General features: G+C 49.9%; 1 protein-coding gene across 2 annotated transcripts; it reads right to left on the reverse strand.

The window, feature by feature from the left end:
- Positions 1-1,494: 1,494 nt before the first annotated feature.
- Positions 1,495-46,461, reverse strand: SEC22A (SEC22 homolog A, vesicle trafficking protein). 2 transcript variants are annotated; one of them, XM_089665763.1, is made up of 6 exons: positions 46,324-46,461; positions 27,047-27,252; positions 24,797-24,960; positions 19,605-19,784; positions 9,855-9,973; positions 1,495-1,747 (listed from the first exon to the last, which is right to left on the reverse strand). In XM_089665763.1, the coding sequence occupies exons 2-6, from the start codon at positions 27,226-27,228 to the stop codon at positions 1,637-1,639; spliced, it is 756 nt and encodes a 251-aa protein (XP_089521889.1). In that variant the 5' UTR covers positions 27,229-27,252; positions 46,324-46,461; the 3' UTR covers positions 1,495-1,636. The 2 variants fall into 2 exon arrangements, with proteins under 2 accessions (XP_089521889.1, XP_089521888.1); XM_089665762.1 differs by having other exon boundaries at positions 46,306-46,461.
- Positions 46,462-67,967: the final 21,506 nt, after the last annotated feature.

The raw sequence follows: 67,967 nt of genomic DNA on the forward strand, positions 1-67,967 counted from the left end.
TATGGGTGCAGTGTTGCATGACCGCGCAATTGTCAAAGTGTGATAGTGCTGAAAGCTGAAAATTGGCCTGGACTGGAAGGGGGGGAAAGTGTCCGGACTGGAAGGGGGGGAAAGTGTCCGGACTGGAAGGGGGGGGGAAAGTGTCCGGACTGGAAGGGGGGGGGAAAGTGTCCGGACTGGAAGGGGGGGGGAAAGTGTCCGGACTGGAAGGGGGGGGGAAAGTGTCCGGACTGGAAGGGGGGGGAGGTGTCCGGACTGGAAGGGGGGGGAGGTGTCCGGACTGGAAGGGGGGTGAAAGTGTCCGGACTGGAAGGGGGGGAGGTGTCCGGACTGGAAGGGGGGTGAAAGTGTCCGGACTGGAAGGGGGGGGGAGTGTCCGGACTGGAAGGGGGGGGAAAGTGTCCGGACTGGAAGGGGGGGGAAAGTGTCCGGACTGGAAGGGGGGGAAAGTGTCCGGACTGGAAGGGGGGGAAAGTGTCCGGACTGGAAGGGGGGGAAAGTGTCCGGACTGGAAGGGGGGGAAAGTGTCCGGACTGGAAGGGGGGGAAAGTGTCCGGACTGGAAGGGGGGAAAGTGTCCGGACTGGAAGGGGGGGAAAGTGTCCGGACTGGAAGGGGGGGGAAAGTGTCCGGACTGGAAGGGGGGGGGGGGGGGGAGTGTCCGGACTGGAAGGGGGGGAAAGTGTCCGGACTGGAAGGGGGGGAAGTGTCCGGACTGGAAGGGGGGGAAGTGTCCGGACTGGAAGGGGGGGAAGTGTCCGGACTGGAAGGGGGGTGAAAGTGTCCGGACTGGAAGGGGGGGGAAGTGTCCGGACTGGAAGGGGGTGAAAGTGTCCGGACTGGAAGGGGGGGAAAGTGTCTGGACTGGAAGGGGGGGGGGGGGGGGGAGTGTCCGGACTGGAAGGGGGGGGGGGGGGAGTGTCCGGACTGGAAGGGGGGGGGGGGGGGAGTGTCCGGACTGGAAGGGGGGGGGGGGAGTGTCCGGACTGGAAGGGGGGGGGGGGGGAGTGTCCGGACTGGAAGGGGGGGGGGGGGAGTGTCCGGACTGGAAGGGGGGGGGGAGTGTCCGGACTGGAAGGGGGGGGGGGGAGTGTCCGGACTGGAAGGGGGGGGGGGGGAGTGTCCGGACTGGAAGGGGGGGGGGGGGGAGTGTCCGGACTGGAAGGGGTTAAAGTGCTATAGTGTAAAAAGATTCCTATAAACCCGACAATAATAAATAAATTGTCACAATTTCATATTTACTGTAAACCAAAAAGTTGTCAGGAAGACAGTTGGAGCTCAAGCCGGCTCCATTGTGCTACGGAGCAGCGGCCCTCTAGAAGGAGATTTGTTGGCTGGTCAATGGGGGTGCCGGGTGGGTTGGGGGGACGGGGGGGGGTCCATACTGGTGAGTGCTTTGTGTTTTTTTTTTAATACAGGGGGATTCTCTGATGTAAGTGGTACACTAAGATGGCGTCCCAGCGATGGAGGTTCTGACCGAACGCTGAGCGCCGTGTGACCTTCATTATTCTCGTGATTTTATTGAAAGCTGCAGATATGAAAAGATTGATAACGACTTTTCCGATGGAACATTTTACATTTCTATGAGATTTGAGTGTTTGGAGTCACATCTGGGTGAAGGAATAAATGAGCCGTCTTCATACATCCACCATTGCTGGACGGAGCTGCAGGCGGCAGACACTGACCTGGTAGAGGCAGGCGGCGGTTCCCAGGAAGAAGGCCAGAACACAGGTGACATCATCATCGCTCTGCAATATACAAAAGAAATCAATGGTATTGATCGCCCGTCCCATTATTCAGCGAGGTCACCCGTCCTGTTATCGATCAGGGGGGGACGCCCGTCTCATTATGTATCAGGGGGGATGCCCATCTCCTTATCAATCGGGGCGGGGGGCAGGGGTCGCCTGTCCCGTTATCAATTGGGGGGAGGCAGTCACTCGTCTCGTTATCGATGGGGGGGGGTCGTCTGTCATTATCGATTGGGGGGGTGTTGCCCGTCTCGTTATTGAACAGGGGGGATTGCCCATCTCCTCATCGATTGGGGGGGGGTGTCACCCATCCAGGCATTGATCAGGAGGGTCAGCCAACCAGGCATCAATCAGGTGGGTCGCCCATCCAGGCATCAATTGGGGGTGGGAGGGTTGTCGCCTGTCCCGTCATCGATCGGGGTGGGGTGGGGCTGGTCGCCCGCCCATCATCAATTGGGCGGGGGGGGGGGAGGTCGACCATCCCATTATCGTGCAGGGGGTCATCTGCCCTGTTATTGATTAGGCATACCTGTCCTGTTATTGATCAGTGATCAGTTGTCCTGTCATTGATTAGTGATCAGCAGTTGTCCTGTCATTGATTAGCGGTCAGTTGTCCTGTCATTGATTAGCGGTCAGTTGTCCTGTCATTGATTAGCGGTCAGTTGTCCTGTCATTGATTAGCGGTCAGTTGTCCTGTCATTGATCAGCGGTCAGTTGTCCTGTCATTGATCAGCGGTCAGTTGTCCTGTCATTGATCAGCGGTCAGTTGTCCTGTCATTGATCAGCGGTCAGTTGTCCTGTCATTGATGAGCGATCAGTTGTCCTGTCATTGATCAGCGGTCAGTTGTCCTGTCATTGATGAGCGATCAGTTGTCCTGTCATTGATCAGCGGTCAGTTGTCCTGTCATTGATCAGCGGTCAGTTGTCCTGTCATTGATCAGCGGTCAGCTGTCCTGTCATTGATCAGCGGTCAGTTGTCCTGTCATTGATCAGCGGTCAGCTGTCCTGTCATTGATCAGCGGTCAGCTGTCCTGTCATTGATCAGCGGTCAGTTGTCCTGTCATTGATCAGCGGTCAGTTGTCCTGTCATTGATCAGCGGTCAGTTGTCCTGTCATTGATCAGCGGTCAGTTGTCCTGTCATTGATCAGCGGTCAGCTGTCCTGTCATTGATCAGCGGTCAGTTGTCCTGTCATTGATCAGCGGTCAGTTGTCCTGTCATTGATCAGCGGTCAGTTGTCCTGTCATTGATTAGCGGTCAGTTGTCCTGTCATTGATCAGCGGTCAGTTGTCCTGTCATTGATCAGCGGTCAGTTGTCCTGTCATTGATCAGCGGTCAGTTGTCCTGTCATTGATCAGCGGTCAGTTGTCCTGTCATTGATCAGCGGTCAGTTGTCCTGTCATTGATCAGCGGTCAGCTGTCCTGTCATTGATCAGCGGTCAGCTGTCCTGTCATTGATCAGCGGTCAGCTGTCCTGTCATTGATCAGCGGTCAGTTGTCCTGTCATTGATCAGCGGTCAGTTGTCCTGTCATTGATCAGCGGTCAGCTGTCCTGTCATTGATCAGCGGTCAGCTGTCCTGTCATTGATCAGCGGTCAGTTGTCCTGTCATTGATCAGCGGTCAGTTGTCCTGTCATTGATCAGCGGTCAATTGTCCTGTCATTGATCAGCGGTCAGTTGTCCTGTCATTGATCAGCGGTCAGTTGTCCTGTCATTGATCAGCGGTCAGTTGTCCTGTCATTGATCAGCGGTCAGCCGTCCTGTCATTCATCAGCGGTCAGCTGTCCTGTCCTTGATCAGCGGTCAGTTGTCCTGTCATTGATTAGCGGTCAGTTGTCCTGTCATTGATCAGCGGTCAGTTGTCCTGTCATTGATTAGTGATCAGTTGTCCTATCATTGATCAGCGGTCAGTTGTCCTGCCATTGATCAGCGATCAGTTGTCCTGTCATTGATCAGCGATCAGTTGTCCTGTCATTGATTAGCGGTCAGTTGTCCTGTCATTGATTAGCGGTCAGTTGTCCTGTCATTGATCAGCGGTCAGTTGTCCTGTCATTGATTAGCGGTCAGTTGTCCTGTCATTGATCAGCGGTCAGTTGTCCTGTCATTGATCAGCGGTCAGTTGTCCTGTCATTGATCAGCGGTCAGTTGTCCTGTCATTGATCAGCGGTCAGTTGTCCTGTCATTGATCAGCGGTCAGTTGTCCTGTCATTGATCAGCGGTCAGTTGTCCTGTCATTGATCAGCGGTCAGCTGTCCTGTCATTGATCAGCGGTCAGCTGTCCTGTCATTGATCAGCGGTCAGCTGTCCTGTCATTGATCAGCGGTCAGTTGTCCTGTCATTGATCAGCGGTCAGTTGTCCTGTCATTGATCAGCGGTCAGCTGTCCTGTCATTGATCAGCGGTCAGCTGTCCTGTCATTGATCAGCGGTCAGTTGTCCTGTCATTGATCAGCGGTCAGTTGTCCTGTCATTGATCAGCGGTCAGTTGTCCTGTCATTGATCAGCGGTCAGTTGTCCTGTCATTGATCAGCGGTCAGTTGTCCTGTCATTGATCAGCGGTCAGTTGTCCTGTCATTGATCAGCGGTCAGCCGTCCTGTCATTCATCAGCGGTCAGCTGTCCTGTCCTTGATCAGCGGTCAGTTGTCCTGTCATTGATTAGCGGTCAGTTGTCCTGTCATTGATCAGCGGTCAGTTGTCCTGTCATTGATTAGTGATCAGTTGTCCTGTCATTGATCAGCGGTCAGTTGTCCTGCCATTGATCAGCGATCAGTTGTCCTGTCATTGATCAGCGATCAGTTGTCCTGTCATTGATTAGCGGTCAGTTGTCCTGTCATTGATTAGCGGTCAGTTGTCCTGTCATTGATCAGCGGTCAGTTGTCCTGTCATTGATTAGCGGTCAGTTGTCCTGTCATTGATCAGCGGTCAGTTGTCCTGTCATTGATCAGCGGTCAGTTGTCCTGTCATTGATCAGCGGTCAGTTGTCCTGTCATTGATCAGCGGTCAGTTGTCCTGTCATTGATCAGCGGTCAGTTGTCCTGTCATTGATCAGCGGTCAGTTGTCCTGTCATTGATCAGCGGTCAGTTGTCCTGTCATTGATCAGCGGTCAGTTGTCCTGTCATTGATCAGCGGTCAGTTGTCCTGTCATTGATCAGCGGTCAGTTGTCCTGTCATTGATCAGCGGTCAGTTGTCCTGTCATTGATCAGCGGTCAGTTGTCCTGTCATTGATCAGCGGTCAGTTGTCCTATGCGCATTTTTAACGCGTTTCTTTTTGGCACATTTATTTTGTTATATTGGCCCTAACAACACCTGTCTGACCTCCATCCCTAACTTTCATGTTCTGTCACATTTCGATTTTGCAGAGCATAAAACAAGTATAGGAATGGGACTGGGTGAGAGGACGGAGTCTGTCCAGGAGGGGGAGCTCTGGCACCGTAATAATATAATTCATCATCTTCAGATTTCCATAGGGAGGGGTGAGGTGGCGTGCGCTCCGGTGTATAATCACACAGACATCAGCGTGGGACTGACAATGTCCTGCTGGCTAATGACTGTGTAGCGCTGCTCATTACCACACGCAACTGCCTGCGTTTGTCACCACATTTAATTGGTTCATTAGAGGCGCGTTCAACTGGCAGGTGTGCGCAGCGCTCAGTGTGAGAACTTTGCGCGCTGATTTCCAGAAACCTTTGTGTAACATTAACCCCTTCTCAGCCAGGATATAGAGGCGTCTGGGCGTGTATTCTGTATGATATATGATCTGTTTCTGCGTTTTCATGGAAGGATACAGGAGCCAATGTAGGAATGCAGATCCTGCGGGATGACGTGAGGACACAATTCATCTGGCTGTAGGCTGACCGTGCAAACTCCATGCAAAGAAGCCACATGCAGCCTGCTTACAGCCAGTGCACGGCAAGCTGGGACCTGTAGTTCTTCAGTCTATACCAGACAGGTGTACTAATCCTGCAGATTCTCAGCACAGCGGTCTTGGCATTCTTACAGCCTCAGCCTCCCCTCACCATCACACCTTTAGAACTTTGTTGGACATTCCAAAACCATGGAAATGAATATGGAGCTGCCCCCCTTCCCCCTCCCAAGGCTATTAATATGGAGTTGCCCCCCTTCCCCCTCCCATTGCTCCTAATATGGAGTTGCCCCACTTCCCCCTCCCATGGCTCCTAATATGGAGCTTCCCCCCTTCCCCCTCCCATGGCTATTATTATGGAGTTGCCCCCCTTCCCCCTCCCATGGTTATTAATATGGAGCTGCCCCCCTTCCCCCTCCCATGGTTATTAATATGGAGCTGCCCCCCTTCCCCCTCCCATGGCTATTATTATGGAGTTGCCCCCATTCCCCCTCCCATGGCTATTAATATGGAGTTGCCCCCCTTCCCCCTCCCAAGGCTATTAATATGGAGTTGCCCCCCTTCCCCCTCCCATGGCTCCTAATATGGAGTTGCCCCCCTTCCCCCTCCCATGGCTCCTAATATGGAGTTGCCCCCCTTCCCCCTCCCATGGCTCCTAATATGGAGCTTCCCCCCTTCCCCCTCCCATGGCTCCTAATATGGAGTTGCCCCCCTTCCCCCTCCCATGGCTCCTAATATGGAGTTGCCCCCCTTCCCCCTCCCATGGCTCCTAATATGGAGCTTCCCCCCTTCCCCCTCCCATGGCTATTATTATGGAGTTGCCCCCCTTCCCCCTCCCATGGTTATTAATATGGAGCTGCCCCCCTTCCCCCTCCCATGGTTATTAATATGGAGCTGCCCCCCTTCCCCCTCCCATGGCTATTATTATGGAGTTGCCCCCCTTCCCCCTCCCATGGCTATTATTATGGAGTTGCCCCCCTTCCCCCTCCCATGGCTCCTAATATGGAGTTGCCCCCCTTCCCCCTCCCATGGTTATTAATATGGAGTTGCCCCCCTTCCCCCTCCCATGGCTATTAATATGGAGTTGCCCCCTTTCCCCCTCCCATGGTTATTAATATGGAGCTGCCCCCCTTCCCCCTCCTATGGCTATTAACCACTTCCCATCCAGCCCATGTATATAAACGGCTTCCCCGCCCCCCTGCTCGTGCGCGCTCCCTCCTCCAGACACAGTGGAACACTGATCGTTGTATGGGACCTCTGTGTGAGGTCCCGATCATGTGATTACTGATTGGCCAATCAGTGATCATATGAAGAGTAGAAAGCAATATGTCACTTCTGACATCATTGCTTACTATGTGTGAAATCTGTGAATGATCACAGAGATCGCATGGTACAGGGCCATTCACAACAGCCTTGTACCATGTGACAAGCTGTGACCAATCACAGCTCACTCAGTATTTCTCAATGGCTGCAAGAATGCAGCTAGAGAGAAGGAGAAATGATTGCTTTTACAGCCTTTATGGGTGTAAAAGCAATCAGTGTAAAAAAAAAAAAAAATCTTCATCACCCCCACAAGTAGTACAGTGTCACCGTGGTGACACTGTACTGCTAGGGTGACAGTATGTAAAAAAAACCCCACAAATAGTATAAAAAAAAATAAAAATGTAAAAAAAATGTTTTGAAAAATTATAATTTTTGGTTATAAACTAATCTGGGGTTTTTTTTTTACTAAAAAGATAACCGAATACATTTTGGCCAAGATTTATGAAGAAATATTATTTATTTGCAATATTTTATAAGAAAACACTTTTTTTTTTTTAAACATTTTTGGACTTTTTCATTTATATAGCAAAAAAATAAAAATGCCAGTGGTGAATAAATACCACCAAAATAAAGTTTTATCTGTCTAAAAAAAAATGCTAAAAAATTCATACGGGTACAGTGTCGCATGACCGCGCAATTGTCATTCAAAGTGTGATAGCGCTGAAAGCTGAAAATTGGCCTGGGGGCAGGAAGGGAGTGAAAGTGTCCGGACTGGAAGGGGGGAAAGTGTCCGGGCTGGAAGTGGTTAATATGGAGTTGCCCCTCTTCCATGGCTCTTAATATGGAGTTGCCCCCCTTCCCCCACCCATGGCTATTAATATGGAGTTGCCCCCCTTCCCCCACCCATGGCTATTAATATGGAGTTGCCCCCCTAGGGATATCACTATAGATTTTCCCTCCTTTGTGGGTACAGCGCCCTCCACTCTTCTGAGGTTTTCTACTAGATTTTGGAGGGTGTCTGTGGGAATGTGTGCCTGTTTGTGAAGTCAGGTACTGATGTTGGATGAGAAGACCCGGCTAACATGTTGGGCCTCACATTGGGCACCAAAATAAGACCCGGCTCATAATCGGCGTTCCAATTCATCCCAAAGGTGTTCAGTAAGGTTGAAGTCAGGCCTCTGTGCAGGACGCTCGAGTTCCTCCACCCCAAACTGGTCATCCATGTCTTTATGGAGCTGGCTTTGTACAGACATGGTGGAACACAAAAGGGTCTTCATCAAACGGTTACCATAAGGATGGAAGAGCCCAATTGTCTACAATGTGTTTGTATGATGGCATCTTAACAGTACTCTTCAACGGAGACACCAACTCATTGGAGGTGCGTTCATAAATCTGTGGCCATATAGTAGGAGTAATGGTCAGGTGTACACAACCTTTTGGAGCACATATGTCTGTTGCTCCCTTACATCCCCCATAGTGTCTGCTGTTCCCTAACGTCCTTCATAGTGTCTGTCACTCTCATATACCCCCTACAAGTGTTCCTCCACCCTTACACCCTCCATAGTGTCTGTCCGTCCCTCCCTTACACCCTCCATAGTGTCCGTCCTTCCCTTACACCCTCCATATTGTCCGTCCCTCCCTTACACCCTCCATAGTGTCCGTCCCTCCCTTACACCCTCCATAGTGTCCGTCCCTCCCTTACACCCTCCATAGTGTCTGTCCTTCCCTTACACCCTCCATAGTGTCCGTCCCTCCCTTACACCCTCCATAGTGTCCGTCCCTCCCTTACACCCTCCATAGTGTCCGTCCCTCCCTTACACCCTCCATAGTGTCCGTCCCTCCCTTACACCCTCCATAGTGTCCGTCCCTCCCTTACACCCTCCATAGTGTCCGTCCCTCCCTTACACCCTCCATAGTGTCCGTCCCTCCCTTACACCCTCCATAGTGTCTGTCCCTCCCTTACACCCTCCATAGTGTCCGTCCCTCCCTTACACCCTCCATAGTGTCCGTCCCTCCCTTACACCCTCCATAGTGTCTGTCCCTCCCTTACACCCTCCATAGTGTCCGTCCCTCCCTTACACCCTCCATAGTGTCCGTCCCTCCCTTACACCCTCCATAGTGTCTGTCCCTCCTTTACGCCTTTGCACCCTCCATAGTGCTTCTGCATGCGCAATGGTCTGTCCAGATTCTCTTGTTTTATGTTTTATAATAAGCTGTAAAGAGTTTCCCACAACTAACAATACACCATGACTGCCGTTCTCCAGCATTTATTTTCCTTCCTTGCTATGGTTAGGATTTATCCTGTAACTGCCACTTACTATGCGCCCTTATTGAAGCAGCACACTATGGAAATGATTGCCGGCTTCCAACAGAGAGGCAGCATGCTCTGCGATACCAAATAATAAACGTTCGGAGAGCTGCAAATGAACAGAATTTGACAGCAAAAAGGACAAGGAAAGTGAAGGAGGGATTATGGGAAACGGAGCTAAAAGTGGAAATTTCTTTTGAGGAGAGCGGCTTAGAGTGGGGAACATGGAGACACCAGAGACCCGAACAAGCTCCATCTCCTCCTTTGATTGTCTATTCTAGGTTTTGGCTTTACTTAGAACACATGTAACCTCGCCTGAACTAAAATTATTTTGACCTAAAATAATCGAGTTTGAAAAGCCAATTCTGTCACTTTTTAGGAGCGGTCTCCTCGGGACATGTGTGGTGTCACCAGGAAGGTGCTACTATGAGATAGTTCCTTCTCACAGGCTGGACATGAAATGAGAGGGAGGATATATATATATATAATGGAGAGTTGAATGCAACTGAAACTAATAGGAGTTTTTTGTTGTTTTCTGGTTACAGAACAGCTGCTGCCTTGGATGCCTTCGCTCTGTGTATGTAGATCTCAGAATAAAACCCTCCAGAACTATTCTAGTGGACTTCATCCAAAGCACAGGACGTCCGAATGAATACGAGGCATATATACTGTACCTGCAGCAGACTCTCCACTGCATGGAAGCCACGGATGAGATTGAGGCCGGCACAGAGCAGGCTGAGCAGGCAGGAGATGACCCCCGTCAGGGTGACCGGCTCCAGGCGCTGGTGAGGAGCTGGTGGTAGAGAACAGAGACAGGTCAGGTGAAGTGCATAAAAACCGCTGCATGTCCTATTAATAATATCCAAAACTGAGAAGGATTGTCCCATTGGTCAATCTCACTTGCTTTGGTGAGGCTCTGCATGTAACAGAAGCCCCCCCCCAGGTAGGGGGTGTTGAGGGACGTTCAAATATGCAGTAAGGGGGCAAACCCAATGTGGTCACCGAGTCCAGACTGTTTTCTTTATTACATAATTAATGGAGAGAAGACATTTTGAAGCCCATGTAAGCTGGGCTACTCCACATCAGATTGAAGTCCGATCTGTAATAACCAAAATAAACAAGAGGGGGCGCCAGCTAAGTGTAGTGTTAAAAAACCGCTTACCTGACGCCGTACAGCAGATATACTGCAACACGGAGGCACAGGTGCACAAAATCACACTCACAGATTATATATATATATATATATATATATTTATTAATTTTTTTAATTTATTTATATATATATATATATATAAATACATAAATTAAAAAAATTATTAAATATATATATATATCTCTCTAAATAAAAAAGAAAAAAAAAAAAAAATATATATATATATATATATATATATATATATATATATATATATATATATATATATATATATATATATACATACACACACATACATACATATATACACACACTCACATGTGATTTTGCATCTCCGTCTAGTGGGCCCTACCTGCGCCGCCAATTGCAAGGAGGGGGCACAACAGCTAAGTGTAGTATTAAAAAACCGCTTACCCGCCGCCATATAGCAGATATACTGCTACACGGCGGCACAGGTGCGCAAAATCACACTCACAGATATATATATATATATAAAAATAAATATATATAAAAAAATGAAGATATATATATATATATATATATATATACATACAACTTAAAAATATATATAAATAAAAAAAAATTATATATACACACACACACGTGATTTTGCATCTCCAGGTAGTGGGCCCTACCTGTGCCACCAATCGCGGCCGCGGATGTCAATCGCCGGGTCCCGGCCAGAGATTACCGACAATCACTGACGGGGAGGAGGACTGTTTTGTTTACAATCATTCTCCCTGTCAGCTCGGGCACACTGCACAGCACAGCCATCCTGATCAGTGTGCTTACAGTGAAGCACAACGACCCCCCCCCCCCCACCTAGTAAAACCCTCCCAGCACACACTTAACCCTTTGAAAGCCCCTCACATTAACCCCTCCCTGCCCAGTGTCCTTAGTACAGTGTCAGTGCTGTGTTTTAGCACTGATTGCTGTATTGGTGTCACTGGGGATGTCGCTGACACCAAGTTAGTTCCGCCCCCCAGTGTCAGAATGCCCGCTGCAGTCCCGGTAAAAATCGCTGATTGCCGCCATTACTAGTAGGAAAAAAAAAAAAAACAGTATCTATACCGCCATTTGTAAACGCTATAACTTTCACGTAAACCAATTCATTTACACGTATCGGGATTTTTTTTTTTTCTAACAAAGACACGGAGCAGAATACATTTTGGCCTAAATTTATGACAAAATTAGATTTTTTAAATTTTTTTAACGGACATGTTTTATTGCAAAAAGTCCAAAAAATGGTATTATTCTCAAAATTGTTGGTCTTTTTTTGCTCATAGCGCAATAAAAACCGCACAGGCGATCAAATACCACCGAAGAAAGTTCAATTTGTGAGAAAACAAAAAGGAAGTAAATTTCATCTGGGTGCAGCGTTGCATGACCGCGCAATTGTCAGTTAAAGTAACACAAAAAAATGGCCTGGTCAGGAAGGGGGTGGGGGGGTAAATCCTCTGGAGGGGGAGGGATTAAAAAACAGTTTATAAAAAGAAAAACAAAATGGCAGCTCACTGTGGAGTAAAACATGAGAGCTGAAATGTAAGACAATCCGCCATGGAACCCACTGCTGATAGGACGAAGCACTCCGGGGCTTGGGGCCGCTACTATAGCAACTGACTTGTACAGGAAGTGCCAGCAACCACCCTGGAACGCACAGGGCCGGCGGAGAAGTCTCAACAGAGTGGGTCTACAGTGGGAAGGGGGGTGGCAACGCGTTTTGGGGCATCCTGTTCCTTCCTCAAGCAGTGATTGGATGTGGAGGAACGTGAGATTCATGCCACCGGGGATCCATGGGACTACGAGATCCAGCCGGCCAGCTACCGGGGATCCATGGGACTACAAGATCCAGCCGGCCAGCTGCCAGGGATCCATGTGACTACAAGATCCAGCCCGGCCAGCTGCCGGGGATCCATGGGACTACGAGATCCAGCCCGGCCAGCTGCCAGGGATCCATGGGACTACAAGATCCAGCCCGGCCAGCTGCCGGGGATCCATGTGACTACGAGATCCAGCCCGGCCAGCTGCCAGGGATCCATGGGACTACAAGATCCAGCCCGGCCAGCTGCCGTGGAGCCATGGGACTACGAGATCCAGCCCGGCCAGCTGCCGTGGAGCCATGGGACTACGAGATCCAGCCCGGCCAGCTGCCAGGGATCCATGGGACTACAAGATCCAGCCCGGCCAGCTGCCATGGAACCATGGGACTACAAGATCCAGCCCGGCCATCTGCCAGGGATCCATGGGACTACGAGATCCAGCCCGGCCAGCTGCCAGGGATCCATGGGACTACGAGATCCAGCCCGGCCAGCTGCCGGGGATCCATGGGACTACAAGATCCAGCCCGGCCAGCTGCCGGGGATCCATGGGACTACAAGATCCAGCCCGGCCAGCTGTCGGGAATCCATGGGACTACGAGATCCAGCCCGGCCAGCTGCCGGGAATCCATGGGACTACGAGATCCAGCCCGGCCAGCTGCTGGGGATCCATGGGACTACAAGATCTCCACCTGCCCTGTGCGTTCCAGGGTGGTTGCCGTCACTTCCTTTTCCGGTCTCTAGTGCCTCTTTATGCGCTGACTCTGTAGTAGCGCCCCTGAGCCCGGGCGTGCTTCATCCTATTGGCAGTGAGATCCATGAGGCATTGTCCTGCATTTGAGTGATCTCATGTTTACTCCTCAGTGAATTGCCATTTCTTTTTGTTTTAATAAAACTCTTTTTATACTACACTTAGCTGGCGCCCCTCCTTGTTTTTTTTTTTTTGTTTTTTTTTTAATCCTTTAATGCAAAACCATTGTGAACTCCATGACCACTGGTGTGGCGCCCTCACTGCTTCTCACCTCTTAGGTAGGATTACATGAGTGATTTTATCCTCCGAGGTATATACATACAATTGCTTGTTTAGTGACATAGATCACTTCATCCTATTGGCAGTGGGATCCATGATGCATTGTCCTGCATTTTTACTCCTCTGGGAGTTGCCATTTCTTTTTTTTTTTTTTCTAATAAAACACTTTTTATACTATACTTAGCTGGCGCCCCCTCCTTGTTTTTTGTATTTTTCTTTTTTTTTTTAATCCTTTAATGCAAAACCATTGTGAACTCCATGGCCACTGGTGTGGCGCCCTCACTGCTTCTCACCTCTTAGGTAGGATGACATGACTGATGTGCGGTATAAACATACGATTGCTTGTTTAGTGACAGAGATCACTTGTGTCAGAGTCACAGGCTTGGAAAACAATGATAATGGAGAGAACGGAAAAGAATCACAAGCAGGGCTGACTACATGAGGGCAGGGAAGCCAGGCGGAAGAAAACCCCTTTGTGTAAATCACTGGGGTGGAAAGTTTGGAACAATAGAGGTAATGAGGTGTGGATACAGGCCGGGGGGGGGGGGTGAGGCCTGCCCAGCCAGGAGCGGGAACACGAGATGGGCTTCTGCGACTCTCCGCGTCACTCGGACCATTGCTCACTTCAGAGCTGGAGGACAATGTCTACAATACGGATACTTCTCCGGCAACAATCTACCTGGGATCAGAGGCAGAACTTCTCCCGCAGAAGCAGCACTTTCACCTGTGTTGTGTGGAGGACAATGTCTACAATACGGATACTTCTCCGGGAACAATCTACCTGGGATCAGAGGCAGAACTTCTCCCGCAGAAGCAGCACTTTCACCTGTGTTGTGTGGAGGACAATGTCTACAATACGGATACTTCTCCGGGAACAATCTACCTGGGATCAGAGGCAGAACTTCTCCCGCAGAAGCAGCACTTTCACCTGTGTTGTGTGGAGGACAATGTTTACAATACGGATATTTCTCCGGGAACAATCTACCTGGGATCAGAGGCAGAACTTCTCCCGCAGAAGCAGCACTTTCACCTGTGTTGTGTGGAGGACAATGTTTACAATACGGATACTTCTCCGGGAACAATCTACCTGGGATCAGAGGCAGAACTTCTCCCGCAGAAGCAGCACTTTCACCTGTGTTGTGTGGAGGACAATGTTTACAATACGGATACTTCTCCGGGAACAATCTACCTGGGATCAGAGGCAGAACTTCTCCCGCAGAAGCAGCACTTTCACCTGTGTTGTGTGGAGGACAATGTCTACAATACGGATACTTCTCCGGGAACAATCTACCTGGGATCAGAGGCAGAACTTCTCCCGCAGAAGCAGCACTTTCACCTGTGTTGTGTGGAGGACAATGTTTACAATACGGATACTTCTCCGGGAACAATCTACCTGGGATCAGAGGCAGAACTTCTCCCGCAGAAGCAGCACTTTCACCTGTGTTGTGTGGAGGACAATGTTTACAATACGGATATTTCTCCGGGAACAATCTACCTGGGATCAGAGGCAGAACTTCTCCCGCAGAAGCAGCACTTTCACCTGTGTTGTGTGGAGGACAATGTTTACAATACGGATACTTCTCCGGGAACAATCTACCTGGGATCAGAGGCAGAACTTCTCCCGCAGAAGCAGCACTTTCACCTGTGTTGTGTGGAGGACAATGTTTACAATACGGATACTTCTCCGGGAACAATCTACCTGGGATCAGAGGCAGAACTTCTCCCGCAGAAGCAGCACTTTCACCTGTGTTGTGTGGAGGACAATGTTTACAATACGGATACTTCTCCGGGAACAATCTACCTGGGATCAGAGGCAGAACTTCTCCCGCAGAAGCAGCACTTTCACCTGTGTTGTGTGGAGGACAATGTTTACAATACGGATACTTCTCCGGGAACAATCTACCTGGGATCAGAGGCAGAACTTCTCCCGCAGAAGCAGCACTTTCACCTGTGTTGTGTGGAGGACAATGTTTACAATACGGATACTTCTCCGGGAACAATCTACCTGGGATCAGAGGCAGAACTTCTCCCGCAGAAGCAGCACTTTCACCTGTGTTGTGTGGAGGACAATGTCTACAATACGGATACTTCTCCGGGAACAATCTACCTGGGATCAGAGGCAGAACTTCTCCCGCAGAAGCAGCACTTTCACCTGTGTTGTGTGGAGGACAAAGCCCCAAGGCTCCATGTACACTGCAGCTGATGCACTGACGTTAGGAGCTTTTCTGCGTTTTTTTTTAGCAGCCCCTGAACTCCCCCTAATGTTTTCCCTCTGTGTCCGTGTACACATCGTCCTTTACAGGCAGTTTATTGAAAGCACCAAACTTGTGTTCAGTAGTAGATTTTATCAGCCTTTTGGCTACAATCAAGTGTAGTATCTGTTCTTATCAGTGTCCAGTGGGGGTGCTCCCGGCCATTCTAGCTTTGCGGGGATGGCTGTTGTATAGTACCCTCACTGGTATGATGGGGGTCCGGAAGGCTGGACCGGAGGGACAGAAACCAGGGAGCGCCATGATTCGTTCTGGGGCCCTGGGAGTAATTCCTCCGAGAAGACTGGAAAGACCCAGTACCTCCTGATTTGGACGGATCTACCTTGGTCTGGCCAGGGGCTGGGAAGGCAGAGAGTCCGCAAACACGGTGCCCCCTGAGTAGTCACCTCAGGGGTGCTCTGAGTAGCACTTGGGTGTGGGACCCCACGTTGCGAATGAGCACATGGTCACTGAGTTTAAACACTTTTTGCACTGCGCCTCTAGGACCGGGCCTTTTGGTCAAGTTCTGGGCAATTTTTTTGCTACAGGCCTCAGGGTCTGGTCAGTGCACAATTTGGGCACGACCACTTTTTATTATTTTTATAGATTTATTTAATTATTTATTTATTTTCCTCACCCCACGTTTGTCACTTTTTACTTTTGTGTGTGTTTTTTTCTCACAGGATGGAGGGTGTGGGTCCTCGGGCCTGCCCTGAAGTCTAGGGGGAGGATGTGTGGCCCTACGGTTCCTTCCTCCCGTCCCTAGGGGGTTTTCTCTTCGGGAGAACCCCCTGGCCTAGTACTGGATGTCCGCCTTCGGCTGGGCATAAGGAACGGTGGTCCACCAGGCCTTTTGGCCAGGAGGACCAAATGGGAACCTTGTCCCTGTCAGGAGCTTCGTGCCCCGGGGGATCAGGGTAGCGGTCCAACCCCTTCAGGGGTAGGACAAAAGCACACCCTTAAGTGCACTTTTTCGTGTGGTGTTTTGCACTTGCACTTTTTTGTGAACACTTACGGGTTTTTTCGTTATAGTTGCACGTTTGCGGACTTAAAAAAAAAAAAAAAAAAAATCTGTTCTTATCAGTGTCCAGTGGGGGTGCTCCATGGTCATTCTAGCTTTGCGGGGATGGCTGTTGTATAGTACCCTCACTGGTATGATGGGGGTCCGGAAGGCTAGTACCGGAGGGACAGAAACCGGGGAGCGCCATGATTCGTTCTGGGGCCCTGGGAGTAATTCCTCCGAGAAGACTGGATTTGGACGGATTTGGACGGATCTACCTTGGTCTGGCCAGGGGCTGAGGGGGCAGAAAGTCCGCAAACTCGGTGCCCCCTGAGTAGACGCTCTCAGGGGTGCCACTAGTAACACCTGGGTGTGGGACCCCACAGTGTAAAGATGGCACATGGTCACTGTTTTTACACTCTTTTTGCACAGCGCCCTAGGGACCAGGTCTTTTGGCTAGGACCAGGGCAATTTTTGCTACAGGCCTCAGGGCCTGGTCTGTGCACAATTTGGCACGGTACCACTTTTTTATTTTCTATTTATTTAATTTATCACCTCCCACGTTTGTCACTTTTTTCTTTGCTTATGTGTGTGTTTTTCACGGATGGAGGGTGTGGGTCCTCGGGCCTACCCTGAAGTCTAGGGGGAGGATGTGTGGCCTTTTGGTTCCTTCCTCCCCTGATCCCTAGGGGGCTTTTCTTCGGGAGAGCCCCCTGACCAAGTATTGTGTGTCTGGCTTCGGCTGGACACAAGGAACGGTGGTCCACCAGGCCTTTTGGCCAGGAGGACCAATTGGGAACCTTGTCCCCGTCAGGAGCTTCGTGCCCCGGGGGATCAGGGTAAGCGGTCCAAGCCCCTTTAGGGGTAGGACACAGCACACCCCTAAGTGCACTTTTTCGTGTGGTGTTTTGCACTTGCACTTTTTTTGTGTACACTTACGGGGTTTTTGTCGTTGTAGTTTGCACGTTTGCGGACTTAAAAAAAAAAAAAAAAAAAAAATCTGTTCTTATCAGTGTCCAGCGGGGGTGCTCCCGGCCATTCTAGCTTTGCGGGGATGACTGTTGTATAGTACCCCTGCTGGTATGATGGGGGTCCTGATGGCTATTACGGGGGGAACAGAAACCGGGAGCCCACGAGTAGTAGCTGGGGCCTGGGAGTAATTCCCCTTTGGAACGTCAGAGGGGCCCAGTACCTCCTGATTTGAGCAGATCTACCTCGGTCTGGCCAGGGGCCGGGAAGGCAGAGAGTCCGCAAACCAGTGCCCCCTGAGTAGTCGCCTCAGGGGTGCCCTGAGTAACACCTGGGTGTGGGACCCCACAGTGTGAAGATGGCACATGGTCACTGATTTACCACTTTTTCTGCACAGCGCCCTCTGGACCAGGCCTTATGGCTAAGTTCAGGGCAATTTTTGCTACAGGCCTCAGGGCCTGGTCAGTGCACTATTTGGCACGACCACTTTTTTATTTATTTAATTTATTGCACCTCCCACGTTTTGTCACTTTTTCTTTACTTATGTGTGTTTTTCTCACAGGATGGAGGGTGTGGGTCCTCAGGCCTGCCATGAAGTCTAGGGGGAGGATGTGTGGCCTTTTGGTTCCTTCCTCCCCTGTCCTGGGGGGTTTTCTCTTCGGGAGAGCCCCCTGACCAAGTACTGGGTGTCCGGCTTCGGCTGGACACAAGGAACGGTGGTCCACCAGGCCTTTTGGCCAGGAAGACCAAATGGGAACCTTGTCCCTGTCAGGAGCTTCGTGCCCCGGGGGGGATCAGGGTAAGCGGTCCAACCCCTTCGGGGGAAGGACAAAGCACACCCTTAGTGCACTTTTTCGTGTGGTGTTTTGCACTTGCACGTTTTTTGTGAACACTTACGGGTTTTTTCGTTATCTGCACGTTTGCGGACTTAAAAAAAAAAAAAAGAGTAGATTTTATCAGCGTTTCAAACACTTGTAAATACGTGTAACCGCGTTTATAAGCGTTTGCAAATTTTTTTTGGATGATGCTCTCAATGTGACATCCATGCAAGTCCCTGAATGTAGACCGTGTGCGTCCAGGGCTGTGCATCCACATAGCTGTCATAATTGCGAGCAGTGGCTGTGTGTGCAGAAGTTGCATCCTAACTGATATGACTGTACCTGCCTGCATGGGGATGCACAGGTGTTCATGCGTCCATGCATGCAAGCATTGTCATCCTAATTGATAAGACCGTACCTGCCTGCATGGGGGATGCACAGGTGTTCATGCGTCCATGCATGCAAGCATTGTCATCCTAATTGATAAGACCGTACCTGCCTGCATGGGGGATGCACAGGTGTTCATGCGTCCATGCATGCAAGCATTGTCATCCTAATTGATATGACTGTACCTGCCTGCATGGGGGATGCACAGGTGTTCATGCGTCCATGCATGCAAGCATTGTCATCCTAATTGATAAGACCGTACCTGCCTGCATGGGGATGTACAGGTGTTCATGTGTCCATGCATGCAAGCATTGTCATCCTAATTGATAAGACCGTACCTGCCTGCATGGGGGATGCACAGGTGTTCATGCGTCCATGCATGCAAGCATTGTCATCCTAATTGATATGACTGTACCTGCCTGCATGGGGGATGCACAGGTGTTCATGCGTCCATGCATGCAAGCACTGCCCTTGCATGGAAGTCTGTTGCAGTACACCTGTGTGAACGAGGTCTACCTGTGTATGGGGCCCCATTGAACACCTTACTCCCCGGGATGGGATGTCACCAGTGAGTGGCCCTCCTTACCTGTGTATGGGGCCCCATTGAACACCTTACTCCCCGGGATGGGATGTCACCAGTGAGTGGCCCTCCTTACCTGTGTATGGGGCCCATTGAACACCTTACTCCCCGGGATGGGATGTCACCAGTGAGTGGCCCTCCTTACCTGTGTATGGGGCCTATTGAACACCTTACTCCCCGGGATGGGATGTCACCAGTGAGTGGCCCTCCTTACCTGTGTATGGGGCCCATTGAACACCTTACTCCCCGGGATGGGATGTCACCAGTGAGTGGCCCTCCTTACCTGTGTATGGGGCCCATTGAACACCTTACTCCCCGGGATGGGATGTCACCAGTGAGTGGCCCTCCTTACCTGTGTATGGGGCCCATTGAACACCTTACTCCCCGGGATGGGATGTCACCAGTGAGTGGCCCTCCTTACCGATCCCTTTATATTCCGGATCTTTTCGATGGCGGACGCCGTTCTCCAGGCCGAGCTCCTGCAATGATATCTGGTAGGGTGGCCTCAAGCGGATTTCCGTCTGCATGTCGGCGAGATTCATCTTGGTGGAGAGCGAGCGCGGGTTATTGAATCGCTGCTTCGTCTTCTGGATGAAATTATCTGTCAGATGAGATGAAAAGCATTAGGGAATGTCCGCTTTCATTAAATTACGCCCACCTTTTCCGGCTGTCCGCGTCTTCTATTATCTGAGCTGCGCCCTGTCAGCGGCGTTCCGATGGGCGCGCTGTTTATCACCCGGCCATCTTCCTGCGGCAGAAAGTAATTTACCTTCTTCTAAACGCCTTACTTATCAGCCAGCCACCTCTATAATTTGCAGCTGCTTGTTACCCGGCTCCGTATTTATTAGACTCGCTTCGCAGTTTGTTACCAATAAAAAGGATGCCGGCGCTCCGTCGGGGCAGAGTCATCCGTTTTATGAGGTGTCAGCGCACAACCGCTAAATCACGGCACAAACATTTTATATCTGTGCAGCAAAATGTCACGGAATGGAGCTCTACAAATAGAGTGCTGGCTTTGTCTGGGCACAAAGGAGCGACCGGGGCGCCTTGTACTGACACCAGAGATGGGGAGCGCTGAGCCGCGCACCAACAATCCTACACGGGGCACTTAGGAAGGATGCGCAACGGGTAATGTGTGTATATTCGATTGAAAGCTGAACTCCAATCTCCCTCTCAGCCTTGCACAGGTGTGCCGACTCCTCCCCCTTAGCCTTGCACAGGTGTACCGGCTCCTCCCCTTCAGTCCTGCACAGGTGTGCCGGCTCCTCCCCCTCAGCCTTGCACAGGTGTGCCGGCTCCTCCCCCTCAGCCTTGCACAGGTGTGCCGGCTCCTCCCCCTCAGCCTTGAACAGGTGTGCCGGCTCCTCCCCCTTGCAGCCTTGCACAAGTGTGCCGGCTCCTCCCCCTTGCAGCCTTGCACAAGTGTTCCGGCTCCTCCCCCTTGCAACCTTGCACAGGTGTGCCGGCTCCTCCCCCTTGCAGCCTTGCACAGGTGTGCCGGCTCCTCCCCCTTGCAGCCTTGCACAGGTGTGCCGGCTCCTCCCCCTTGCAGCCTTGCACAGGTGTGCCGGCTCCTCCCCCTTGCAGCCTTGCACAGGTGTACCGGCTCCTCCCCCTTGCAGCCTTGCACAGGTGTACCGGCTCCTCCCCCTTGCAGCCTTGCACAGGTGTACCGGCTCCTCCCCCTTGCAGCCTTGCACAGGTGTACCGGCTCCTCCCCCTTGCAGCCTTGCACAGGTGTACCGGCTCCTCCCCCTTGCAGCCTTGCACAGGTGTACCGGCTCCTCCCCCTTGCAGCCTTGCACAGGTGTACCGGCTCCTCCCCCTTGCAGCCTTGCACAGGTGTACGGGCTCCTCCCCCTTGCAGCCTTGCACAGGTGTACCGGCTCCTCCCCCTCAGCCTTGCACAGGTGTACGGGCTCCTCCCCCTCAGTCTTGCACAGAACTGTAACTACTTACTCTGATTTGATCTTCTCACAATGTGCATTAGAAGCTGCAGGAAGACAGACAGAGCTCCGCCTCAGTTCCTGCTGGAGAACATCCAGCATCATCTAGCTTTCCTCCACAGCCTGACTGTTCCTGGCCCCGTCCCTTTCATTCATTGGATTTCAGTTCTTGCAATCATGGAGGCTCAATATAACATGTGGGCGTTACCAAAACCTATCTATCTAGGAACACCCATTCTTCTGGACTGACACCCACCCATCAAGGCATTTTTCCATTTCGATAACTCCAACCAAGAGACCGCCCTTACTGCTTGCATCAGGACTGAGAATACTTGGGAGGAGTACTGAGGCCAGGGGCTGTGATGTTTTCAGGAAGTTATGTACAGACCCCTGCCAGCCCCTCCCACCAGCCATGATCTGCCTGCATTGCATAAAGAAAAACAGAGACCCAGTGATGACATCAATAAGTCTAAAATAAGAGACATACAAAGTAACATTGTTTATAAACATCGATCAGACGGGAGATAGAGAGATACAAAGTAACATTGTTTATAAACAAACCCGTGCAGACTCCACCTCCGCAACATGCAGACTCCACCTCCGCAACATGCAGACTCCACCTCCGCAACATGCAGACTCCACCTCCGCAACATGCAGACTCCACCTCCGCAACATGCAGACTCCACCTCCGCAACATGCAGACTCCACCTCCGCAACATCGCCAAAATCCACACGTTCCTAACCCCAGAAACCACTAAACAGCTCATCCACTCCCTCATCATATCACGACTCGACTACTGCAACTCCCTCCTCACTGGCCTGCCTCGCCGCTGGCTATCCCCGCTTCAGTCCATCCTGAATATGGCTGCCAGACTCATTCACCTTTCCAACCGCTCCATCTCCGCCACCCCCCTCTGCCAATCCCTCCACTGACCTCCACTCAGTGTCCTCCACCCCCCTCTGCCAATCCCTCCACTGGCCTCAACTCAGTGTCCTCCACCCCCCTCTGCCAATCCCTCCACTGGCCTCCACTCAGTGTCCTCCACCCCCCTCTGCCAATCCCTCCACTGGCCTCCACTCAGTGTCCGCCACCCCCCTCTGCCAATCCCTCCACTGACCTCCACTCAGTGTCCTCCACCCCCCTCTGCCAATCCCTCCACTGGCCTCCACTCAGTGTCCTCCACCCCCCTGCCAATCCCTCCACTGACCTCCACCCCCCTCTGCCAATCCCCCCACTCAGTGTCCTCCACCCCTCTGCCAATCCCTCCACTGACCTCCACCCCCCTCTGCCAATCCCCCCACTCAGTGTACTCCATCCCCCTCTGCCAATCCCTCCACTGGCCTCCACCCCCCTCTGCCAATCCCTCCACTGACCTCCACCCCCCTCTGCCAATCCCTCCACTCAGTGTCCTCCACCCCTCTGCCAATCCCTCCACTGACCTCCACCCCCCTCTGCCAATCCCCCCACTCAGTGTACTCCATCCCCCTCTGCCAATCCCTCCACTGGCCTCCACCCCCCTCTGCCAATCCCTCCACTGACCTCCACCCCCCTCTGCCAATCCCTCCACTCAGTGTCCTCCACCCCTCTGCCAATCCCTCCACTGACCTCCACCCCCCTCTGCCAATCCCTCCACTCAGTGTCCTCCACCCCTCTGCCAATCCCTCCACTGACCTCCACCCCCCTCTGCCAATCCCTCCACTCAGTGTCCTCCACCCCTCTGCCAATCCCTCCACTGACCTCCACCCCCCTCTGCCAATCCCCCCACTCAGTGTACTCCATCCCCCTCTGCCAATCCCTCCACTGGCCTCCACCCCCCTCTGCCAATCCCTCCACTCAGTGTCCTCCACACCCCTCTGCCAATCCCTCCACTGGCTTCCGATTGCGCAACGGATCAAATTCAAAATCCTAACACTGACGTACAAAGCCGTCCACCATACTGCCCCGAACTACATCACTGACCTAATATCCAAGTACCGCCCAACACACACACTCCGCTCCTCACAAGACCTCCTTCTCTCTAGTTCCCTGGTCTCCTCCTCCCATGCCCGCCTCCAGGACTTCTCCAGGGTGTCACCCATCCTCTGGAACTCCCTGCCCCAACCCATCAGATTATCACCTACTCTCCTCTCCTTTAGGCGCACCCTGAAAACCCATCTCTTCAGGGAAGCCTACCCCACCCCCTGCTAACTTGCCGACCTCCTCCACTCTTCCTACCACTCCATCCCCCACAGCTATCTCCTCCTGTGCCACCATCCCCTCCCCCCTAGATTGTAAGCTCCAAGGATCAGTGCCCTCAATCCCCTCATGTATCACATTGTATTGGTATTGTTCTGTCACATGTTCTGTCCCCCTCTGTAATGTACAGCACTGAGCGAACTATTATAAATACTGTATAATAATAATAATAAACATCGATCAGATGGGAGATAGAGATACAAAGTAACATTGTTTATAAACATTAAACGGGCGAGAAAAAAAACAATGTTACTTTGTATCTCTATCTCCCGTCTGATCGATGTTTATAAACAATGTTACTTTGTATCTCTATCTCCCATCTGATCGATGTTTATAAACAATGTTACTTTGTATCTCTATCTCCCGTCTGATCGATGTTTATAAACAATGTTACTTTGTATCTCCCGTCTGATCGATGTTTATAAACAATGTTACTTTGTATCTATCTCCCGTCTGATCGATGTTTATAAACAATGTTACTTTGTATCTCTCCATCCCCCGTCTGATCGATGTTTATAAACAATGTTACTTTGTATCTCTCCATCCCCCGTCTGATCCATGTTTATAAACAATGTTACTTTGTATCTCTCTATCTCCCGTCTGATCGATGTTTATAAACAATGTTACTTTGTATCTCTCTATCTCCCGTCTGATCGATGTTTATAAACAATGTTACTTTGTATCTCTCCATCCCCCGTCTGATCCATGTTTATAAACAATGTTACTTTGTATCTCTCCATCCCCCGTCTGATCGATGTTTATAAACAATGTTACTTTGTATCTCTCTATCTCTGTCTGATCGATGTTTATAAACAATGTTACTTTGTATCTCTCTATCTCCCGTCTGATCGATGTTTATAAACAATGTTACTTTGTATCTCTCTATCTCCCGTCTGATCGATGTTTATAAACAATGTTACTTTGTATCTCTCTATCTCTCGTCTGATCGATGTTTATAAACAATGTTACTTTGTATCTCTCTATCTCCCGTCTGATCGATGTTTATAAACAATGTTACTTTGTATCTCTCTATCTCCCGTCTGATCGATGTTTATAAACAATGTTACTTTGTATCTCTCTATCTCTCGTCTGATCGATGTTTATAAACAATGTTACTTTGTATCTCTCTATCTCCCGTCTGATCGATGTTTATAAACAATGTTACTTTGTATCTCTCTATCTCCCGTCTGATCGATGTTTATAAACACTGTGTCAGACAGTCTTTTCTTTCTCAGCAGTAGCCATTACATCCGCTGTATTTACACAGCCACCCCTGACTGTCACTTTTACAGTCTGGAATTGCTGACAAGTGCGGCAGTAGCACAAGGGGCACTCCACATGCTCTGTGCACCTGCCTCTATGTACCTTATTGCGACCAATCAGAATCCATTTTCACCCTTTATGCCTGAATAAGGGGAGATTTCTACGTACCGAATTCGATGAAGGAGTACGGGCGAATGGCGGTGTTGATGTGAACCATCTCGTAGGTTGTGATGAACTCTTTCTGCAGCTCGTCCAGGAAGCAGAAGGCCAGGACGTTGGGGTAACTCTCGGAACACAGCATCATGTAACTGACCCCCAGAGAGGTGATAAAGCTGCGAACAGACAGACAGCTGATGAACGAACGATGAGACGAGCGACAATCTGTCCCCCTGAGCTCCATGTCCTGTCAGAATCACACGCTCAATGTCATGACATCCTGGGGAAGTGGAGACGCCGTGCTGGACCCCCCCCCCCATTGTATGTTCAGTCTGGAGGCGGGGTACAATCTGAATATTGGATTGGCTGCTTGTTCTAAATGGCGCCGTATACAAGTATTTAACCACTTCCCATCCGGCTGTTGTATATAAACGGCCAGACGGTGGCAGTGCAGGGGCGGGTGGCTGTTTATAAATGTCCTCCCCTCTCCCTGCCTGTGCACGCTCCCAGGGAGCGCGCAGCACCGCGATCCGGTGCCCGCTGCGTTCTCCGGACACAGTGGAACACCAATCGCTGTACGGGACCTCTGTGTGAAGTCCCCGCCAAGCAGGATAATGGAGAAGAGACCCTGGATCCACAAATACCCCCCGCCAAGCAGGAGAATGGAGAAGAGACCCTGGATCCACACATGCAACAGTCAAGCAGAACAATGCAGACCCTGATCCACACATGCACAACCCATGAGCAGAGCAATGAAGAAGAGACCCTGGATACACAAATCCCCCGCCCCAAGCAGAACAATAAAGAAGAGACTCTGGATCCACACATACCACCCCTCAAGAAGAACAATAGAGAAAAGACCCTGGATCCACGCATACCACCCCTCAAGAAGAATAGAGAAGAGACTCTGGATCCACGCATACCACCCCTCAAGAAGAATAGAGAAGAGACTCTGGATCCACACATACCACCCCTCAAGAAGAATAGAGAAGAGACTCTGGATCCACACATACCACCCCTCAAGAAGAACAATAGAGAAAAGACCCTGGATCCACGCATACCACCCTTCAAGCAGGACAATGGAGACGAGACTCTGGATCCACACATACAACCCTCAAGAAGAACAACAGAGAAGAGACTCTGGATCCACGCATACCACCCCTCAAGAAGAATAGAGAAGAGACTCTGGATCCACGCATACCACCCCTGAAGAAGAACAGAGAAGAGACTCTGGATCCACACATACCACCCCTCAAGAAGAACAATAGAGAAAAGACCCTGGATCCACGCATACCACCCCTCAAGAAGAATAGAGAAGAGACTCTGGATCCACACATACCACCCCTCAAGAAGAACAATAGAAAAAAGACCCTGGATCCACACATACCACCCCTCAAGAAGAATAGAGAAGAGACTCTGGATCCACGCATACCACCCCTGAAGAAGAACAGAGAAGAGACTCTGGATCCACGCATACCACCCCTCAAGAACAACAATAGAGAAAAGACCCTGGATCCACGCATACCACCCTTCAAGCAGGACAATGGAGACGAGACTCTGGATCCACACATACAACCCTCAAGAAGAACAACAGAGAAGAGACTCTGGATCCACGCATACCACTCCTCAAGAAGAACAATAGAGGAGACTCTGGATCCATGCATACCCCACCTCAAGAAGAACAATAGAGAAGAGACTCTAGATCCACACATACCACCCCTCAAGAAGAACAACAGAGAAGAGACTCTGGATCTACGCATACCTCCCCTCAAGAAGAACAATGGAGACGAGACTCTGGATCCACACATACCACCCCTCAAGAAGAACAACAGAGAAGAGACTCTGGATCCACACATACCACCCCTCAAGAAGAACAACAGAGAAGAGACTCTGGATCCACACATACCACCCCTCAAGAAGAACAACAGAGAAGAGACTCTGGATCCACGCATACCACTCCTCAAGAAGAACAATGGAGACGAGACTCTGGATCCACACATACCACCCCTCAAGAAGAACAACAGAGAAGAGACTCTGGATCCACACATACCACCCCTCAAGAAGAACAACAGAGAAGAGACTCTGGATCCACACATACCACCCCTCAAGAAGAACAACAGAGAAGAGACTCTGGATCCACGCATACCACCCCTCAAGAAGAACAATGGAGACGAGACTCTGGATCCACACATACCACCCTTCAAGCAGGACAATGGAGACGAGACCCTGGATTCACAAATACACGGACATGAATTGACTCACTTTATGGTGTGTGGTCCCCTTTTCATGCTGCATCGGTCTGGGAGTTGCTCCAGCTTTCTAGAAACCACTTTCAGGTACTTCTTCGTCTCCTGGACAGACATGTTTTGTTCGTGGTCTGTGGAGGCCGACAGTGGGAGCCCATCTCTGGCGCGGACCACCGAGGCAAACAGAATGACAGACATTTCCTGCGACGTTCACTCTGGAGGCTACACAAACACAAGACAGGAGAACCATCAATAAAATACCTCTCTGGAATCTCTGGACCAAACCAAATTCTAGAATTAAAGGGTCGGCCCACCCGAAAAACACATTTCAGGAAGTGGAGAATGCGCCGTGTCACCTTCTGGCCTTACCTATCCAATATCTTGGAGAACCTCTCTGCCATAGTTATGTGTCTAACCTGGAATTTGGGGTGATTGCACACTCCACCCCCCCCATGACGATCCTGCTCCTCCCTCCTGCACACTCTATAATGAATGCAGATGAAAAATTCAGCAGAGAGGAGATCCCTTGTGATGGTGCTAGGGTTGTCACCCGGCTAGTCGAACTTTGGGCTTGCGACCACGGAATGAACCAGAAAGAGACCAAAGTCTGAGATTTCTTTCTCCTGTATGGTGGCAACTCTAAATGGTTCCTCAGGTGTGCAGAACCCGGGACACAACGCAGAGGTCCAACCACAGGAGTACACAGCTATCAAAGAGTAAAATATCAATGTAGAGTGACCCTTAAGGCCGGCCATACATGGGTCGATTTCACTGTTCAACAAATTTTTATTTTTTGCCAGTTTTGGAAACAAAAGGATCCATTTCTTAATGAATTTCACATTCTGAGTTCAAATATAACAATGAAATTTGTCAATTGGCTCTAGTTTTTCTGTAAACGGAAAGTTTTCTACTATAGGCGTAATGACTACATAATGCACAATAATTATATAGATAGATGTCTTTCCACAAATATAAAGCAAGTGATATGACTACATAACAGCCTAAATGGCAGAATATATTGCATAGGATTACCAAGAAAAATTATAGCCATAAGCTAAGTTGAATCATTTTAATACTTAGGATTCTCACTAGTTTTGTCTTCAGTTTGTGTCGGTTTTGCTTCTCTTGGCTTTTCTCTTGTATTCGAGGAAAGGGCTATCTCTTACAACTGCACGTGACGACACGCTTCAGGTTCTTCCTCACTTGACTCAACCACGAAGGATTCTGGTGCTTTAGGAATTGGTAGCCCCTCTCCATGAGGAACTGGACGTATTGCCGATGGAATATTTGGATAGTGCACAGATAACTTTTTCTTCTTATTTAGCCCTTTTACAATTGGAGGCACCATACAAAAGTAACAATTACTAACATGATCTGTTGGCTCTCTCCAAATCATTGGCACAGCGAAAGGCATAGATGCCTTTTTTCCATTCAACCATTGCTCCAGTGCCGTCCCACAAGAATTGCAGCATATATGTGGTGCCCAGCTCTTGTCCTGGTCTCCTATCTTGCAGCCAAAATACAAGTTGTAGGCTTTCTTAACCCCTTGACGCCGACGTAACACAAATATGCGGCCTCACGGACCTGGGCTTTTTTCCGTGGGGCCGCATATTTGCGTACCTGTCTTTGTGTTGGGAGCGCGCCCCTCAGCGCGCTCCCAGCACCGAGACCGCGGTGTCACTGAGAGCACCGGGTCCCGTTCTAACGATCGGGACCCGGGACTCCCGGGTCACATGATCGCTGTGATAGCCTCTGATTGGCTATCACAGTGATCAGTCACTGTGCAGCCCGGCCCCCTTGTTTTTTTTTCTCTCTCTCTCTATGAATGGAGAAGAGAGATACATTGTATCTCTCGAACTCCTGTCAGAGAGAAGAAAAAAAAAAGTTTGTAAAAAAAAAAAAAAAAAGATAAATAAATAAATATTAAAAAAATAAAATAAAAAATAAAAAAAAATACCTAGATCAAGGTTGGATCTAGTTCAGTGCCAGGGTTAGTGTTTAGGTCAGGGTCAAGGTCAAAGGTCAGGGTCAAGGTCAAAGGTCAGGGTCAAAGGTCAGGATTTAAATAAAAATTGGTATCAGTGTCAGTTAGTGTTAATGTCAGTGTCAGTTAGTGTTAGTGTGTTTTAGGTAAAAAAAAAAAAAAAAAAAAAAAAAGACAAAAACAAAATGCGCACTATGGTTTCTGGGCTGTACTACGGGTACAAACAACAAATAACATACACATATATGGTATCGCTGCGATCGTCAAGAGCTGGAGAATTTATTTTGGGTTGCTCTTTGGTGGTAGGTTATGGTCATAACAAGAAACACATAGCTAAATAAAAAAAAAAGGATTTTTTTTTACTATTTTTGGCCAGTTTTCCTTTGATAATAAAAAAAAATCAGGAGATATCCATTACCATTTACCACCAAATGAAGGCCCAATTTATCCTGAAAGAATCAAGGTATAATCCACCCGGATGTGCAAAGTAGTTGTGATGATATGTACGGTTTTGCTATCACATGTCAACGGTGCAGAATTGTGCTTAGGCATTTAGATTTGTTTTACCCTTAGGCGTGAAGGGGTTAATCATTCCTGTTATCCTCCTTTTTTGTGAGATAAAAGTTATTTCACCGCAGATATAGCAGAAATTATCTGCTTTATTCACACAAGTTGGAGGCATTACTGAGTAGCCTATATAAGCAGAAAACCAAATGTAAAGACGAACTCCAATCAGCTACAGATACTGCAGCTTTTATGCAGCGAAGTGATGCAATTAAAGGCCAATATTGCATCATCTCAGTATACAGGACATTTTCTATCGGTCACCAGTATCAATTGCGCAATATGCAGCTGAAGTTGCATCATCATTTTGAATGGCTTACGTCATTAGATGGGTGACTATATCATGGAAACTAGAGCCAATCAACATTTTTTAGGGTCATTTTCAGCACCCCAAAATTATGTAAGATTAGCTCATTTTATGCCCAAAACTTTTTACCTGTTGAACAGTGTTTCCAAACGATTTTCGTTCAAAAATTGGACCTAGGAATAATTGTCCAATTTTCGCTCTGTTAGTGGGGCAATGGCATCGGCCGGTTTTCATGGTTCCTCCCCATTTCGTTTCTTGGGCGTGCTGGAAAATGCATGAAAAACGACCGATTTTCGAAATCATTGGTGGCACCGTCGGATTACAGAACAAACAACGTTTTCGATTGAAAAATTGTTTGGAATTCGACCCCTCTATGGCCTGCATTTGAAACTGAGTTAAAGAGTAACTCCACATTTAAAAAATAAACGCTCCCCTCCCCCCCCTCCCCGGGGGATCTATGTACATTGCAGGGATTGTACCAAACTTTGTAGCAGATTCCTGTCTCTTGTTATTCTGAAGAAACAGCGGTTTGTTTCTCTGTGTCCATGTGCGGAATGAATGTAACGGGAGGGACTTTATAGTCATCAGTCAGCTGCTGCAGGTTCTAATGAGGAAAGTGGCGGGGTCTGCATCCCTTTACCCTAGATTCACACTTATGCAGCTGTGCGGGCCATGTTTTGCGTGGGCACAAGAGCCCATTCATTTGAACGGACTCCCGTGCCCGTGAAACACAGGGAAAGAAGTCCTCGCACTACTTTGGAAAACGCAGCCGAGGTTCCCAGTACAGTTGCGTTTCCCAGTGCGGGCGGCGTGCCATTAGAACTAATGGCACCCGCCCTTGGGTCTGCAATTCTCTGTGCGGGTGGTGCGGCTGCATGGATTTTCGTGCGGATCCGCACAGATTTGAACCTAGAGTTAGATGTGAATTCCCTTTGGGAGTATCTTGCCAAAAATGACATTTTTGTTGCAGGGGATGCCAAAAATCTGACTTGCATCTCAGTGCAGACTTCTGGGAAATCAGTCAGCCAATCACACAAGCAGGAAATCACATTTCTGGAGGGGGCGGTGGGCAATCCCAACACCATCTGTGTACAGAACACCCCCAGGTAGCCATATTGAATTTGACTGAAAATTGCAGCGTTATCAGATTGAAAAGGAAAGATCATTTTTAGTAACATTCAGTTTTAATATAACTTGTGTCACATTTGTATATGTTATATATATATATATATTTATTTTTTTATTATATACCGTATTTGCCGGCGTATAAGACGACCCCCTACTTTTCCTGTTAAAATATAGGGTTTGAGCTATACTTGCCGTATAAGACTACCCCTCTTCCAACACACACCAAATAAAAATGAAAAAACATCAGATTTGATTTCAGTATGGTATTCCAATGATGGGGCACTATTCCTCCCACTGACACCAATGATGGGACACTATTCCTCCCACTGACACCAATGATGGGGCACTATTCCTCCCACTGATACCAATGATGGGGCACTATTCCTCCCACTGACAACAATGATGGGGCACTATTCCTCCCACTGACACCAATGATGGGGCACTATTCCTCCCACTGACAACAATGATGGGGCACTATTCCTCCCACTGACACCAATGATGGGGCACTATTCCTCTCACTGATACCAACGATGGGGCACTATTCCTCCCACTGACACCAACGATGGGGCACTATTCCTCCCACTGACACCAATGATGGGACACTATTCCTCCCACTGATACCAATGATGGGACACTATTCCTCCCACTGACACCAATGATGGGACACTATTCCTCCCACTGACACCAATGATGGGGCACTATTCCTCCCACTGACACCAATGATGGGGCACTATTCCTCCCACTGACACCAACGATGGGGCACTATTCCTCCCACTGATACCAATGATGGGGCACTATTCCTCCCACTGACACCAATGATGGGACACTATTCCTCCCACTGACACCAATGATGGGACACTATTCCTCCCACTGACACCAATGATGGGGCACTATTCCTCCCCACTGACACCAATGATGGGGCACTATTCCTCCCACTGACACCAACGATGGGGCACTATTCCTCCCACTGACACCAATGATGGGGCACTATTCCTCCCACTGATACCAATGATGGGGCACTATTCCTCCCACTGACACCAATGATGGGGCACTATTCAGGGGTTGAAAAGTCGTCTTATACGTCGGCAAATACGGTATTTGCTATTTTTTTTTCTTAGAAAAGCATCAGAAATAAAGTTCATGTGTAGCTGTAGAAGCCAAGTCTTGGGTCATGTGATCTCAACATGACAAGTTGAGTCACATGACCGATGGCGATTCTGAATTGTGAACACCAATGTCAACGATGTCCCGGCATACTGACATCACAACTGTGTCCTCTCGCTGGAGGTCCCCGGGATCTGCTGACTGCAGCAGTGTAGCTACACAGATCACATCAACAGAGCTGAGTCTGTCAATCACAGGCTGCGTGCTGCAGCTCCCTCCGGTGTCACCCTTATATCTCTTGGTGGCAGGAAAACTTGTGAGAAGTGACGTATGCAGATAGCAGAGGAAGGAGGCAGCAAACAGAAAGGACACTTATTCCCTGATCGCACCGGTGTGACTTGTCATGCGATTTGATAGTGATTACTCGCCGGCGCCCAGTGATTACTGACGATCTCTGACGGGGAGGAGGACTGTTTTGTTTACTAACAGTCCTCCTTCCCTGTCGGCTCAGGCACACTGCACAGCACAGCCATCCAAAGCAGTGTGATTACAGTGAAGCACACAGACCCCGCCCCCTAGTAAAACACTCCCAGCACACAGTTAACCCTTTGATGGCCCCTCATGTTAACCCCTTCCTGCCCAGTGCCATTAGTACAGTGTCAGTGCTTTTATTTTAGCGCTGATCACTGTATTGGTGTCACCAAATCAGTGCCCCCCGGCATCAGAATGCCCGCTGCAATCCCGCTGTAAGTCGCTGATCGCCGCCATTACTATTAAAAATTTTTAAAAAATTCCAGTATCTTTCCCGCCATTTGCAGTCGCTATAACTTTCACGTAAACCAAATAATTTACACATATCGGGTTTTTTTTTTTAAGCAAAGACACGGAGTGGAATACATTTTGGCCGAAATTTATGACGAAATTTGATTCTTTCAATTATTTTACTGGACATGTTTAACCCCTCGCCTACCGGGCACTTCTACCCCCTTCCTGCCCACCGGGCACTTCTACCCCCTTCCTGCCTACCGGGCACTTCTACCCCCTTCCTGCCTACAGGACACTTCTACCCCCTTCCTGCCCACCGGGCACTTCTACCCCCTTCCTGCCTACCAGACACTTCTACCCCCTTCCTGCCCACCGGGCACTTCTACCCCCTTCCTGCCCACCGGGCACTTCTACCCCCTTCCTGCCCACCGGGCACTTCTACCCCCTTCCTGCCCACCGGGCACTTCTACCCCCTTCCTGCCTACAGGACACTTCTACCCCCTTCCTGCCTACCGGGCACTTCTACCCCCTTCCTGCCTACAGGGCACTTCTACCCCCTTCCTGTCTACCGGACACTTCTACCCCTTTCCTGCCTACCGGACACTTCTACCCCCTTCTTTACCAGGCCAATTTTCAGCTTTCAGCGCTGCCGCACTTTGATTGACAATTGCGCGGTCATGCAACATTGTACCCATATGAAATTTTGATCATTTTTTTCTCACAAATAGAGCTTTCTTTTGGTGGTATTTAATCGCTGCTGGGCGCTTTACTTTTTGCGCTATAAATAAAAAAATTGCAAAAAATTTGAAAAAAAAAAAAAAAGTTTCTTTGTTTCTTTTATAAAATTTTTCAAACAGGTATTTTTTCTCCTTCACTGATGTGCGTTGATGAGGCAGCACTGATGGGCACTGATAGGCAGCACTGATGGGCACTGATAGGCGGCACTGATAGGCAGCACTAAAGGGCACTGATAGGCAGTACTAATGAGGTGGCACGGATAGGCGGCACTAATATGCAGCACTGATAGGCGGCACTGATAGGTGACACTGATGATGGGTACTGATAGACGGCACTGACTGGCATCACTGCTGGGCACTGACTGGCAGCACTGCACTGGTGGGTGGCACTGGTGGGCAGCACTGGTGGGTGGGCACAGGTGGGTGGCACTGGTGGGCACAGGTAGGTGGCACTGCAGAGTGGCACAGGTGGGCACAGGTAGGTGGCACTGCTGGGCACAGGTGGGTGCACTGCTGGGCACAGGTGGGCGCACTGCTGGGCACGGGTGGGCGGAACTTGCAAGTGGCACTGCTGGGCACCGATCATCAGGGCACTGATCATCAGTGACCCTGATGATCGGTGCCGATCCCCGCTCTGACAACTGCCGGTTCTCGGCAGTACTTTCCTCACGATCTGACAGCGTGAGGAAAGTGCAGCCGAGAACCGGCACTTGCATTTCCCTCTGATCAGCGTGTCATTGGACACCGCTGATCAGGTGGTAAAAGGCCGCTGTGATTGGCCTTTTACCACATCACGTGATCAGCTGTGTCCGTAGGACACAGCGATCACGGAGATCGCCGGGTGCGCACCCCCTGGGGCGTGCAGGAGAGCGCGTTCTGGGAGGACGTCATATGACGTCCACCCAGAACTGGCCGGCCGCAGTGCAGCCGTCATTCGGCTATCTGCGGTCGGCTACTAGTTAATAGCAAAAAGTCAAAAAATTTTGTTTTTTTTTCCCTCAAAATTGTCTTTATTTTTTTTCTATAGCGGAAACAATAAAAAAAATGCACAGGTGATCAAATACCACGGAATGAAAGTTAAATTTGTGGGGAAAAAAAGTAAGTAAATTTCATTTGGGTGCGGCGTTGCATGAACGCGCAATTGTCAATTAAAGTAACAACGAAAAAAAATGGCCTAGTCAGGAGGGGAAGGGGGAATCCTCTGGAGGGCGAGGGGTTAACCCCTTCATGCCGGCGCCTCCCGGCCCTTTAAGGGTTTCAGAAACTGGGAGGCGGGGCGACGTTTAGGGTCATGAGATCGCCATGACGTGCCGTCACGGCAGTCACACGATCAGGAAAGGTCCCGATCAAAAAAGGAGATCGGGACCTTTCCGTGAGTACCGGACATGTGCGCAGGGCGCACGCTCTCAGCACATGTTCTTTTTTAATAGAACGCAAATGTGCGGCCGCTCAGCCCAGACGCCAGGAGGACGCACATTTGCGTTCAGTCTGCGTGAATAGGTTAAAGTGAAACTACAGTCAAAAAAAAAAAAAATATGCAGCTCTGTTTACACTCTGACACTTCATGTGTGCGAGGATAGACTGCACTGCTGCACATGCATGGGAGTGACGTCATCCCGCACCGACTAATCCAGACAGCTGAAGACGATGCCAGTCCCGGCGAGGGTCCTCACAGGTGTCGGGTCGTTGGAATGATTCAGTATTTTTGCCTGTAGTTCTGCTGTAACGAGTAAGAAAAAAAAACATGGGGGGGTGGGGGTGTAAGTGGGGCACCTACCTGTGGAAGCCCCTAGAATTAGGATTGTACCAGAATAGGGTCCCCCCCCCCACGCTCGGCAAGGCTTGTTATCTATTTATCATGCAGTGAAGGACTCTGGGAGATCTGACAGTTCTTGGCACAGTGTTCTCTACAGATGTCCATGCCGCAGGTGAGTTGTGTGTACAGGACGGGCTGGAAGGAGAGAGCAGAGAAATGAATCTTCATCTGCAGGCAACCGGGTTCTGGGGCTCCAAAACGCAGAAAACCACATGACCCTCCTTCATAGTTAGTCTGCCTGAAAATCAGACAAAAGTCCATCCAGTTCAGCCATAAAAAACAAAAGAAAAAAAAAAAGTTATAATCCTACAGCCACGGTGGATCCAGAGGAAGGCAAAAAACCCAGCAAAGCACGATCCAATTTGCTCCTGCAGGGGAAACATTCCTGATCCCCCGAGAGGCAATCGGATATTCCCTGGATCCACGTTCCCTATAAATGTTATATCCAGTTATATTCTGTGTATCCAAGAAAGGATCCAGGACTTTCCTACAGCAATCCACTGAGCCGGCCACAACCAACTCTGGAGGGAGTCTATTCTACATTCTCACAGCTCTTACTGTGAAGAAACCTTTCCGTGTTTGGAGATTAAATTTCATTTCCTCCAGATGTAAAGAGCGCCCCCTTGTCCTCTGTGATGACCTCAGGGGGAATAACTACACCGAGTTCACTATATGAACCACTGATGTATTATACATGGAGATCATATCCCCCCCTTATATATTATACATGGAGATCATATCCCCCCCTTATGTATTATACATGGTGATCATATCCCCCCTTATGTATTATACATGGAGATCATATCCCCCCCTTATGAATTATACATGGAGATCATATCCCCCCCTTATGTATTATACATGGAGATCATATCCCCCATTATGTATTATACATGGAGATCATATCCCCCCTTATGTATTATACATAGAGATCATATCCCCCCTTATGTATTATACATGGAGATCATATCCCCCCTTATGTATTATACATGGAGATCATATCCCCCCTTATGTATTATACATGGAGATCATATCCCCCCTTATGTATTATACATGGAGATCATATCCCCCTTATGTATTATACATGGAGATCATATCCCCCCCCCTTATATATTATACATGGAGATCATATCCCCCCTTATGTATTATACATGGAGATCATATCCCCCCCTTATGTATTATACATGGAGATCATATCCCCCTTATGTATTATACATGGAGATCATATCCCCCCTCATGTATTATACATGGAGATCATATCCCCTCCTTATGTATTATACATGGAGATCATATCCCCCCCTTATGTATTATACATGGAGATGATATCCCCCCCTTATGTGTTATACATGGAGATCATATCCCCCTTATGTATTATACATGGAGATCATATCCCCCCTCATGTATTATACATGGAGATGATATCCCCCCCTTATGTGTTATACATGGAGATCATATCCCCCCCTTATGTATTATACATGGTGATCATATCCCCCTTATGTATTATACATGGAGATCATATCCCCCCTTATATATTATACATGGAGATCATATCCCCCCCCCTTATGTATTATACATGGAGATCATATCCCCCCCCCCCTTATGTATTATACATGGTGATCATATCCCCCCTTATGTATTATACATGGAGATCATATCCCCCCCCCTTATGTATTATACATGGAGATCATATCCCCCCCCCCTTATGTATTATACATGGTGATCATATCCCCCCTTATGTATTATACATGGAGATCATATCCCCCCTTATGTATTATACATGGAGATCATATCCCCCCTTATGTATTATACATGGTGATCATATCCCCCTTATGTATTATACATGGAGATCATATCCCCCCTTATGTATTATACATGGAGATCATATCCCCCCTTATGTATTATACATGGAGATCATATCCCCCCTTATGTATTATACATGGAGATCATATCCCCCCTTATGTATTATACATGGAGATCATATCCCCCCCTTATGTATTATACATGGAGATCATATCCCCTCTTATGTATTATACATGGAGATCATATCCCCCCTTATGTATTATACATGGAGATCATATCTCCCCCTTATGTATTATACATGGAGATCATATCCCCCCCCCTTATATATTATACATGGAGATCATATCCCCCCCTTATGTATTATACATGGTGATCATATCCCCCCTTATGTATTATACATGGAGATCATATCCCCCCTTATGTATTATACATGGAGATCATATCCCCCCTTTATGTATTATACATGGAGATCATATCCCCCCTTTATGTATTATACATGGAGATCATATCCCCCCCTTATGTATTATACATGGAGATCATATCCCCCCTTATGTATTATACATGGAGATCATATCCCCCCCTTATGTATTATACATGGAGATCATATCCCTCCTTATGTATTATACATGGAGATCATATCCCCCCTTATGTATTATACATGGAGATCATATCCCCCCTTATGTATTATACATGGAGATCATATCCCCCCTTATGTATTATACATGGAGATCATATCCCCCCTTATGTATTATACATGGAGATCATATCCCCCCTTTATGTATTATACATGGAGATCATATCCCCCTTATGTATTATACATGGTGATCATATCCCCCCTTATGTATTATACATGGAGATCATATCCCCCCTTATGTATTATACATGGTGATCATATCCCCCCTAATGCATCATACATGGAGATCATATCCCCCCTTATGTATTATACATGGAGATCATATCCCCCCCTTATGTATTATACATGGAGATCATATCCCCTCTTATGTATTATACATGGAGATCATATCCCCCCTTATGTATTATACATGGAGATCATATCCCCCCTTATGTATTATACATGGTGATCATATCCCCCCCTTATGTATTATACATGGTGATCATATCCCCCCTTATGTATTATACATGGAGATCATATCCCCCCCTTATGTATTATACATGGAGATCATATCCCCCTTATGTATTATACATGGAGATCATATCCCCCCTTATGTATTATACATGGAGATCATATCCCCCCTTATGTATTATACATGGAGATCATATCCCCCCTTATGTATTATACATGGAGATCATATCCCCCCCTTATGTATTATACATGGAGATCATATCCCCCCCCCCTTATGTATTATACATGGAGATCATATCCCCCCTTATGTATTATACATGGAGATCATATCCCCCCTTATGTATTATACATGGAGATCATATCCCCCTTATGTATTATACATGGAGATCATATCCCCCCTTATGTATTATACATGGAGATCATATCCCCTTTATGTGAACCAGTTTTCAAATGGGTTCAAGCGTTTGGGCGAATCCGGTTAGTTTCGAAGAAGAGAATGAACAAGATGGTGAATTTGGGTGTATCTGAAGATCTCAAGAGCAGGAAGCTGCCAGTGCTCCCGTAGCTATTCAAAAGACTTGAAACCATCAAGTCCCATAAGTTCAAATTCATTTTTATTTCCTCTGTCCCTCCACCACCGGCAAGCCGCTGGGTTGTCATAAGAATTAAGGGGTGTTCAAGATGCCTGAGAGAGGCAAATAAGACAAGATCAAAAGGGGCGAAAACTTTCCTTTGGGCCTTAGTCAAAGAGAGGATTGGCTTGTTAAGCAGGGCCTCCTAGGGGGTCACACACTAAGAAGACTTCTAAAATTGATCTAACCATAGACTAGACCCGGGTCCAGAAACGCAGAGCCTTCGGGCAGGGCCACCAAATATGGAAAAAAGGTGCCTGGTTCCCTACCTGAAGAAACCAAGGGAATGAATTTGGCTGTCCGTTCAAGGTCATATACCAGCGAGAAAGCAACTTTATGGCATTTTCTTGGGCAAATATGCTCTGGGAACATTTCAATAAGTCAAGCCATATTTGGTTCCAACCGGACTGGTCCAGGGTTCTACCCAAATCAGCTTCCCCTTTCGAAACGTAGGGAAGTGTGCGAGGCCCCATGGTATCAGTCAAAGAAAAGAACAAATCAGACAATAGACTCTTTGGTGTAGGATCGTTACTGCACAGGTTTTCGAGTGGGTTCAAGCGTTTGGGCAAATCCAGTTCGTTTCGAAGAAGAGAATGAACAAGATGGTGAATTTGGGTGTATCTAAAGATCTCAAGAGCAGGAAGCTGCCAATGCTCCCGTAGACATTCAAAAGGCTTGAAACCATCAAGTCCATCATTTTTACTTCCTCTGTCCCGACACCACCGGGAAGCCGCTGGGTTGTCATAAGCAGGGAGGAATTGAGGGGTGTTCAAGATGACCGAGAGAGGCAAATGGGACGAGATCAAATGGGGCGAAATCTTCACCGAGTCCCGTAAGCACAGCGAATGTGTCAAGGTTGGATCTGAGAAAGGGTCCAGAGAAGGTGGTAAATAGGAAAGGGGGAGCAATCCATGATCGCGAAATGGGCCCAAATTTGCATCTCGGAGGACATTTTGAACCAGCCGAAGGACATCAAGTGGTTTTGGATAGTTTCAAACCACATACACCAAACAGCCCCTTCATGAATCAAATATCTTGAACAAAACGCCTGTCCGAAAAACGACCAGTAAAAATATACGCCCGGCTTTTGGCCCACTTACACAACTTCTCTAGATATCAGGAGGCATCTCAGCTCGGTTATTATTACACAATAAAAATGAAATACGTTTCGGAATAAATGGTTCTTTTACACTCCGTACTGTTGGCTGAGGATGTAAACTCTGAGATTTTATCTGGATAAAATACACCACCGGCCCGTCGCCACTTCCATTACCAAGCACATTAATAACTCAAACGGCTCAATAGAACACAATTTAATGAACTGCTGAAACTCAGGAAAAACCAACTCGGGTTTGCTGAAATCCAAGGAAGATTTAATGACAACATCCGAGATGTACGAGGAGCCGGCCGCTGAGCTCGGGGTGACTGACAGGACGAGGAGTCAGCAGATGTTCAGAGACGGCCTGCAGTTCGGAGACAGAAGGTGAGGAGAACGCACAGAACCGTTCTGCCAAGCCGCAATCTCTCCTAAGGACCGCTTCTAGAACTTCCCAACTGACACCAAAATCCGAAACTCAAACTATACACAGCTCAGGAATCCACTCCCACCTGGGCGGAGAGGCTGAGCACAGCTTAGGAGAGCAGCTTGGTGGATGGTGGCCAAGCCACAGCTTGAACACAGAGGACTCGGCTGGAAGTTTGTTTAGCAGTGGTAAGAGCCCTGAAAAGGGCCGAGGTGCAAAATCTAAGATACCGCCTGGTGTCTTCACCAGAGCTCCTAGTGGTGGAGATGTTAAGTTGAGGGCGGTATCCAGGTTGCGGTCCTCCAGCTGGGAGGGTACAGGTGCAGATATCGAGGCAGACTGGAATCACAGGGGAAACAGGCTGGAGCAGTGAGAATGGTAACAAGCTGCAGTGCAAAGAGAGACATGGAGGTGAAGGACAGAATGCAGGTAGGAGTGCAGGACACAGGTAGGGGACAACAAGGTAGGGAGAAGGCTGGGACAAAACTGGGAGCAAGGCTGGAACTGAACCGGGACACACTGGGAGAGAAAGACCGGAACTGAACCGGGAAACACTGGAAGAGCAAGGCCGGAACTGAACCGGGAAACACTGGGAGAGAAAGGCCAGAACTGAACCGGGACACACTGGAAGAGCAAAGCCGGAACTGTACCGGGACACACTAGAAAAGCAAAGCCGGAACTGAACCCGGACACACTGGAAGAGCAAGGCCGGAGCTGAACCTGGACACACTGGAAGAGCAAAGCCGGAGCTGAACCCGGACACACTGGAAGAGCAAGGCCGGAGCTGAACCTGGACACACTGGAAGAGCAAGGCCGGAACTGAACCGGGACACACTGGGAGAGAAAGGCCGGAACTCAACCGGGACACACTGGAAGAGCAAGGCCGGAACTCAACCGGGACACACTGGAAGAGCAAGGCCGGAACTGAACCGGGACACACTGGGAGAGAAGGCCGGGACACACTGGGAGAGAAAGACCGGAACTGAACCGGGAAACACTGGAAGAGCAAGGCCGGAACTGAACCGGGACACACTGGAAGAGCAAAGCCGGAGCTGAACCCGGACACACTGGAAGAGCAAGGCCGGAGCTGAACCTGGACACACTGGAAGAGCAAGGCCGGAACTGAACCGGGACATACAGAGAGCAAGGCTGGAACTGAACCGGGACACACTGGGAGAGAAAGGCCGGAACTGAACAGGGACACACTGGGAGAGAAAGGCCGTAACTCAACCGGGACACACTGGAAGAGCAAGGCCGGAACTCAACCGGGACACACTGGAAGAGCAAGGCCGGAACTGAACCGGGACACACTGGGAGAGCAAGGCCGGAACTGAACCGGGACACACTGTGAGAGCAAGACTGGAACCAAAGATCTGCCTGGGGAACACCACCCACGAAAACTCCACTTGGGGAACAATACCCACCAAAAATCCACCTGGACAGCATCACCCACCAAAAATCCACCTTGAGAACACCACCTACCAAAATGCCACCTGGGGAACACCACGCACCAAAATGCCACCTGGGGAACACCACCCACCAAAACGCCACCTGGTGAATACCAGGCACTAAAACACTACCTGGAGAACACCCAACAAAGCTAAGAGGCCAATAACTGGAAGAAGATATACAGATGAGTTGAGACCACCCCCCACCACAACGCCACCTGAAGATCACCAACCACCAAAACTCCACCTGATGAACACTATGAGGTGACCGTGTAGTCACAGAAGCACAAGGGCAGCCAATAGTTGGAAGAAGATATATACGAGGGCCGTTCAAGTCAAACCGGGACTTTTGAATTTATGTAATAAAAGAACTAATTTCAAAAAGTAGAAACTGCATTTATTTTTCAACATACTCCCCTGCTACATGTATACACTTATCCCAGCATTTAACTAATGCCTGGAAAGCTTCGGCACAGAAAGATTTGTCAGTACGCCTGAACCATCCTAGGACAGCCGGCTTCACATCGTCATTAGTGCTGAATGATGATCTCTGAGGAACTCTTTCAGGAGGTACAAACAGGTGGAAATCACCCGGAGCGGGTCCAGGTTGTAGGTGAGGTGTGGAAATACCTCGCAGTCGAGTTGCTGTAATATATATATTACAGGTGAAACTCAAAAAATGAGAATCTGGTGCAAAAGATAATTTATTTCAGTGCAGCAATTTAAAAGGTGAAACTAATATATGAGACTCATTCCATGCAAAGCAAGATAGTTCCAGCCGTGATTTGTCATCATTGTGATGATTATGGCTTACAGCTCATGAAAACCCCAAATCCACAACCTCAGAAAATGAGAATCTTGTGAAAAGGTGGAATAATCTCGGCTCAAAGTGTCCCACTCTAATCAGCTCATTCAGCCATAACACCTGCAAAGGGTTCCTGAGCCTTTAAATGGTCTCTCAGTCTGGTTCAGTAGGAATCACAATCATGGGAAAGACTGCTGACCTGACACCATCACTGACACCCTCCATAAGGAGGGAAAGACTCAAAAGGGAATTGCAGAAGAAGTTGGATGTTCCCAAAGTGCTGTATCAAAGCACATTAATAGAAAGTTATGTGGGAGGGAAAAGTGTGGAGGAAAAAGGTGCACAAGCAGCAGGGATGACCGCAGCCTGGAGAGGATTGTCAGGAAAAGGCCATTCAAAAGTGTTGGGGACTTTCACAAGGAGTGGACTGAGGCTGGAGTCAGTGCATCAAGAGCCACCACACACAGACGGATCCTGGACATGGGCTTCAAATGTCGTATTCCTCTTGTCAAGCCGCTCCTGAACAACAAACAACGTCAGAAGCGTCTTACCTGGGCTAAAGAAAAACAGACCTGGTCTGTCCTCAGTGGTCCAAAGTCCTCTTTTCTGATGAGAGCAACTTTTGCATCTCATTTGGAAACCAAGGACCCCAAGTATGGAGGAAGAATGGAGAGGCCCGAGGACCCCGAGTATGGAGGAAGAATGGAGAGGCCCAAGGACCCCGAGTATGGAGGAAGAATGGAGAGGCCCAAGGACCCCGAGTATGGAGGAAGAATGGAGAGGCACAAGGACCCCGAGTATGGAGGAAGAATGGAGAGGCACAAGGACCCCGAGTATGGAGGAAGAATGGAGAGGCACAAGGACCCCGAGTATGGAGGAAGAATGGAGAGGCCCAAAGACCCCGAGTATGGAGGAAGAATGGAGAGGCCCAAGGACCCCGAGTATGGAGGAAGAATGGAGAGGCACAAGGACCCCGAGTATGGAGGAAGAATGGAGAGGCCCAAGGACCCCGAGTATGGAGGAAGAATGGAGAGGCCCAAGGACCCCGAGTATGGAGGAAGAATGGAGAGGCCCAAGGACCCCGAGTATGGAGGAAGAATGGAGAGGCCCAAGGACCCCGAGTATGGAGGAAGAATGGAGAGGCACAAGGACCCCGAGTATGGAGGAAGAATGGAGAGGCACACACTGCAAGATGCTTGAAGTCCAGTGTGAAGTTCCCACAGTCTGTGTTGATTTGGGGAGCCATGTCATCTGCTGGTGTTGGCCCTCTGTGCTCCATTAAGTCCAGGGTCACCGCAGCCGTCTACCAGGAGATTTTGGAGCACTTCATGCTTCCTTCCGCAGACCAGCTTTATGGGGGAGCCGACTTCATTTTCCAGCAGGACTTGGCTCCGCCCACACTGCCAAAAGCACCAAAACCAGGTTCAATGACCGTGGGATTACTGTGCTTGATTGGCCAACAAACTCGCCTGACCTGAACCCCATAGAGAATCTATGGGGCATTGCCAAGAGAAAGATGAGAGACATGAGACCGAACAATGCAGAAGAGCTGAAGGCCGCTATTGAAGCATCCTGGTCTTCCATAACACCTCAGCAGTGCCACAGGCTGATAGCTTCCATGCCACGCCGCATTGAGGCAGTAATTGCTGCAAAAGGGGCCCAAACCAAGTACTGAGTACATATGCAGCTTCTACTTTTCAGAGGTGCGATATTGTTCTATGTACAATCCTTGTTTTATTGATTGCATGGAATATTCTCATTTTCTGAGATTGTGGATTTGGGGTTTTCATGAGCTGTAAGCCATAATCATCACAATGATGACAAATCACGGCTGGAACTATCTTGCTTTGCATGTAATGAGTCTCATATATTAGTGTCACCTTTTAAGTTGCTGCACTGAAATAAATGAATGAATGAATGAATGAATGAATGCACCAGATTCTCATTGTTCCGGTTTCACCTGTATGTAATGTAATCGCATGCCATTCTTTCCACCCACCAAAGATCTGCCTGAAGAACACCATGGCGACGTCCTGGTATAAGGGCTGCAAGCCCGGCGTGGTCGCGGTATGACGGCTCCGAGTCCGGCTTGGTCCCGGTATGATGGCTCCGAGTCCGCCGTGGTCCCGGTATGACGGCTCAGAGCCCGGCGTGGTCCCGGCATGACGGCTCAGAGCCCGGCATGACGGCTCAGAGCCCGGCGTGGTCCCGGCATGACGGCTCAGAGCCCGGCGTGGTCCCGGCATGACGGCTCAGAGCCCGGCGTGGTCCCGGCATGACGGCTCAGAGCCCGGCGTGGTCCCGGCATGACGGCTCAGAGCCCGGCGTGGTCACGGCATGACGGCTCAGAGCCCGGCGTGGTCACGGCATGACGGCTCAGAGCCCGGCGTGGTCACGGTATGACGGCTCAGAGCCCGGCGTGGTCACGGTATGACGGCTCAGAGCCCGGCGTGGTCACGGTATGACGGCTCAGAGTCCGGCGTGGTCACGGTATGACGGCTCAGAGTCCGGCGTGGTCACGGTATGACGGCTCAGAGTCCGGCGTGGTCACGGTATGACGGCTCAGAGTCCGGCGTGGTCACGGTATGACGGCTCCCAGTCCGGCGTGGTCACGGTATGACGGCTCAGAGTCCGGCGTGGTCACGGTATGACGGCTCCCAGTCTGCTGTGGTCCCCGTACAGCAGTTCCGAGTCCGGCGTGGTCCTGGTACAATGGTTCCGAGTCCGGCGTGGTCCTGGTACAATGGTTCCGAGTCCGGCGTGGTCCTGGTACAATGGTTCCGAGTCCGGCGTGGTCCCGGTATAATGGTTCCGAGTCCGGCGTGGTCACGGTATGACGGCTCAGAGTCCGGCGTGGTCACGGTATGACGGCTCAGAGTCCGGCGTGGTCACGGTATGACGGCTCAGAGTGCGGCGTGGTCACGGTATGACGGCTCAGAGTGCGGCGTGGTCACGGTATGACGGCTCAGAGTCCGGCGTGGTCACGGTATGACGGCTCAGAGTCCGGCGTGGTCACGGTATGACGGCTCAGAGTCCGGCGTGGTCACGGTATGACGGCTCCCAGTCTGCTGTGGTCCCGGTATGACGGCTCCCAGTCCGGCGTGGTCCCAGTACAACGGTTCCGAGTCCGGCGTGGTCCCAGTACAACGGTTCCGAGTCCGGCGTGGTCCTGGTACGTCTCCGTTCCGCAAGCAGTTAAGATTGGCGCGCAGTGCGTTATTTTCGGCCATTTTTGGGTGCAGTTTTTATGTAATTTGACTCGGTGGAGAAGATAATTTGTCGCGCAGGAAAACACGTGATGTCCGTCCCACAAAATGGACGCGTTTCACACATTTGGTGACGCAGCCGACGCCGGAGAGGAACCATATGCCACCCCTCCCCCCCCCATACTGGCCTGACTGGGTGCTGAACTCTGCCTGCAGGCCCCTTCCCCCCCACAGTGACGATGATGGCGGCACACAGGCGTCATAATCACAATAACAATGAGGAAGATGATGGGGAGGTCTGTACAAAGATGGCGGACAGCTCCCCGGCGGGCCCGTGCTGATAACAATAGGCCCCTCCCTCCCCGCTATACACACCCCCTCTCCGCTCCGTACCGGTTCTCCAGGCCGCGGCCCGATCCGTGACGTGTCACCCCCCGTCCGCCGCGCTGCATGCCGGGAGCGGAGGCCTCCGTCACTATGGAGACAGCAGCATCCAGGCGGCGCCACTGCAGGAATCACGGCACGTGACCAGATCCTGTTCACCTAACCGGCCTGAGCCCCGCCCACTCCACCGCTGTAATAGCCACTCCGGGCTGATGTTTCAGCGCTGCGGTGACTCCGCCCACTCCTCCTTCTGTACGGAGTACAAACATGGCGGCTGTGATTGGAGCCACGACTCTGGAAGTTTCCTCTAATAGGGGGAGCGGGGGACACGTGATCTCCACTGGAGCGCAGCCAATCAGCTTTTATAGTTCTGAGCCGTGTGATAGAAATGAGAGAAGTTGTTGGGTTGCTATGGGCGACAGCAGGGGGGGGGGGGGGAGTGAGGGCCCTCATCCACACATCTATAGGGGAGCTCTAATAGTGAATAGTGACTCCATAATGGTGGGTGTGGTCAGTGCTGACAACAGAAGTAATATGGAGTGCAGGAGTATGTAACAGAGAGTGCGGGGGTCAGGAGTATGTAACACAGAGTGCGGGGGTCTGTAGTATGTAACAGAGTGCGGGGGTCTGTAGTATGTAACACACAGAGTGCGGGGGTCTGTAGTATGTAACACACAGAGTGCGGGGTCTGTAGTATGTAACACACAGAGTGCGGGGGTCTGTAGTATGTAACAGAGTGCGGGGGTCTGTAGTATGTAACACACAGAGTGCGGGGTCTGTAGAATGTAACACACAGAGTGCGGGGGTCTGTAGTATGTAACACACAGAGTGCGGGGGTCAGGAGTATGTAACACACAGAGTGCGGGGGTCAGGAGTATGTAACACACAGAGTGCGGGGGTCAGGAGTATGTAACACACAGAGTGCGGGGGTCAGGAGTATGTAACAGAGTGCGGGGGTCTGTAGTATGTAACACAGAGTGCGGGGTCTGTAGTATGTAACACACAGAGTGCGGGGTCTGTAGTATGTAACACAGAGTGCGGGGTCTGTAGTATGTAACACACAGAGTGCAGGGGTCAGGAGTATGTAACACACAGAGTGCAGGGGTCAGGAGTATGTAACACACAGAGTGCGGGGGTCTGTAGTATGTAACACACAGAGTGCGGGGGTCTGTAGTATGTAACACACAGAGTGCGGGGGTCTGTAGTATGTAACAGAGTGCGGGGGTCTGTAGTATGTAACACACAGAGTGCGGGGTCTGTAGTATGTAACACACAGAGTGCGGGGTCTGTAGTATAACAGAGTGCGGGGGTCTGTAGTATGTAACACACAGAGTGCGGGGTCTGTAGTATGTAACACACAGAGTGCGGGGTCTGTAGTATGTAACACACAGAGTGCGGGGGTCTGTAGTATGTAACAGAGTGCGGGGGTCTGTAGTATGTAACACACAGAGTGCGGGGTCTGTAGAATGTAACACACAGAGTGCGGGGGTCTGTAGTATGTAACACACAGAGTGCGGGGTCTGTAGTATGTAACACACAGAGTGCGGGGGTCAGGAGTATGTAACACACAGAGTGCAGGGGTCAGGAGTATGTAACACACAGAGTGCGGGGGTCAGGAGTATGTAACACACAGAGTGCGGGGGTCAGGAGTATGTAACACACAGAGTGCGGGGGTCTGTAGTATGTAACACACAGAGTGCAGGGGTCAGGAGTTTGTAACACACAGAGTGCGGGGGTCTGTAGTATGTAACACACAGAGTGCGGGGTCTGTAGTATGTAACACACAGAGTGCGGGGTCTGTAGTATGTAACACACAGAGTGCGGGGGTCAGGAGTATGTAACACACAGAGTGCAGGGGTCAGGAGTATGTAACACACAGAGTGCGGGGGTCTGTAGTATGTAACACACAGAGTGCGGGGTCTGTAGTATGTAACACACAGAGTGCGGGAGTCTGTAGTATGTAACACACAGAGTGCGGGGGTCAGGAGTATGTAACACACAGAGTGCGGGGGTCTGTAGTATGTAGTCCCTCCTCTCCGCACCCCCATAACTCAATCATCCCATAGTGTTGGAATACAGACGTAACATTTGCAGAGACGCCCCCAATCAGGATCTCGCTGTGTATGGAGAGCTCACCGGGGATCACACGGGACGCTGACTGTAGCGGTGCAAACACAGGTATGCCTTTGGCAATGCAGCAGACCAGCTAAGCTCCGCCCCCGATGCCAGTGGTATCCATAGTAACGGGTCGCTGACTGCAGAGACACAGACTACGTGTCCAGCTACATCATGGCCTGATCCAATCCTGCTACCCATGGCAGTGGTATCCATGGTGATAGGGGCGTGTCACTGAGGGGAGGAGCCATGTACCGCTGTTAGGTTAGGTTCACATCAGTGCAGGTGGTGCCGCTGCGGGACCCTCAAATACCGGCAAACGCAACCAGAGAAACGGGGGGGGGGGGGGCATTAATCCTAACAGCACGCCACCTGCACTGGAAATCGCTTGTCCGCCATCTCTGCACGCCTATCAGACGCTTGCCCTCCGATCTCGGCACATTCCAGCTGCTCTCCAATGATGACTTCACTCCATCCGTGTGATAAAGTCATTGAATGTAATCAGCGCATTCTTTATTATCCTATTTTGATAAACAGCTACACTTAGCCGGTGCGCCCTCTGATCCTGTCATATGTGTGTTCCGTGTACTCAGGACTGGGATCATGGGAGCAGCAACCATCTCCAGCAGTGATATCTTGAAATGTAAAGTGTTACTAAACCCTGGACCCCGCATTCACCGTGTCCGCTCTCCCCGGACCCCGCATTCACCGTGTCCGCTCTCCCCGGACCCCGCATTCACCATATCCCCTCGCCCCGGACCCGGCATTCACTGTGTCCGCAGTCCCCGGACCCCGCATTCACCATATCTCCACTCCCCGGACCCCGCATTCAGTATATCCGCTCTCCCCGGACCCCGCATTCACCGTGTCCGCTCTCCCCGGACCCCGCATTCACCATATCCCCTCGCCCCGGACCCCGCATTCACCATATCCCCTCGCCCCGGACCCCGCATTCACCATATCCGCTCCCCCCGGACCCCGCATTCACCATATCCGCTCTCCCCGGACCCCGCATTCACCATATCCGCTCTCGCCGGACCCCGCATTCACCATATCCACTCTACCCAGACCCCGCATTCACCATATCCGCTCTACCCAGACCCCGCATTCACCATATCCGCTCTCCCCGGACCCCGCATTCACCATATCCGCTCTCCCCGGACCCCGCATTCACCATATCCGCTCTCCCCGAACCCCGCATTCAGTATATCCGCTCTCCCCGGACCCCGCATTCACCATATCCTCTCTCCCCGGACCCCGCATTCACCATATCCGCTCTCCCCGGACCCCGCATTCACCATATCCGCTCTCCCCGGACCCCGCATTCACCATATCCCCTCTCCCCGGACCCGGCATTCACCATATCCGCTCTCCCCGGACCCGGCATTCACCATATCCGCTCTCCCCGGACCCGGCATTCACCATATCCGCTCTCCCCAGACTCCGCATTCGCCATAGCCGCTGTCCCCGGACCCCACATTCACTATACGGAAAAACTCTCTAACAATACACACCAAACTGAGCATGTGCAGAGTGACTCCACACGATAATATCTTGTCAGGAGATAAGAGGGGGACACTGGAGGAAGGGGAGGATCAGAGACGACAGGATCAAACATCCTTTTTACACAATGCAGAGGATTAACCCCTTAGGTCCCACAGTGAGTATAACAAGTGCGCTTTACTGCATCTACAGACTGATTTCACTGCTGGGGGTTTAGTAACACTTTAAAGTACCATTCAGTTCCAGTTTGTACACCGTGTTCCAAATGATTCTGCAGATGATATTTTCTCATTTCCCTCAATAATTGATGTAAATAAGTCGGCAGAATTCTCAGGTGACAACTAGAAGAGGACAATTCACATTTTATTGAACAAACCTCCTAATGATAACAGGATTTGTGTTCCGGATTATTCCGCACAGGAAGTTTCCAAACACTTTCTAGGTTGTAAAGACCTGAAAATTGTCATTTGTTGTGTTTGCAGCAAATTTACTGAAATCAAAAGCTATTTCAATCCAACTTTTCCCAACATTGTAACTTTGTAACCATTTGAAGCGGTCACGTTACATTGTAACATAGGAGCCCTTATCTGATAGCAGATCACAAGTCTTCCATCCATTGAACTTGGCAGTTTTTGGACAGTTTCTGCTGGAATTTGTTTGCAAGATGTCAGAATAGCCTCCCAGCGCTGCTGTTTGGATGTAAACTGCCTGCCACCCTCATAGATCTTTTGCTTGAGGATGCTCCAAAGGTTCTCCATAGGATTGAGGTCAGGGGAGGATGGAGGCCACACCATGACTTTCTCTCCTTTTATCCCCATAGCAGCCATTGATGCGGAGGTATTCTTTGCAGCATGAGATGGTGCATTGTCATGCATGAAGGTGATTTTATTACGGAAAGCATAGTTCTTCCTTCTGTACCAGGGAAGAAAGTGGTCAGTCATAAACTCCACATACTTTGCAGAGGTCATCTTTACACTTTCGGGGGCTCTAAAGGGGCCGACCAGCTCTGTTCCCATGATTCCGGCCCAAAACATGACTCCACCACCGCCTTGCTGACGTCGCAGCCTTGTTGGAACAGGATGGCCGTCCACCAACCATCCACTACTCCATCCATCTGGACCATCCAGGATTGCACGGCACTCATCAGTGAACAGGACTGTTTGAAAATGAGTCTTCATGTATTTTCTGCCCAATGCAGCCGTTTCTGCTTGTGAGCGTTGGTTAGTGGTGGCCGAATAGAAGGTTTCTGCACAGTTGCAGGACTCTGGAGGACTCTACACCTTGATGTCCGTGTGACTCCAGAGGCACCAGCAGCTTCAAATATCTGTTTGCTGCTCTGTAATGGGATTTTAGCAGCTGCTCTCTTGATCCGATGCCTGGATCTGGCAGAAATCTTCCTCAATGTGCCTTTATCTGCACCAACCCGTCTGTGCTCTGAATCAGCCACAAATCTCTTCATAGTGCGATGATCACGCTTACGTTTTTCCTGAAATATCGAATGTTTTCATCCCTCGTCCAAGGCATCGAACTATTCCACTCTTTTCGGCAGCAGAGAGATCCTTTTTCTTCCCCATATTGCTGGAAAATGGCGCTCTGCTTAATAATGTGGAACTCCGTCCTTTAGGAGTTTGTCCTGAAATTGGGCTCCCCGGCCAATCTAATGATCACAGGTGTCCCAGATTGTTTTCAGTGATCAAAAGAGCCCTGACACACAATGCCATCCATGAGTTACACTGAAAAACAAAAGATTTAATCTTTGTGACACTTAAATAGAATTTGGAGAATAATTTGGAACGCGGTGTAAATGTTGATCCTGATGAGAGTTCTGAAGGCCACTTTAAACAAGCTGCTAGCAGGTTTTCGGTAAGCTTCGAGAGGTTCTGAAGCTTGCTAGCAGCTTGCTTACAGTGGCCATCAGCACTCCTATTAAGATCTGTGTTGAACATTTACAAAGTGGAGCCGTATTTCCCGTATTCTCTGTGTGCCCCAGCAGCTTCATAGCTATAAAATCGTTGAACGTTCCGTCCGCCTCCCAACCCCCACACAAGCAGACTCGGGCTTTGTTATCTGTAAAATAGTTTTTATTCTGAGATGACATAAATCACAAAAATGGGAATAACAGATTATTTTTCAGAACAAACACCTGAAACCTGAAATGACAAAAAAAGAAAAGAAAAGCAAAAAGAACGAAGAATTTGTATCGGACGTGAGAAACAATGTTGCAGATGCTTACAGATGAACAATGTAAACATAATTCCGCTCTTATTATGTACTCTGCATATCAAAAATACGGATGATTTCCCCTCCGGACTGCGTTCAGCCATAGGTACCACATTGTGACTTGCAGCTAAATGAAAGCCCCACCCCCCACCCCCCGGTCCCCAGTGATTGGCTTAGAGAAAAGAAAAAGAAGATTTGATTTTTGGCTTGTTCACCCGCTGGTTGCAGTCCAGACATTCTCTGAGAAATGTGTAAACCATCAGATAATAGAATCGCTGCATTGGAATGGTTCACCAGAAATGAAGCGTGTGAGTGTGTAGAGTCCCTGAGTGAAGCGATGCTGGCCCATCTCCCGGACCTGTCCTCTTTAATAGTAAACCCCCCCCCCCCCCCCCGCATACAGGCGGGTTCAAGGGTCCAGCAAATAACAGCAATTATCTTCCATGCAAAGAAAATTTCAGAAATAAAAAAAGGTTTTCTAGTGTAATCCTGGATCTGCTCACAGTATAAAAGGCAAAGGAAATGCATGTCAGTCCACACTCCCCACACTCCATAAATAGGGAATATGTCCATGAATAGGGAATGTGTCCATGGATAGGGAATGTGTGGATGAATAGGGAATGTGTCCATGGATAGGGAATGTGTCCATGGATAGGGAATATGTCCATGGATAGGGAATGTGTCCATGGATAGGGAATGTGTCCATGGATAGGGAATGTGTCCATGAATAGGGAATGTGTCCATGAATAGGGAATGTGTCCATGAATAGGGAATGTGTCCATGGATAGGGAATATGTCCATGGATAGGGAATGTGTCCATGGATAGGGAATGTGTCCATGAATAGGGAATGTGTCCATGAATAGGGAATGTGTCCATGAATAGGGAATGTGTCCATGGATAGGGAATGTGTCCATGGATAGGGAATGTGTCCATGGATAGGGAATGTGTCCATGGATAGGGAATGTGGCGATGAATAGGGAATATGTCCATGGATAGGGAATGTGTCCATGAATAGGGAATGTGTCCATGGATAGGGAATGTGTCCATGGATAGGGAATGTGTCCATGAATAGGGAATGTGTCCATGGATAGGGAATGTGTCCATGGATAGGGAATGTGTCGATGAATAGGGAATGTGTCCATGAATAGGGAATGTGTCCATGAATAGGGAATGTGTCCATGAATAGGGAATGTGTCCATGGATAGGGAATGTGTCCATGGATAGGGAATGTGGCGATGAATAGGGAATATGTCCATGGATAGGGAATGTGTCGATGAATAGGGAATGTGTCCATGGATAGGGAATGTGTCCATGGATAGGGAATGTGGCGATGAATAGGGAATATGTCCATGGATAGGGAATGTGTCCATGAATAGGGAATGTGTCCATGGATAGGGAATGTGTCCATGGATAGGGAATGTGGCGATGAATAGGGAATATGTCCATGGATAGGGAATGTGTCCATGGATAGGGAATGTGTCCATGGATAGGGAATGTGTCCATGAATAGGGAATGTGTCCATGAATAGGGAATGTGTCCATGAATAGGGAATGTGTCAATGAATAGGGAATGTGTCCATGAATAGGGAATGTGTCCATGAATAGGGAATGTGTCCATGAATAGGGAATGTGTCCATGGATAGGGAATGTGTCCATGGATAGGGAATGTGTCAATGAATAGGGAACATATCGATGAATAGGGAATGTGTCCATGAATAGGGAACATGTCGAATAGGGATGAATAGGGAATATGTCGATGAATAGGAGATATGTCAGGGAATATATATGTATATTGATGAATAGGGAATATGTTGCTCGATAGGAAATATATATCAATGAATAGGGAATATGTCGATGAATAGGGAATATATATAAATAAATAGGGAATGTGTCAATGAATAGGGAATATAATAGATGAATAGGGAATGTGTCCATGGATAGGGAATATGTTCATGGACAGGGATGAATAGGGAATGTGTCAATGAATAGGGAATATAATAGATGAATAGGGAATGTGTCCATGGATAGGGATGAATAGGGAATGTGTCCATGGATAGGGATGAATAGGGAATGTATGGATGAATAGGGAATGTGTCGATGAATAGGGAATGTATCGATGAATAGGGAATATGTCCATGAATAGGGAATGTGTCCATGAATAGGGAATATATCCATAGATAGGGATTGAATAGGGAATGTGACAATGAATAGGGAATATGTCGATGGATAGGGATGAATAGGGAGTATATGGATGGATAGGGATGAATAGGGAATGTGTCCATGGATAGAAATGAATAGCGAATGTGTGGATGGATAGGGATGAATAGGGAATGTATCAATGAATAGGGAATATATCAATGGACAGGGAATATGTGGATGGATAGGGATGAATAGGGAATATATCCATGGATAGGTATGAATAGGGAATGTGTCGATGGATAGGGATGAATAGGGAATGTATCCATGGATAGGGATGAATAGGGAATGTGTCGATGAATTGGGAATATATATAAATGAATAGGGAGGGAATGTGTGGATGAATAGGGAACCCCTCCCCAGATTTGGGCAATTTTTTTTTATTATAGAACACTTCTCCAGCATAGCCCCGCCCCCCACCCAATGGAATTGTCGCTCTTAAAGGAAATGTCCGGCTTTGTGATAATTTACTATTTAGCTATTAGCTTAAAGTGGATGTAAAGCAAAAACTTTTTTTTCCCGTTTTATATGGAATAGGGAAGGGTTAGGACCCCATTCAAGTTTTTTTTTTTTTTCCTTGCTGTGTCCCATGGGGGGAATTTCCCTTCCTTTCTCTGACACACCAGGAAGTGAGGGAAATCTCCTCCTACAGGAAGAGGCACCCCTGTTAGTAAATTTCCCCCTCCCCTTCCAGTGACAACTCCAACATGATGGACTTCCCCCTCTCTTTCTGTACTGGACAGCCGGACCCATTAATGGCAGGGTAGAGTCTGCCCTCCTGTATGGGGCCCGGGCCCCATCAGTTCACCAGGGGGGTGCAGGGACAGAGAGGGGACCCTTTCAATAATGTTGGGCTGTGGTTCTTATCAATTAAAGAAGTTCCCTGGGCCCCATCATCAGTCCCGGGGACAAAGAGGGGACAATTTTCCCAACTTGGCAGAATAGTCCTTTGTGCTCCGGACCTGAAACTTAAAGTTCTGGGCCTCTTCTACTATACTATACTGTGTCCTCAATTCAGTCCATTTACATCATTTCCTGATGAAGGGGACCAGTTTGGGCCCCTGAAACACGTTGGGTTCCCTATTTGGTCTTCTACCTGAACTTACATTGGAATAAATTTGCATCTGGCCTGTTAATTTGTGGTGTGGCACTTTAATCTTCTATCCATTGATCTGTACTACAAGCCAAGGAAATCGCCGGGATCAATTGGTGTTTATAAGCCACCAGCCTGGAAACCAAATGCCCCATCCAATTGGATCTCAATACCAATAGGACATCCCCGGGGTTGTCCACTTTTTCAAACTTTTTACCGCTTTGTCCCCTCTGGTGAGATTCCCCCTCTCTAGTTCTCTTGGTCACCATGGTCACTGGGACTAAAAGTGATGAAAAAAAAAAAATGTGAGTTGTCACTGAAACAGGAATAGTGAGGAAATCTTCCAATGGGGACACCAGTGCGGATGACTAACACTTCTCCACTATTGGACATCTCCTTTAAGGGGATCCCAGATTGAAACCAAATACCCATCATACTACAGAAGCTGCCAAAAGTGTTTCTGATCCTCAGGCTACAAATTCTGATACAATATGGCTACTATGCAGGAAATGGCCCCCAGGGGCCCCTGAGATGGGAGTAAAGGTTTGTGACAGGTCCCCTTTAAAATACATACTGCAGGTGGCCGATTTGTGAATAGGATCCAAAATGGCCGCTACGACGAGGACAACAGGTGCACTTTAAATTTCAGGAAGTTTTAACGATTAATCTTTTTTGGCAATAAAAAAAAAATAAAAAAAAATATCACAGTATCCCGACCCGCTAATCTCTATAGAACCAAGCAGAACCTACGCAGACAAAAAGCCCCGGCGCTGTCCGTGAACGACTTGCCGCGTGAACAGCTTGTGAACCTCCAGAAGCCGGAGCCAGCCAATGGCGGCCAGCAATGCACATTCCGCATCCTTACTGCCAAGAAAAGCGCCCGTGATTGGTTCTGCAGCTCCGTCAGCAACACGGACTTCTCTCAGGGGGTTCAGCAGTTGCTCGTGCAGCACAGATGACCAGGTGTGGATATGCTCATGCACCTAAAGAGACCCTGTCACCAAGGCCACCAGCCAACCTTCATCAGAGGCCGCTGCCGCAAAATACTTTTTTGCCGTTTTCGGGTATGGGGGAGGGAAGCATGTGACCCTCTCCCATCATGCAGTGCGGTCAATCGCTAGGACCAAACACTGGACTCTTAGGTTTGACAGGGGGCATATTATAGAAGCTGTGAAGGAGACTAGAGGTGGGCCGAGCTGTATTAGATCTGGTCACTTCGACTTGAACTGGCAAGGTGACAGGGCCTCTTTAATGGCCCCTAAAGGTAGGCAGCTCCCATTCCCCTCTGCTACAGTCAAATGTGAACCATTCTGGACCAGCACAGTTCCACCAACAGAACTTCCCCAACCACCACCAACACCTCTGTCCCATGCATGCCTATTGGCCAAGCAGACCGTCCATCACGGGGGTGGGAAAGCTTCAGTGGTGTCGGAGCTCTGCCTGTGCAGAAGAGCTGACAATCTACCATAGCGATGGTGGATGGCGGTATGTCCTCCTCTAGGTGCCAGCACTTCATACCCTCTATTGAACCCCTACAATGCATTTCCCTTAAAGTGTTAGTTCACATTTACAGAAAAAATGAAAAGGTGTGCTAACACCGTACACCCCAGACCCCCCTCCCCGCGGCCCCCGCTGCACTTACTTCCAGGGTTGCCAAGCTGTCAGCACCCCCCAGTTAAAAAAAAATGTTCTTCCTACTCTTCTCTGTGCAGCTATTCCAGGATGGACCAGATCGATTCGGATTGGTCAGTGATGTCGCTGCACAGAGAAGAGCCGGGATTTCAATTCAACGGACGTCTGGACCAGCTGCATAGGCACTGACAGCTCAGCATCCCCAGGTACAGCGGGGACCGGTGTGTGTGTGTGGGGGGGGGGGGGGTGTGGAGGGCGCCCGCTGTTCGTTCACCTTTTCCTGTAAAAGGTGAACCAACCCTTTAAATCATCCCGTCATCTGCACCAGAGGAAGCCGGATTCTTGTCCCGAAGGTCTAACTCAGCGTATTTCACCGGGAAGCCGCAACCTCACTGAGGCAAATGTGCAGCAAAAGTGCTGACCTCCTGGTGAGCGGATCACCCTCCCAGTCCCGCCCCCCCCTCAGGAGACAGTTTGTTCTGTGAATTCAGTAACTGAATACAACGTACTGCATAAAAATAATGATTAGGTATAAAAAAAAAGTAAACAAAAAATACAAATTAAAAAAAAAAAAAAAGTGGCTTCAATCTCCTTCAAATAATCAAGCTTGCATCTGTGAATGGAAGCCTCCCCCAGTGGGACCCATATTCAGGACCTGCGGGCCGCTGCGCTACATTGGACAGGACCGCCCATAGTGGGGGGATCTCAATGCGCTACATTGGACAGGACCGCCCATAGTGGGGGGATCTCAATGCGCTACATTGGACAGGACCGCCCATAGTGGGGGGATCTCAATGCGCTACATTGGACAGGACCGCCCATAGTGGGGGGATCTCAATGCGCTACATTGGACAGGACCGCCCATAGTGGGGGGATCTCAATGCGCTACATTGGACAGGACCGCCCATAGTGGGGGGATCTCAATGCGCTACATTGGACAGGACCGCCCATAGTGGGGGGATCTCAATGCGCTACATTGGACAGGACCGCCCATAGTGGGGGGATCTCAATGCGCTACATTGGACAGGACCGCCCATAGTGGGGGATCTCAATGCGCTACATTGGACAGGACCGCCCATAATGGGGGGATCTCAATGCGCTACATTGGACAGGACCGCCCATAATGGGGGGATCTCAATGCGCTACATTGGACAGGACCGCCCATAATGGGGGGATCTCAATGCGCTACATTGGACAGGACCGCCCATAATGGGGGGATCTCAATGCGCTACATTGGACAGGACCGCCCATAGTGGGGGGATCTCAATGCGCTACATTGGACAGGACCGCCCATAGTGGGGGATCTCAATGCGCTACATTGGACAGGACCGCCCATAATGGGGGGATCTCAATGCGCTACATTGGACAGGACCGCCCATAATGGGGGATCTCAATGCGCTACATTGGACAGGACCGCCCATAATGGGGGGATCTCAATGCGCTACATTGGACAGGACCGCCCATAATGGGGGGATCTCAATGCGCTACATTGGACAGGACCGCCCATAATGGGGGGATCTCAATGCGCTACATTGGACAGGACCGCCCATAATGGGGGATCTCAATGCGCTACATTGGACAGGACCGCCCATAATGGGGGGATCTCAATGCGCTACATTGGACAGGACCGCCCATAATGGGGGGATCTCAATGCGCTACATTGGACAGGACCGCCCATAATGGGGGGATCTCAATGCGCTACACTGGACAGGACCGCCCATAGTGGGAGGATCTCAATGCGCTAAATTGAACAGGACTGCCCATAATGGGGGGATCTCAATGCGCTACACTGGACAGGACCGCCCATAATGGGGGGATCTCAATGCGCTACATTGGACAGGACCGCTCATAATGGGATCTCAATGCGCTACATTGGACAGGACCGCCCATAATGGGGGGATCTCAATGCGCTACATTGGACAGGACCGCCCATATTGGGGGGATCTCAATGCGCTACATTGGACAGGACCGCCCATAATGGGGGGGATTTCAATGCGCTACATTGGACAGGACCGCCCATAATGGGGGGGATCTCAATGCGCTACATTGGACAGGACTGCCCATAATGGGGGGATCTCAATGCACTACATAGGACAGGACTGCCCATAATGGGGAGATCTCAATGCGCTACATTGGACAGGACCGCCCATAATGGGGAGATCTCAATGCGCTACATTGGACAGAAACACCCATAGTGGGGGGATCTCAATGCGCTACATTGGACAGGACCGCCCATAATGGGGGATCTCAATGCGCTACATTGGACAGGACCGCCCATAATGGGGGATCTCAATGCGCTACATTGGACAGGACCGCCCATAATGGGGGGATCTCAATGCGCTACATTGGACAGGACCGCCCATAATGGGGGGGATCTCAATGCGCTACATTGGACAGGACCGCCCATAATGGGGAGATCTCAATGCGCTACATTGGACAGGACCGCCCATAATGGGGAGATCTCAATGCGCTACATTGGACAGGACCGCCCATAATGGGGGATCTCAATGCGCTACATTGGACAGGACCGCCCATAATGGGGGGATCTCAATGCGCTATATTGGACAGGACCGCCCATAATGGGGGGGATCTCAATGCGCTACATTGGACAGGACCGCCCATAATGGGGGGGATCTCAATGCGCTATATTGGACAGGACCGCCCATAATGGATATACGGTGCATGAAACGGGCACGCTGAGAGTCTTGGAAGTTTTCGGCGGTGGCGGTGGGGGAGTGGGAGGGTCTGTGTAGTGCACCGCCATAGATCTGTTGGGATGGAGGGGGGATAGTCTTGGTCCTGGAAGTGAGGCGATGTTCCTGTAGTGAACCGTCGGCTCCGCGTGTTAAAGCTCTTCCTTCTTCTTGCCCAGCTTGCCGTGATCCTTTTCTCGTAGGGACCGGATGAAGCCGACAAAGCCGGATTCCTGAAAAACGCACAAACAGGGAGAAAGGGGACATATTATCCACTTCCAGTCCAGACACTTTCCCCCCCCCTTCCAGTCCCGACGCTTTCCCCCCCCTTCCAGTCCCGACGCTTTCCCCCCCCTTCCAGTCCCGACACTTTCCCCCCCTTCCAGTCCGGACACTTTCACCCCCTTCCAGTCCGGACACTTTCCCCCCCCTTCCAGTCCCGACGCTTTCACCCCCTTCCAGGCCGGACGCTTTCCCCCCCTTCCAGTCCGGACGCTTTCACCCCCTTCCAGTCCGGACGCTTTCACCCCCTTCCAGTCCGGACGCTTTCACCCCCTTCCAGTCCGGACGCTTTCACCCCCTTCCAGTCCGGACGCTTTCACCCCCTTCCAGTCCGGACGCTTTCACCCCCTTCCAGTCCGGACGCTTTCCCCCCCTTCCAGTCCGGACACTTTCCCCCCCTTCCAGTCCGGACACTTTCCCCCCCTTCCAGTCCGGACACTTTCCCCCCCCTTCCAGTCCGGACACTTTCCCCCCCTTCCAGTCCGGACACTTTCCCCCCTTCCAGTCCGGACACTTTCCCCCCCTTCCAGTCCGGACACTTTCCCCCCCTTCCAGTCCGGACACTTTCCCCCCCTTCCAGTCCGGACACTTTCCCCCCCTTCCAGTCCGGACACTTTCCCCCCCTTCCAGTCCGGACACTTTCCCCCCCTTCCAGTCCGGACACTTTCCCCCCCTTCCAGTCCGGACACTTTCCCCCCCTTCCAGTCCGGACACTTTCCTCCCCTTCCCGTCCGGACAATTTCATCCCCTTCCAGTCCGGACAATTTCATCCCCTTCCAGTCCGGACGCTTTCCCCCCCCTTCCAGTCCGGACGCTTTCCCCCCCTTCCAGTCCGGACGCTTTCCCCCCTTCCAGTCCGGACGCTTTCCCCCCCTTCCAGTCCGGACACTTTCCCCCCCTTCCAGACCGGACACTTTCCCCCCCTTCCAGTCCGGACACTTTCCCCCCCTTCCAGTCCGGACACTTTCCCCCCCTTCCAGTCCGGACACTTTCCCCCCCTTCCAGTCCGGACACTTTCCTCCCCTTCCAGTCCGGACACTTTCCTCCCCTTCCAGTCCGGACACTTTCCTCCACTTCCAGTCCGGACACTTTCATCCCCTTCCAGTCCGGACACTTTCCTCCCCTTCCAGTCCGGACACTTCCCCCCTTTCCAGTCCGGACACTTTCACCCCCCTCCAGTCCGGACACTTTCACCCCCCTCCAGTCCGGACACTTTCACCCCCCTCCAGTCCGGACACTTTCACCCCCCTCCAGTCCGGACACTTTCACCCCCCTCCAGTCCGGACACTTTCACCCCCCTCCAGTCCGGACACTTTCACCCCCCTCCAGTCCGGACACTTTCACCCCCTTCCAGTCCAGACACTTTCCCCCCCTTCCAGTCCAGACACTTTCATCCCCTTCCAGTCCGGACACTTTCATCCCCTTCCAGTCCGGACACTTTCATCCCCTTCCAGTCCGGACACTTTCATCCCCTTCCAGTCCGGACACTTTCATCCCCTTCCAGTCCGGACACTTTCATCCCCTTCCAGTCCGGACACTTTCATCCCCTTCCAGTCCGGACACTTTCATCCCCTTCCAGTCCGGACACTTTCCCCCCCCTTCCAGTCCGGACACTTTCACCCCCCTTCCAGTCCGGACACTTTCACCCCCTTCCAGTCCGGACGCTTTCCCCCTTCCAGTCCGGACACTTTCCTCCCCTTCCAGTCGGGACACTTTCGCCCCCTTCCAGTCCGGACAATTTCCTCCCCTTCCAGTCCGGACACTTTCCTCCCCTTCCAGTCCGGACACTTTCACCCCCTTCCAGTCCGGACACTTTCATCCCCTTCCAGTCCGGACACTTTCATCCCCTTCCAGTCCGGACACTTTCATCCCCTTCCAGTCCGGACACTTTCATCCCCTTCCAGTCCGGACACTTTCATCCCCTTCCAGTCCGGACACTTTCATCCCCTTCCAGTCCGGACACTTTCCCCCCCCTTCCAGTCCGGACACTTTCACCCCCCTTCCAGTCCGGACACTTTCACCCCCCTTCCAGTCCGGACACTTTCACCCCCTTCCAGTCCGGACGCTTTCCCCCCCTTCCAGTCCGGACACTTTCCTCCCCTTCCAGTCGGGACACTTTCGCCCCCTTCCAGTCCGGACAATTTCCTCCCCTTCCAGTCCGGACACTTTCCTCCCCTTCCAGTCCGGACACTTTCACCCCCTTCCAGTCCGGACACTTTCATCCCCTCCCCCCAGGCCAATTTTCAGCGCTATCACACTTTGAATGACAATTGCGCGGTCATGCAACACTGTACAAATATGAATTTTTTAGCATTTTTAGAGACAGATAAAGCTTTATTTTGGCGGTATTTATTCACCGGTGGGAATTTTATTTTCTTTGCTATATGAATGAAAAAGTCCAAAAATGTTGGGAATAAAGTGTTTTTCTTATATAATTTTTAAAATAAATAACATTTCATCTTTAATCTTGGTCAAAATGTATTCCGTTATCTTTTTAGTAAAAAAAACATTTTTATTTTATTTTTTTTATATTATTTATGGGTTTTTTTGGGTTTTTTTTTACATACCATCACCCTAGCAGTACAGGGTCACCATGGTGACAATGTACTACTTGTGGGGGGTGTTGAAGATTTTTTTTTATTTTTTACACTGATTGCTTTTACACCCATAAAGGCTGTAAAAGCAATCATTTCTCCTTCTCTCTGTCTGCATTCCTGCAGCCATTGAAAAATACTGTGAGAGCTGTGATTGGTCACAGCTTGTCACATGGTAAAAGGCTGTTGTGAATGGCCCTGTACCATGTGATCTCTGTGTTAGTTCACAGATTTCACACATAGTAAGCAATGATGTCAGAAGTGACATCTTGCTTACTACTCTGCATGTGACCACTGATCGGCCAATCAGTGATCACATGATTGGGACCTCGCACAGAGGGCACCGATCGCGGTGCCGCGCGCTCCCATGGAGCGTGCACAAGCAGGGGGCAGGGAGGCCATTTATAAACGCCACCCGACTCTGTACTGCCACCGTCCGGCCGTTTATATACAATGGCCAGACGGGAGGTGGTTAAAGAGGAACTCCAGCCAAATACTATTGTCATGCAGCTACGGTGACTGTGCTTTTCAGTGCCACATCCGCCTGCCGGCCAGCATGGAGCACAATCTGCTTGGTAAAAAGTTGTATGGGCGATTTATCTACCCTGATCAGCATGCTATTGGCATTTTTAAATAAAACCTGTTTTCATTACATAACTTATTTTAGACCCTATGATGCCATCACTGGGTCTCTGTGCTTCTCTATGCATCGCGGGCAGATTAGTCTTTGAGGTACTGGCTATACAGTTGCAAGAAAAAGTATGTGAACCCCTTGGGATTACGTGGAGTTTTGCATGAATTGGGCATAAAATGTGCTCTGAACGTCATCTAAGTCACAACAATAGAAGAACACAGTCTGCTGAACATAATACTACACAAACATTAGATGTTGCCATGGTTTAATTGCACATAACATGTAAACATTCACAGTGCAGGGAGGAAAAAGTATGTGAGGTCCTAGCTTAATGACTTCTCCCAGAGCTAATTGGAGCCAGGAGTGAGCCAACCTTGACTCCAATCAGTGTGATGATATTGGATGTGTTGCTGACACCTGTTTTGGGTTTACTGGTTTCAAGAAGCACTGTCTGATGTGAACCATGCCTCGCAGAAAAGAGCTCTCAGAAGACCTACGATCAAGAATTGTTGACTTGCATGAAGCTGGAAAGGGTTACAAAAGTATCTCCTTGAGCCTTGATGTTCATGTGTCCACGGTAAGACAGACTGTCTACAGATGGAGAAAGTTTAGCACTGTTGCTACTCTCCCTAGGCGTGGTCGTCCTGTAAAAATGACTGCAAGAGCACAGCGCAGAATGCTGCATGAGGTAAAGAAGAATCCCAGAGTGTCAGCTAAAGACCTACAGAAATCTCTGGCACATGCTGACATTTTTGTTGACACATCTACAATAAGGAAAACAGTAAACAAGAATGGAGTACATGGGAGGACACCACGGAGGAAGCCATTGCTGGGCCAAAAAGAAGATTGCAGCACGTTTGAAGTTTGGAAAAGAGCACCTGGATGTTCCACAGCACTACTGGCAAAATATACTGTGGACAGATGAAACCAAGATTGAGTTGTTTGGGAAGAACACACAACACTATGTGTGGAGAAAAAAAGGCCCAGCACACCAACATCAAAACCTCATCCCCACTGTGAAACATGGTGGAGGGAGCATCATGGTTTGGGGCTGCTTTGCTGCCTCAGGGCCTGGATGGATTGTTGTCATTGATGAAAAAATGAATTCCAGAGTTTATCAAGACATTTTGCAGGAAAACGTACGACCATCTGTCCGCCAACTGAAGCTCCGCAGAGGATGGGTGATGCAACAGGACAATGACCCAAAGCATACAAGTAATTCAACAAAACAATGGCTGCAACAGCACAGAATACGCCTTCTGGAGTGGCCCAGTCAGAGTCCTGACCTCAACCCCATTGAAATGCTGTGGCATGACCTGAAGAGAGCGATTCACACCAGACATCCCAAGAATATTGCTACACTGAAACAGTTTTGTGAAGAGGAGTGGTCCAAAATGACTCCAGATCGTTGTGCAGGTCTGATCTGCAACTACAGGAAACGTTTGGTTGAGGTTATTGCTGCCAAAGGAGGGTCAACCAGTTATCAAGTCCAAAGGTTCACATACTTTTTCCTCCCTGCGCTGTGAATGTTTACATGTTATGTGCAATTAAACCATGGCAACATCTAATGTTTGTGTAGTATTATGTTCAGCAGACTGTGTTCTTCTATTGTTGTGACTTAGATGATGTTCAGAGCACATTTTATGCCCAATTCATGCAAAACTCCACGTAATCCCAAGGGGTTCACATACTTTTTCTTGCAACTGTATATGGTACACAGAAATTTAAAATGTTACTAAACCCACGATAGTAAAATCAGTCTCTATATATAAAGAAAAGCATGCTGTGGAACCTAAGGGGTTAATCCTCCGCATTCTGTAAAACTGCTGTTTGATCTTGTCTTCTCTGATCCTCCCCTTCATCCAGTGTCTCCCTCTTATCTCCTGATAAGGCATATCATTTGGAGACACTGCACATGCTTAGTTTGGTGAGTATTGCCGGAGAGGTTTTTTTTCTTTGGGGGTGGGGGCGGAATGTGATCACCACAGGGCCAATCAGCACTGTCCAGACAGAGGTCAGGGATTCTGCGTCCTCCTCCTACAAGCTTTAACCAGTGCTCTGCTGGACACTATTTAGCAGTTTATATTTACTAAAATAATTGCATTTCCATGTTGTGTGTACTGTGGGGAACCGGATATAGGGAACATGGGGTCTGGGGAGAGCGGATATAGTGAATGCGGGGTCCGTGGAGAGCGGATATAGTGAATGCGGGGTCCGTGGAGAGCGGATATAGTGAATGCAGGGTCCGGGGAGAGCAGATATAGTGAATGCGGGGTCCGGGGAGAGCGGATATAGTGAATACGGGGTCCGGGGAGAGCGGGTATGGTGAATGCGGGGTCCGGGGAACCGGATATAGTGAATGCGGGGTCCTGGGAGAGCGGATATAGTGAATGCGGGGTCCGGGGAGAGTGGATATAGTGAACGCGGGGTCCGGGGAGACCACATATAGTGAACGCAGGGTCCGGGGAGACCACATATAGTGAACGCGGGGTCCGGGGAGAGCGGATATAGTGAATGCGGGGTCCGGGGAAAGCGGATATAGTGAATGCGGGGTCCGGGGAGAGCGGATATAGTGAATGCGGGGTCCGGGGAGAGCGGATATAGTGAATGCGGGGTCCGGGGAGAGCGGATATAGTGAATGCCAGGTCCAGGGAGAGCGGATATAGTGAACGCGGGGTCCGGGGAGAGCGGATATAGTGAATGCGGGGTCCGGGGAGAGTGGATATAGTGAACGCGGGGTCCGGGGAGAGCGGATATAGTGAATGCGGGGTACGGGGAGAGCGGATATAGTGAATGCGGGGTCCGGGGAGAGCGGATATAGTGAACGCGGGGTCCGGGGAGAGCGGATATAGTGAACGCGGGGTCCGGGGAGAGCGGATATAGTGAACGCGGGGTCCGGGGAGAGCGGATATAGTGAATGCGGGGTACGGGGAGAGCGGATATAGTGAATGCGGGGTCCGGGGAGAGCGGATATAGTGAATGTGGGGACCGGGGAGAGCGGATATAGTGAATGCGGGGTCCGGGGAGAGCGGATATAGTGAATGCGGGGTACGGGGAGAGCGGATATAGTGAACGCGGTGTCCGGGGAGAGCGGATATGGTGACTGCGGGGTCCGGGGAGACCAGATATAGTGAATGCGGGGTCCGGGGTTTAGTAACACTAAGTAGAAGTCACACAGGGGGGGTTTTTTATTTCTCTGACCCACCTTCTAGCTTTATTACCTGTTCATCCTGCCAGGAGATTTGTTATTTTCCCACTTTCTGTACTAGGGTGACAACACTGTAAAATGGCACAGCAGCGTTGTCACCCTGTAAGCAGAGCAGTCCTAGATGGAAATGCAGTTTTAAATGAATGTCAAACTAAAAGCCCAACTCCAGCTGGTGTTAAGTATTGGAGTCCACGACAGACGTAAGGCCATCAAACGAATATAAGATCGCGGCTCGGGGCGGAGCTGTGGGGCGAGCGCACACTTACCGCGCGTTCTCCGTTGTATTTCTCGCTGAATTTGCCGTAATTGTAGTAGCTGAAGGTGGGGAAGCCCTCCACTCCCTCCTGCTTACACAGGTCCTGGTTCTTCTCTTTGGTACAGTCCACTGCGCCGTAGGCGATCTGTAATACAAGAAGGCAGCAAGACGCAAGGTGAGGTCATGTGACCGCGATGGTCAGAGGTGATAAATACTATTAGGATGAATCCACATTGATATAGCGGAATACAAAATTGGCGCCAAGCGAAGCGGAGAAACATCTCATTCTTGGGAAGATTCCCGGTGTCAGAGTGCGATCCCCGGGCTGTAGAAGTCCCGTGATTGGGGGGAAATAAACAGAAATTTGGGGGGGGGGGGGGGCATGGAAAAGCTCCAAAATTGGCAACAAAATAGTTACATTTATGGTCAAAATAATCCGTGACCTAATATGGAGGTTATATCATACAACACAAAGAACCAATTTCTCTTCATGCTTACCAACATTGACACCCTGGTGGGTACGAGGACTCTGATGTGAAAGGTGGGGGTGGGTACGAGGACTCTGATGTGAAAAGGTGGGGGTGGGTACGAGGACTCTGATGTGAAAAGGTGGGGGTGGGTACGAGGACTCTGATGTGAAAAGGTGGGGGTGGGTACGAGGACTCTGATGTGAAAAGGTGGGGGTGGGTACGAGGACTCTGATGTGAAAAGGTGGGGGTGGGTACGAGGACTCTGATGTGAAAAGGTGGGGGTGGGTACGAGGACTCTGATGTGAAAAGGTGGGGGTGGGTACGAGGACTCTGATGTGAAAAGGTGGGGGTGGGTACGAGGACTCTGATGTGAAAGGTGGGGGGAGGGTATGTGGAGGGTTATGAGGACTCTGATGTGAAGGTGGTTATGGTAGTGGTGGTGAAGGTGGTTGTGGTGTTGGTGGTGGGGGGGGGGGTTGGTAGACTGAGGACTCTGATGTGAAAGGTGGTGTAGGGGGGGGGATGTATGCGGGGGGTTATGAGGACTCTGATGTGAAGGGTGGTGTAGGGGAGGGGGGGGGGATGTATGCAGGGGGGTTATGAGGACTCTGATGTGAAGGTGGTGGGGGGTTTGGTAGACTGAGGACTCTAATGTGAAAAGTGGGGGTTATGAGGACTCTGATATGAAAGGTGGGGGGGGGGGGGGGGGGGGGGGGGGTTGAGGACTATGATGTCAAAAGAGGGGGGGGGGGGTTTG

This window comes from Staurois parvus, unplaced genomic scaffold, assembly GCF_062004578.1.
Source record: "Staurois parvus isolate SC_StPar_1 unplaced genomic scaffold, SC_StPar_1.0 ptg002328l, whole genome shotgun sequence".
Classification (NCBI taxonomy): Eukaryota; Metazoa; Chordata; class Amphibia; order Anura; family Ranidae; genus Staurois; species Staurois parvus.

What these genes read in the sequence shown, in the direction of transcription:
- SEC22A (XM_089665763.1), bottom strand. Translation starts at nt 27,228, where the DNA reads ATGTCTGTCATTCTGTTTGCCTCGGTGGTCCGCGCCAGAGATGGGCTC. An exon ending in GTACTCCTTCATCGAATTCG is followed by an intron (nt 19,785 to 24,796) that starts GTACGTAGAAAT and finishes CTCATCTGACAG; the next exon opens with ATAATTTCATCCAGAAGACG. An exon ending in TCCGGAATATAAAGGGATCG is followed by an intron (nt 9,974 to 19,604) that starts GTAAGGAGGGCC and finishes CTCTACCACCAG; the next exon opens with CTCCTCACCAGCGCCTGGAG.